At 33.3% G+C, this 72,089-nt stretch overlaps 3 protein-coding genes across 3 annotated transcripts; all 3 read left to right on the top strand.

Moving 5' to 3' along the window:
- Positions 1 to 31,418: 31,418 nt before the first annotated feature.
- Positions 31,419 to 36,346, top strand: LOC139898487 (probable methyltransferase PMT21). The gene is made up of 8 exons (XM_071881228.1): positions 31,419 to 31,699; positions 32,622 to 32,917; positions 33,351 to 33,499; positions 33,793 to 33,988; positions 34,272 to 34,482; positions 34,776 to 35,451; positions 35,751 to 35,828; positions 35,915 to 36,346. Exons 2-8 carry the CDS (start codon positions 32,633 to 32,635, stop codon positions 36,129 to 36,131), a joined length of 1,812 nt encoding a protein of 603 aa, XP_071737329.1. The 5' UTR covers positions 31,419 to 31,699; positions 32,622 to 32,632; the 3' UTR covers positions 36,132 to 36,346.
- A 5,356-nt stretch (positions 36,347 to 41,702) lies between these two features.
- On the top strand, positions 41,703 to 42,293 carry LOC139902003 (uncharacterized). Its single transcript, XM_071884662.1, has one exon. The coding sequence runs from the start codon at positions 41,703 to 41,705 to the stop codon at positions 42,291 to 42,293; it is 591 nt and encodes a 196-aa protein (XP_071740763.1).
- A 23,652-nt stretch (positions 42,294 to 65,945) lies between these two features.
- On the top strand, positions 65,946 to 67,210 carry LOC139902002 (uncharacterized mitochondrial protein AtMg00810-like). The gene is made up of 2 exons (XM_071884661.1): positions 65,946 to 66,085; positions 66,190 to 67,210. The coding sequence occupies exons 1-2, from the start codon at positions 65,946 to 65,948 to the stop codon at positions 67,208 to 67,210; spliced, it is 1,161 nt and encodes a 386-aa protein (XP_071740762.1).
- The last annotated feature ends 4,879 nt before the right edge of the window (positions 67,211 to 72,089 follow it).

Genomic DNA, 72,089 nt, shown 5'->3' with positions numbered 1-72,089 from the left:
TCTGTCTGATATTTCCATTATAAATTAAACTCTTTCGTTCCATTATTCTCACCATTCCCATACTTTCCTTCTTGTTTCATACATTCAAAAGATTCTGAAAATGCTTAATCTAGTTCTGATCCTTGTCCTCATCCTTACTATCGCAACAATCATTCTCCTTTTCCAACTTCCACCAGAGGAATCTGCTTTCTTCTACTTCGCCCTTGGGATTATAATATTTTTAATTCTCCCGTGTCTTTATGTTGCGATAAATATTGATATACACGGTTTGTAATTTATGTATTGTTATCGGGCTTTATATTCTCCCTTATATTTCAAAGCTCTATGCTTTTGTTTTTCTCTTCCCGGCTTCAAGTCAAGCGAATAATGGTCCGGAATTCGTAGATATAGAGTTTCAAATGATTATAATGTTCTAAGCAGGAAGGAACGTGATAGTACGATTTGATTTTCAAATTTATCAAAATCACTGACGATAGAACTATCAAGAATTTACTTTCTTGATTTGCTCCGAAATTAAGCAGAATGACAAAGTTATGTAACATAGCACATGATGACGTTATGATCTGTGAATCATCACGTCCCATTAGAAACTCAGCATGACTTACTGTAATATAATCACGTTGATCAAGTGTCATTATATTATACTAACTCATGCATCAATTCCCAACATTACTTCAATAACATTCATATTTTAAGCTCGAAAGTTTACAGAATATAGAAACTAACAGTTTCTATATGATGTAATACTGATAGCACGAAGAGATTAATGATTTCAGATAAGAATAGTTACAAAAATATCTCCAGAAATATGGAGGATATTTACAATGAAAGATACGATAATATCTCGGAATATCTAAGATCAGAGGATGATAGAAACTATTGTCTGCAAGGGTTTAGAGTAAGGAGCAAGATATTCACTAAAGACTTTAGCAGACATTGAATCATTTAGATTCTTTGAAGTCAAACTTATTCTTTGTGATTTGTCCACGGCTTTCTTCATAGTTTCGCATAATCTGCTTTTCGGTACTAAATTTTCTATTGAATGTTTCCAATATAATGATACACAGGAAGCACGAAGAGGTATATAATTTCGGACGAGAATATTTATGAAAATATCCTCAGAAATATCGAAGATATTGATGATGATATTTTGGAATTTCTAAGTTCGATGGTTGATGGAGAAAGATTTTCCGTAAGATTTTAACATGTCTTCGGAGCAAGATATTCTCTAAAGATTTCAACGGATCCAGAATTATCTGGATTCTTTGAATATAGGGTATGGTCCTTGTATTTGTCCTTGGTCTCCTTCATCGTTAACTTTATCCGTTTTCCAGTTCCAACGTTTCTAAGCTTTTCCAACATTCAGAGTATCGATTCGTAAACTGGGTGCCTTTTCAAAATTTCAGAATTGAAGATCGTAATCCTAGGAGATAATTGTTATATGTATACATATAACTATTGATGTAGAAATGCTACGAGATTCGAAATACTGATTGCTGATTCTCGGTAATTGGTATGGCAATTATTGTTACAGGGTATAGATGAATACAAGATAGGGTTTCAATGAATATAAAGATTTTTCGAAAAGTGCAAATTCATTGAAGTTGCTGGTAATTTTACTGCTAATGTGGTGAAATATAAACGGTTATCCGGTAACGATGACGACAGGAAAACTTATATATCGAGGTTATAATAAGGCTAATTCGAATGGAAGTTGAAGTTGATTTGTTGAAGCTGTGATAAAATTGGCTAATTTGAAAAAAGAGTTGCAATGTTATTTTCGGTAATAACAATGCTAAAGGAGCTAACACAGACATGTGTTAAACTTTTACTTCAGGTCCAGGAGTTTTCAGGTGCATAACTATATGCATAAATCTTTCCTTCCATAGATGAAGTGCGGTTGGTTCATCTTCTCAGTTGTTTCTTAATTGAGAGGTTTCAAGAATCATGAAAGATTTGAACGCAGATTGTAATCGTCGAGATACAAATGAAGTTTAAGATGAATTCAAGTGGCAAACTTGAAGAATGTTTAGTTTCATATGTTATAACCAATATTTTAATTCCTTTTAATTGTCCAATGATATTAGTCCACAGTCGATAGTCCACAGTAACCGTCCAATAATTCATATATAGTTTAATATACAATATTCGAATTAATTAATACGTGTCGTAACCCGTATACGTCTCAGACTCGATCACAACTCAAATTATATATATTATTGTAGAATCAACCTCAACCCTGTATAGAGAACTCGATCATTACTGCATATAGAGTGTCTATGGTTATTCCAAATAATATATATAAATGCGTCGATATGATATGTCAAAACCTTGTATACGTGTCCCGATATTTAAAGTGCGTAAAATAAATACAGAAATTAAATGACGATAAATAAAATTGCTAGAATATAAATTGCGATAAATAAACTGCGATAAATAAATTGTAATAATTAAATTGCGATAAAATAAAATATAATACGGAATTAACAGTTAGCTAGGAACCGTTAGCTAGGATCTTGTTAACGTGGTTTCTTAACAAAATTTCATATTGTTAATTAGTCTGTTTCTAATCAATTTTTATTGTGTCCATTATTTCTTCATTATGCCACTTGTTGAATTCTGATAGATCAAAATCCAAATACGAAATTGAATTTGAATGAAAATAGTTATTCTTTGGTGAACGGATACGTAAATCGGTGGTTGTAAATAGGATAGTAAATGATCGTTGAATCAAATTCGAAGAATGTACAGTGTAACTTATTAATATGAAATCTAAATATTCCTCGGGTATTACCTACCCGTTAAAATATTTTTACCATTAACAGTTTGTACAAAAGAATTTTTAATTACAATCTTTATGAAAACATATATACGTATATATTTTCTTCAGATGTAATCATGGATTTAATGAATTAATATGATATTAAACTCATATGATTTTCAGTTAGAATAAGGATATATAATCTCTAAAACATTAGAGATTACATAATCGCCATGAAGAACGAAGATAATTGATGTAGAACGTCATGTAGAACGATGATTATACTCGAGGTACAGAATGAGATGTCGAAGCTGGTGATGCGAATGTTGTTGTTGGTGGTACTAGTGCTATTAGTGCTGAGGTTGGTGATGTTACTGGTGTTGGTGATACTGCTGGTGCTTGCAATTTGTGTACCTTGCTCTCTAAAGTTAACACTCGAGCTCGGAGTTCTTTAACTTCTTCTACTAACCATGGTTGGTTATCAGTGTGAGGTAGAGATCAGATATCTTCTCTAGTTTCGTTAATGGTAGTCTCAAGATGAAAAATTCTGGCAAACAGGGTATAAACGATGTTGCGAACAGGTTCGCCGGTGAGTGGGTCGAGTACTCCAAGGTTTGGTAGTAGATTCATTTCATGATATGGAGTACCTTCTTCCCTTCTCCATAGGGTGAGTATGTCCCGAACCCACCCCCATTTTATCCAGTAATCACAGTAGTTAATTGGTTGGTGTGCTCCTGTCACGCTGTCTTTGGAGTCAGAGGAACGTGGTCGATTCGTAGAGGCCATCTTACGCGATCACAGAATAGTTTTTTTTTTTTTGTATGAAGAGTTTAGTGACAATAATTGATAGTTAGATGTATTCCCAATGCATAATATGCATAGATATATATACTACCAGGATCCCTTAAATTACGGAGAGGTTTACGTGGGATATCAAGCAAGGTCTTCAGTAACAGATACGCTAAGATATGAATTGTCATATACGCTAAGATATGAATTTTGTCTATGCACTATTCATGCAGTCAATGCAGTAAAACGTGTCTAGACTAAGAATAATGAGCAGGTAATTTCCTAAGGATGATAAGCAGATGATTTCCGACAAAAATGATAAGCAAAATTTTGACATGCAGACACGGTCGAAGTCCAGACTCACTAATGCATCCTAACGACTTATCAGTTATACACACTAATGCAGACCTGGTTCGCTAAGACCACCGCTCTGATACCAACTGTCAAGACCCGTCCTAATCCATCCGGACGAAGTCCATATCGATTATAAACGATTCACAACAGTTGATTACATCGCGAGGTATTTGACCTCTATATGATACATTTTACAAACATTTGCATTCCATTTTAAAAGACAAACTTTCTTTACAACAAAAATTGACGGCATGCATACCATTTCAGAATATATCCAACTATAATTGACTTAATAATAATCTTGATGAACTCAATGACTCGAATGCAATGTCTTTTGAAATATATCATGAATGACTCCAAGTAATATCTCTAAAATGAGTAAATGTACAGCGGAAGATTTCTTTCGTACCTGAGAATAAACATGCTTTAAAGTGTCAACCAAAAGGTTGGTGAGTTCATTAGTTTATCATAAATAATCAATTCATAATTTTAATAGACCACAAGATTTCATATTTCCATTTCTCATAAACATATGTCCCATGCATAGAGACAAAAAATATCATTCATATGGATTGAACACCTGGTAACCGACATTCACAATATGCATATAAGAATATCCCCATCATTCCGGGATCCTCCTTCGGACATGATATAAATTTTGAAGTACTAAAGCATTCGGTACTTTGGATGGGGCTTGTTGGGCCCGATAGATCTATCTTTAGAGTTCACGTCAATTAGGGTGTCTGTTCCCTAATTCTTAGATTACCAGACTTAATAAAAAGGGGCATATTCGATTTTGATCATTCAACCATATAATGTAGTTTCGATTACTTGTGTCTATTTCATAAAACATTTATAAAAGCGCATGCATTCTCAGTCCCAAAAATATATATTGCAAAAGCATTTGAAAGGGGATTAATGAAACTCGCCATACTGTATTTTTGTAGTAAAAAATACATATGACGACAATGAACAAGTGTAGGGTTGGCCTCGAATTCACGAACCTATATCAATTGTATTTCTATTAAAACATATAATAGAAATCTCATAATTTTATTTATTTTTATATATTATTTATTTATATTTCGTAGTTATATAAGATTTAAAATAGATTCTATTTAAAAACATATACTTAATTTTATACCTTAAATTATAAGTTATATATATTTATTTTGTATATGTATATAAAGTGATTAATATAGTTATATAAATATCTATATATATTTAGTATTATATTATAAATACTTCATTTGTGTATAAGTTTTTATATAAGAAATGTTAATATGTTTTTTATATATTTATATGAAATATTAATATAATTATAGTATATGTAATAACTATGTTTTATTGTACAAAATATTTATTTGTTTAAAAATGATAGTCTTGTTGTTAATGGTTTACTAGTAGTAATAATAATAATAATAATAATAATAATAATAATAATAATAATAATAATAATAATAATAATAATAATAATAATAATAATAATAATAATAATAATAATAATAATAATAATAATAATAATAATAATAATAATAATAATAATAATATTAATAATAATAATAATAATAATAATAATAGTGATAATAATAATAATGAGAATAATAATACTAACTTTTACAAAAGTGATACTAATACTAATATTAATGATAATAAAACTAGTTTGTGTTATTTTTGTAGTAATGATAATAATGATATTCCTAATCATAATAATACCTATATCAATATCACTAATACTAATAGTAATAACACTAATAATGTTACTTGGAAATAAAATGATAATAATCTTAGTATTATTCATAATTGTAATTATATTTATAACAATAACTAACATCTATTTTAGCATTACTAATGATAACAATTCTAATACTTGTAATAATAATAATAACTTGTATTATGATAGTAATAATAATGATTATCTTAATAATAATAACAACAACTATTAATAACAATAACAATAACATTAAAATAATAATAATAGTAATAATAAATACAATACTACCTTAAAGGGAAGTGGCCAAAAAAGAAAATAGCAGTCCATGCCCGGGCTCGAACCCAAGACCTCTTGCCCACACACCAACACATTGAACCATTGAACCATTCTTGTATTTCTGATTTATAATCATACTTATAATTAATAATTAGTCCGCTATCAAAATCGTTTTTTTTTTAAATAAACCCAACTTATTTATCATTCATCCGGCCCAATCGATAATCTAATCAGACCCTCGGCCCAACAGCAATCATAAGCCCAACAGCTTTTCTTGAAAATAAAAAGGAATATTGTAGTGGCCTGGGTTCGAACTCAGGACCTCTCGTTCACCCGCAACATCACAAACCACTCCTCTGTCCACGTTCTTCTGATTTGTTCTAACAGTTAAAATATGTAACCCATATAAAACAGTTGTCCTTCTTCATCTCCTTCATTGGATAATTAATCTAAGTAAAAAAAAACAAACCAACTCACAACTGCGAATTTCCGAATTGATTCAGGAATTGAATTTTAATTATATATAACCTGAGTTGAATAATTTAATTAAATCAAAAAAAAAAATTAATATACAGCTCGTTGTTGCTGCTGCTGTAGCGATACAAAAAAAAAATTATATTGATTTTGATTTTTAGGACGTTTTAGCTAAAGGTTGTAAAATGAAATATGTTTTAAAACTTTCCTATAATCTTTATCAACCCTCAATTTCGTTTAATTCTTAATACAAAATGCGAATTTAAGTGAAGAACAGTGTTTGACTTTTTTTTTTTTTTTTGTTCATAACATTTGACTTCGAAATTCTTAACTAATACAAGGAATTGGAGCAAGCAAACTTACAGAAAAATTGATTGGATGATTCGTAATACTCTTGCATTATTAGATTTTGAGGCTTAATTCAAAATCGAATTGTGGGTAAAAAGATTTTCGAACAGAGGAGTTAACTCTTTTTTTTTATATTCGATTTTTTTTTTATGTTTCAATCACTAGCAAGGAATTTGTAAGTGAAAGTTTTTGGTGATTGACTGATTAGCAGATATTTAGGAGTGATTTAATCAATTTGTTGGAATGATTTGAGTAGTGGAGTCACGGTTGTACAGCAAAGAGGAGAAAGACAAAAATGATTGAAAGTGATATAAAACTTAGTGAAAAAAAATTGTATTTTTAATCATATATCTATATATCGACTGTATAACTGTGTTTGCATATTATATGTATAAAGAGCATAATAATATTAATAATATAAACATTAATATTTAATATTAATAATAATAATGAAACTAATAATAATAATAATAATAATAAAAATAATAAAAATAATAATAATAATAATAATAATAATAATAATAATAATAATAATAATAATAATAATAATAATAATAATAATAATAATAATAATAATAATAATAATAATAATAATAATAATAATAATAGAAATAACAATAATATTAATGATAACAATAATAAGTTTGTATCTTTGTACAATAACAATACTTAATAATAATTTTAATAATCTCAATGATATTAATAATAAAATTATTGAAAGTAACTATAACAACTACACTTAATTATATTATTACCCGGTAATCAAACTTAATATTACATTTTATTAATTATGACATACATTTAATAACATATATATACATTTAATATTTATATATATTACCATATGTATATAATGCTAACTATGTATAGAAATCATATATATTTTCATGTAGATTTATTTTAATCATAACTTTATTATCATATCTTTATTATTTGTATTATTATTATTATTTTACATATTCGATTTGAATGATTAAATTGTTTCTTATTATTTCAAATTATTATATATACTTATATTTATATATATATTTATATATCTATATATCTATTTACATGGTTATTAAAACTCAATTGTTCGTGAATCGTCGGAAGTGGTCAAAGATCAAATGTATATATGAACACAGTTTCATAATTTTTGAGACTCAATATTAAAGACTTTGCTTATCGTGTCGGTTTCATATCAAGATCAAGTTTAAATTTGGTCGGAAATTTCCGGGTCGTCACAATAACAATGTCAAAGAAGCTAGCAAAGATATGTGTTAAATGTTTACTCAGGTTCCGAGTGTTTTCAGGTGTATAACTATATGCATCAATCTTTTCTTCCTTAGATGAAGTGCGGTTGGTTCATCCTCTCGATTGAGGTGTTTTCAAGAATCATGAAAAGTTTTAACGTAGTTTGTAATCGTCAAGATACAAATGAGGTTTAAGATGAAATTAAGTGGCAAACTTGAGGAAATATTTAGCTTCATATGTTATAATCAATATTTTAATTCATTTTAATTGTCCAATGTTGGTAGTCCACAGTTAGAAGTTCAATAATTCATATATAGTTTAATATATAATATTCGAATTAATTAATACTTGTCGTGACCCATTATATACATGTCTCAGACTCGATCACAACTCAAAGTATATATATTATTGTAGAATCAACCTCAACCCTGTATAGCTAACTCAAACATTACTGCATATAGAGTCTCTATGGTTATTCTAAATAATATATATAGATGCGTCGATATGAAATGTCAAAACCTTGTATATGTGTCCCGATATTTAAAGTGCGTAAAATAAATAACAGAAATTAAATGACGATAAATAAAATTGCAAGAATTAAAATTGCGATAAATAAATTGCGATAAATAAATGTAATAAGGAATTAACAGTTAGCTAGGAACAGTTAGCTAGGATTTTGTTAGTGTGGATTCTTAATAGAATTTCTCATAGTTAATTCGTTTGTTTCTAACAAATTTTATTTTGTCCAATGTTTTCTTCATTATGCCACTTGTTGGATTCTGATAGATCAAAATCCAAATATGAAATTGAATGAAAATGGTTATTTTGTGGTGAACGGATACGTATATCGGTGGTTGTAAATAGGATAGTAAATGACTGTTGAATTAGATTTGAAAGAATGTACAGTGTAACTTATTAATGTGAAATCTAAATATTTATCGGGTATTACCTACCCGTTAAAATATTTTCACCATTAATCGTTTGTACAAAAGAATTTTTTTATTACAATCTTTATGAAAATATATTTACATATATATTTTCTTCAGATGTAATCATGGATTTAATGAGTTAATATGATATTAAACTCATTTGGTTTACGGTTAGAACTAGAGTACACAATCTCTAAAACATTGGAGGTTACATAACCATCATGTCGAACGAAGATAAATGATGTAGAACGTCATGTAGAACAATGATTATACTCGAGGTACAGAATGAGATGTTGAGGCATGTGATGCTGAATCTTGGGTTGTTGGTGGTACTGTTGGTGTCGGTGTTGTTGCTTAAGCTGGTAAGCTTTGCACCATATTCTCCAAATTAATTGCTCGAGCGCGAAGTTTGTTGACTTCTTCTATTACCCATGAATGATTGACGGTTGGAACGAGCGGATGAATAAGGTTCAGAATTTGGGATATCATACAATTGTTGTGGGATATCCTGGCAATGAGGGTGAATATGGTGTTTCGGACAGGTTCGCCGGTAAGTGCTTCAGGTTCTTCACCAAGAGGTGAATTCGGTTGGTGGAAGGGATCGCCTTCTTCGTGTCTTCATTGATTAAGTAACTACGAACCCATCAGATGAATTGGGGATGGCTGATTGGTTGGTTCATTCTGGTGACGCTGCTTCCGGAGCTTAGGTGAACATCCACGTCTGAATAGCTGTTGGAATTCGAGGGACTTGAACTAGTTGTGAGTTCCATCAGGTACGGTTAGATAAAGGGTTTTTTTTTATATATGAAATGGTTTTCGGATATCGGATGATATTCTAATTACATAGAATACATGTCTATAGTACAGAAGATCCCGCAAATTACGGAGGAAATTAAGGAAACGTGTCAGATAAAGTCTACATTAACAGATACACTAAGATATGGATTAGCAGATACGCTAAGATATGAATTTGTCTATACACTAATCATGCAATCAATGCAGTAAGATGTGTCTAGACTAAGAATGATAAGCAGGTAATTTTCTAAGGATGATAAGCAGACAATTTCCGACTAGAAATGATAAGCAAAATTTTGACATGCAGACACGGTCGAAGTCCAGACTCACTTATGCATCTAAATAACCATCAGTTAGACGCACTAATGCAAGACCTGGTTCGCTAAGACCACCACTCTGATACCACCTGAAATGACCCGTCCTAATCCATCTGGAAGAATACATTACATTTGGTTACATCGCAAGGTACTTGACCTCTATATGATACATTTTATAAACATTGCATTCATTTTTAAAAGGCAAATTTCATTTCATCAAAAGTTGATGGCATGCATACCATTTCATAATATATCCAACTATAATTGACTTAATAATAATCTTGATGAACTCAACGACTCGAATGCAACGTCTTTTGAAATATGTCATGAATGACTGCAAGTAATATCTCTAAAGTGAGCAAATGCACCGCGGAAGATTTCTTTCATACCTGAGAATAAACATGCTTTAAAGTGTCAACCAAAAGTTTGGTGAGTTCATTAGTTTATCATAATCAATCATTTCCATCATTTTAATAGACCACAAGATTTCATTTTTCCATAAATATACATCTCATATCAGGCATTTTGCAAACTGCGTAGAGATAAAAATCATTCATATGGTGAACACCTGGTAACCGATCTTAACAAGATGCATATAGAATATCCCCATCATTCCGGGACACCCATCGGACATGATAAACTTGAAGTACTAAAGCATTCCAAATTCCAGAATGGGGTTGTTAGTTCCCGTAGATCTACCTTTAGGATTCGTGTCAATTAGAGGCCAGTTCCCTAATTCTTAGGCTAGCAAGCTAAAAGGGGCATATTCGGTTTAATAATTCAACCATAGAATGTAGTTTCGATTACTTGTGTCTATTTCGTAAAATAGTTATAAAAGCAGCGCATGTTTTCTCAGTCCCAAAAATATATATTGCAAAAGCATTTAAAAAGGGAGCAAATGAAACTCACTATACTGTATTTTGTAGTAAAAATACATATGCCGACATTGAACAATGCAGGGTTGGCCTTGGATTCACGAACCTATATCATTTATATATATATATATATTAACATATATATTTGTATTCGAATAAATTATACATTATTATTAGTGATATAATTTTTATATTAATAAATTACATTCTTTTCACTATTTAATTAAATGTGTTAAATTTATATATATATATATATCTTAAATAAATGAAAATATTAATATCGTTTAGTTATGTGTAGTAAATATATATTTTATATAAAGATCATTTATTTGTTACATTTAAAATTATAAATATACTAAATTAAGGGTAATAATAATAATAATATAGTTGTAAATTTTAATGATGATTAAGATAATAACTTTACTAATTTTTGATAAAAATGATACTTTTAATAAAAATAATAACTTTGATAATCTTTTTATATAATGATACTTTACTTTAATTATATAAGGATAATAATAATAACAGTGCTAGTAATAATAAGTTTTAGCATAAACTTCTTGTTTAATTTGTAACCTATATCTATAGTTCCTATCACCTAAAGTTATAACTATTTTCATAATAATAATAATAATAATAATAATAATAATAATAATAATAATAATAATAATAATAATAATAATAATAATAATAATAATAATAATAATAATAATAATAATAATAATCACGTTTGTAACTATAATCATAATGAAAATTAGTAAATGATAATCTTTCTTATGGTACATATATTAGTAGTAATAATAATAATACTAATAATAATAATAATAATAATAATAATAATAATAATAATAATAATAATAATAATAATAATAATAATAATGATAAAAATGATAATAATAACAAATAAACTACCTCACAAAGAGAGAGTTCCAAAAAAAATATAGCTGCCCTTGCCCGAGTTCTAACCCGTGACCTCTCGTTCCACGCAAACACCCTTAACTATTGTACCATTTTTGTTTTCCCGATATTATAACCAATTTATATAGATTTAACTCGTGTTATTCTGTTTCAATAATCTTAACTTCATATCCATCATCTTTTTTTAATGACTATCGTGACACCATAACCATCATCATAATCTTTGTATCACCATAATAATATTAACCTTGTTTTCGTTTTCTATCACTATCCTACAGCAAGCAAAGGACTGATCTTGGCCCGATATTACACAATGAACACGACCCAATTAACATAACTTCTTTGGTCCAATCTGAAAAAAAAACTCTCGGTCCAACAAATGAAATCTTGCTGACCCATTTCATCATAATCGTCGGTTCCCAAAAAAATAAAGGTGAACATCCCATAATTCATGTTGGCCATGACTTTGCATATTGTCCCACCAGTATAATTCGCCACTTATTCGTTTTATACTCAAGTTGACGATTTAATAAACTAGAAAACTAACACATGGAGGCCCATCATCGATTATTAGTATAGAGAGAAATCAGTTTCTTCTTCTTGTCATTATTTATATAACGTGAAATGTATGGAGTAAATTAAAAGTGATATGTTAGCCATACAGCTAAATCGTGTCCCACCTCTCACCATTTATCTTGGATTCTATAATAATGCATTGTGTAGGATCTTCAATCATTTAAATTGCCAACTCATTAAACCGTGTTCGATTGACATCATATATTACGACCCACTCTCATCTTCCCATACCATATAATATTACGTTTCATCATCATAATATTATCATAATTATGACTTAAACTCCTAAAGTTGAAGATGTGATCAAAGAGGATGGTGATCGGTGTTGGAGTGGTGTCTCATGGTGGTTGTGGATGGTGGTCGATCAACCCAAGTAAACAAGGTGGTGTTTTTTTTAGTGTCGGTTATGGTATTTTCAACAAGAAAGAAAGAGAAGAGAGAAAAGATAAAGTGGTGGTTTATCTCGGTGGTCATGGAGTGTAAATAGAACCCGTAGCAGCAAAAATTTAAATCGATGGTAATGGGGATCAAGCTTCAAAGATGGTATTGATTCGGTTTGAAGATCCTACACCGAGACAGTGAACTGTTAATAAATTTCATCAAATAAGGTGGTGGTTCAATGACGATTTTTCACAGAATATGATAAGTGTGGTGATGGTCTTAAGATGAAGGTAATTGGTGATCATTATATTGGTTGTGTGATGATACCCGATGTGGGTTTGATTTGTCGAAGAAATTGTGACGACCTGGAAATTTCCGACCAAATTTAAACTTAAACTTTGAATGATTTCGACACGACAAGTAAAGTCTATAATATTGAAGTCTCAAAAGCTGCGAACTATTTTCATGAATACATTTAACATTTGATAATTCCGATGATTCACGAACAATAGACATTGTATAAAATTAGATGTATATATATATTATAACTTGATAACTTGAAATACATTAAGACGATTTAGTTACTAGAAATACAAAAGTAAAATAATTTATGATATACAATAAAATTCGGTATTAAGATGTAAATATATATATATATATATAGTGTAGTACTTAAGAATATATATAACTAGAATTTAAAAACTTTGAATATAATAGTTAGAATTACTTGTGCTATATTTCTTAACGAAAGTAATAATGAATATGTATATATTAAAATTTTAGGTGAATATATATATATATATATATATATATATATATATATATATATATATATATATATATATAAACATAAGTAGTTAAATGAATATTGAAAAAAATAATAATTTATATATCGGAATTTAAAATATTCCATTTTTATGAAAATAATTATGTATTAACATTAATTTGTTTTATTATTAATATCATTATTAATGTTATTAATAATTATTATTATTATCATCATTTTTATTATTATCATTATTATTATTATTATAAAACTTATTAAAATTATCATTATTGTTAATATCATCATCATTGTAATATAAATTATTATTTTTATCATTTATAGGATTATTAATATCATTAATTACTATTATTATTAGTATTGTTATTAGTAATAGGTATTATTATTAATATATCTATATTTATTAATTATTAGTAAAATTAAATATGAAATAAAAATACAGAACAATCTATTTATCTATTGCATATCGCTATCCTCCATTTTTTTTTACCTAACTCTATATCTGATTGAGATTTGGGTGTCGACACTATATCACTACAAAACACTCAGTATTTGTTTGTGTTAGGGGAATCAAGTAGTACCATTATCAAATTATTCAATTATTAGGCATTAAATAGAAACTGATCAATTATTTTTTTCAAATATTTATATACAGCTCGACATCTCTGTATTCTTCATTTTTTTTTTTTTACCAAATCACGAATTAGATCGAAACTTAAAAATCTAATAATCCAATTTCATTAGGAATCGTCATCTCAAACTTCCTGTAAAGTTACAACCTTCAATTTCAAGTATTCAATTCAAATTTTACGAGTCAAACTTTTGAATTAAAAGTCAAACAGGTGTTCTTGGATCAAATTCGAGCTACCTGCTGCAGTTATGGTTCAATTGGAAATTTTTATAGTTTCTAGGCATGTTTAGAAAACTAATTCGTGTTGTAAGTTTAGTCTAAAACGCTTTCGAAATCAAAAATCAATTTTTTTTTAAAAAAATCTTCGACGAGCAGAACATGTTTTCAACCTGTTTTTTTTTTCTTTTTATTTTTTTTACAATCAATCACATATACTTACTTCTATGTTGGATAATTAATCCAACAAATCAGTGAAATTACATGTTAATTGAAGGGCTTGAACCCTGGATCGGTTTTTATTGTGAGAAAGAAGAAGATAACAGAAGTTAGGGGATAAGTATATAGGAACTGAGTATTATTCCAAGAAAGTGTGGTCAGTCGAGTGGTTAAGGGCATTTGCAATAATCGAGAGGTCACGAGTTCAAACCCGGTTGATGACATCTATTTTTTTAAAAAAAAGCCTATATTAATGAGGTAGTGATTATATTATTTTCATTATTATTATCATTAATATTTTTATTATTATTATTGCTATTGCTATGGTTATTGAAAATATAAATTATTAATGTATAATTATTATTATTACTAATAATATTATCATTACCTAAGTGTTATTATTATTACTAATATCATAGTTATGTTTAGAAGTATTAAAGATGTTGTTACCATTAGTATATTTTTTTTAGTATTGATAACATTATTATTAACCTTATCATTTAAGTATTATAATTATTATTATAATTATGTTTAGTAAAGTTATCATTATTTTTCATTAATATTAGTATTGGTATCAATTTTAAACATTAGTGTTATTAATCTAATTATAATTAACAATATTAAACTTTCCAGTTAAAAACTGATATTTTCATTAGTATAAGATTTATTAATAAAACTATCAATAATATTATTATTATGAGAATCATTAGTGTTATTATCATTCTTATTAATACTAGTATTATCATTATTATTATCACTACTAATATTATCATAGTATTTATAATTTGTATTCTTAGTAAACAAATGAATTAGATATAAAATATTTAATACACATGACATAACAAAATTTATATTTTTAAATATATATATATATATATATATATCAATAATGAAATATAAAAGTTACTAATATAAAGATTATATCACCAATAAACATATATATATTTGTTTGATTACGATTATACGTTTTAATATATACATACTTGATATAGGTTCGTGAATCTGAGGCCAACCCTATACTTGTTCAATAACGTCATATGTATTTTTACTACAAAATACATTAGGTGAGTTTCATTTGCTCCCTTTTTATATGTATTTTTGGGCTGAGAATACATGCGCTGATTTATAAATGTTTTACGAAATAGGCACAAGTACTAAAACCAATTCTATGTGGGTTTAAACCAGAAATATACCCTTAGCTTGGTAACATTAAACTACTTGTCTATGTACGGTAAGCGCGAATCCTAAAGATAGATCTATTGGGCCTGACAAACCCCATCCCGACTATGGGATGCTTTAGTACTTCGAGGTTATTTTAAACACACCTGATCTGGTGTACTTCAGAGGGTAAAACATGAATGTTAAGGCTTGTTACCGGGTGCCTACAGTTTATAGAATACTTTTATACACTTGCGAGTGTACATATATATATAAACGGAAATCTTGTGGTCTATTAACATATGGAAATGATTGTTATGATAAACCTATGAACTCACCAACCTTTTGGTTGACACTTTTAAGCATGTTTATTCTCAGGTACGAATTAAATCTTCCGCTGTGCATTTGCTCAATTTAAGGACATTACTTGGAGTCGATCATCGCAATGGGACCAAATGTTGATGACTTCGTCCAGGTGGATAGGGACGGGTCATCACAGGTGGTATCAGAGCGGTGGTCTTAGCGAACCAGGTCTTACATTAGTGTGTCTAACTGATAGTTGTTTAGATGCATTAGTGAGTCTGGACTTCGACCGTGTCTACATGTCAAAAGTTTTGCTTATCATTTAGTGTCAAAAATTATTTGCTTATCATTCTTAGTCTAAACATATCTTACTGCCTCTAATGCATAGACAGTGTATAGATAAATTCATATTTTAGCGTATCTGTTATTGTTACATTTGTCTGACAACTTCCGTAGATTTCTCCGTAACTTATGGGATTTTAGTATTATATATGCATATGTAAATTATGTATTGCAGGGTACTAATCTACATCTTATAATCTATTTCTTATCGAAAATTTCTTCATCTGATCGTACGAGCTGAATCCCTCAACCAGTTCGAGTCCCTCAGATTTCCGATAGCTATTCCGATAGTTATTCCGACAGCTATTCTGATAAGAATGTTCACCTAAGCTCCAGAAGCAGCGTCACCAGAATGAATCAACCAATCGGCCATCCTCAATTCATATGATGAGTTCGTAGTCGATTTAATCAATGGATACGAGAAGAAGGCGATAATTTACATCAACCAAATTTCTCTTGGCGATGAACCTGAAGCACTTACCGGCAAACCAGTTCGAAAGACCATCTTCACTTTCATTTCTGGGGTATCTCGCCACGACTATATCACAAGCTAGATTCTAAACCTTATTCATCTGCTCGTTCCGACCGCCAATCATCCCGGAATAATAGAAGAAGTCAACGAACTTCGTGCTCGAGTAATTAATTTGGAGAATATGGTGCAAAACGTACCAGCTTCAGCAACATCACCGGCACCAGCAGTACCACCAGCATCGGCACCAGTATCACCAATAACACCAGCCTCAACATCACACGCCTCAATATCACCATCCGTACTTCAAATATGATCTCCGTTCTACATATCATTCTACACCAACTATCTTCGTTCTACATATCGTTCTATATCAATTACCTTTGTTCTACATGACAATTATGTAATCTCTAATGTTTTAGAGATTATATATTCTTGTTCTAACAGTAAATCAAATGAGATTAATATCATATTAACTCATTAAATCCATGATTACATCTGAAGAAAATATATATGCAAGTATATTTTCATAAAGATTGTAATTAAAAATTCGTTTGTACAAACTGTTAATGGTGAAAATATTTTAACGGGTAGGTAATACCCGAGGAATATTTAGATTTCACATTAATAAGTTGCATTGTACATTCTTCGACTCTGATTCAACAGTCAGTCACTATTCTACTTATATCCATAGATTTACGTATCCGTTCATCACAGAATCCATTTTCGTTCAATTTCATATTTGGATTTTGACCTATCAGAATCCAACAAGTGGCATAATGAAGAAAACATCAGACAAAGTAAAATTTGTTAGAAACAAACGAACTAACTAATTGAAATATTGTTAAGAATCCACGCTAACTGTTCCTAGCTAACTGTTCCTAGCTAACTGGTTACATTTTAATTATCGCAATTTAATTATCGCAATTTACATTCTCGCAATTTTATTTATCGTCATTTAATTTCTGTATTTATTTTACGCATTTTAAATAACGGGACACGTATACAAGGTTTCGACATATCATATCGACCCATCTATATATATATATTTCGGAACAACCATAGACACTCTATATGTGAATGTTGGAGTTGGCTATACAGGGTTGAGGTTGATTCCAAAATATATATATGGTTTGAGTTGTGATCAATACTGAGACCGGTACACGGGTCACGATACGTATCAATTAATTCGAATATTATATATTAAATTATATATGAATATATTGGACTATTGGACAATTGGACTATTGGACTGCTAACTTTGAAAAATTAAAATGAAGTAAAATATTGATTATAACATATGAAACTAAACAATTCTTCAAGTTTGCCACTTGATTTCATCTTAAACATCCTTTGTAACTTGATTTCATCTTAAACATCCTTTGTAACTTGATTTCATCTTAAACATCCTTGGTAACTTGATTTCATCTTAAACATCCTTTGTATCTTGACAATTACAATCAGCATTTAATCATCTAAAAACATTATTCTCTTGAAACCTCTCGAATTGATAACCGATAATTCAGATATCGTAGCATTAAATGCAGAGGAAACAGAAAAATTGTAGATGATCTAAACGGTCAAAAGTTTGATGATAAAGAAAGGAGGGTTAGGAACGCTCGACAGAAAATTTGGAACTGAAAAACAGATTGAGCTAACCCTGAAGGAGACCAAGAACAAATACAAGGACCAAACCCTATATTCAAATAATCCAGGTAATTCTGGATCCGATGAAATCTTTAGAGAATATCTTGATCCGAAGTCATGTTAAAATCTTGCGGAAAATTTTTCTTCACCAACCTTCGAACTTAGAAATTCCAAAATATCATCATAAATATCTTCGATATTTCTGAGGATATTTTCATAAATATTCTTGTCCGAAATTATCTACCTCTTCGTGTTTTTCTGTACTCCATTATATTGGAAATTTCTGTAAAATCTAAGTATAAATTATGAATGAATTCTGAAGTAGTGTTGAAAATTGATACATGAGTTAGTATAATATAATGACGTCCGGCCAACGTGATTATATTATAGTAAGTCATGCTGAGTTTTTATTGGAACATGAGGATTCACAGTAGATCATACCATTATCATGTGCCATGTTACATAACTCTTTCATTCTACTTAACTTCTGAACATATCAAGAAAATGTATTCTTGATAGTTCTATCTTCTGTGATGTTGATAAATTTGAAAATCAAATTGTGCTATCACGTTCCTTCCTTATTGGAACATTATAATCATTCAAAATTCTATATCTACGAATTCTGGACCATTATTCGCTTGACTTGAAGTCGGGAAGAGAAAACAAAAGCATAGAGCTTCGAAATATAAGGGAGAATATAAAGCCCGATAACAACACATAAATTACAAACCGTGTATGTCAAAGTTTATCGCAACATAAAGACATGGGAGAATTAAAAACACTATAACCCCAAGGGCAAAGTAGAAGAAAGTAGATTCCTCCGGTGGAAGTTGGAAAAGGAGAATGAATGTTGCGATAGTAAGAATGAGAACAAGGATCAGAACTGGATTAAGTATTTTCACAATCATTTGAAAGAATAGATCGAGAAAGAAAGAATTGGAGTGGTGAAAATAATGGAACGAAAGAAGTTCATTTATAGAGAAGATACCAGACAAAGCAATCGAGATGGATAATCGTATTAAATTAAAGAGGATCCTAATTTTCCATAAATCCCGAAGAATCAAATTGTATAGATTTTCAAGATTTTCTTTTAAATCCCTTGAATTCCGGAATTCAACCCAGACAACGTCAAAAGATAAGATATACCATATTTTCAAAAATTCAACTATGACTACGTCAAAAGTTATGACGAAATTTATTTTCCTCATTCATTCATTTTGTGATAGCTTCATTCGTATTCTTCAAATAATCAAATTAATTCATCCTTATTACTCTATGGTAATAAAACTATATTTATCAACTCATATTCGTCATGAAAACATTTCAATTGTTAGCCATGACGAAATCACTCAAATTTCGGGACGAAATTTCTTTAACGGGTAGGTACTGTGACGACCTGGAAATTTCCGACCAAATTTAAACTTAAACTTTGAATGATTTCGACACGACAAGTAAAGTCTATAATATTGAAGTCTCAAAAGCTGCGAACTATTTTCATGAATACATTTAACATTTGATAATTCCGATGATTCACGAACAATAGACATTGTATAAAATTAGATGTATATATATATTATAACTTGATAACTTGAAATACATTAAGACGATTTAGTTACTAGAAATACAAAAGTAAAATAATTTATGATATACAATAAAATTCGGTATTAAGATGTAAATATATATATATATAGTGTAGTACTTAAGAATATATATAACTAGAATTTAAAAACTTTGAATATAATAGTTAGAATTACTTGTGCTATATTTCTTAACGAAAGTAATAATGAATATGTATATATTAAAATTTTAGGTGAATATATAAACATAAGTAGTTAAATGAATATTGAAAAAAATAATAATTTATATATCGGAATTTAAAATATTCCATTTTTATGAAAATAATTATGTATTAACATTAATTTGTTTTATTATTAATATCATTATTAATGTTATTAATAATTATTATTATTATCATCATTTTTATTATTATCATTATTATTATTATTATAAAACTTATTAAAATTATCATTATTGTTAATATCATCATCATTGTAATATAAATTATTATTTTTATCATTTATAGGATTATTAATATCATTAATTACTATTATTATTAGTATTGTTATTAGTAATAGGTATTATTATTAATATATCTATATTTATTAATTATTAGTAAAATTAAATATGAAATAAAAATACAGAACAATCTATTTATCTATTGCATATCGCTATCCTCCATTTTTTTTTTTTACCTAACTCTATATCTGATTGAGATTTGGGTGTCGACACTATATCACTACAAAACACTCAGTATTTGTTTGTGTTAGGGGAATCAAGTAGTACCATTATCAAATTATTCAATTATTAGGCATTAAATAGAAACTGATCAATTATTTTTTTCAAATATTTATATACAGCTCGACATCTCTGTATTCTTCATTTTTTTTTTTTTACCAAATCACGAATTAGATCGAAACTTAAAAATCTAATAATGCAATTTCATTAGGAATCGTCATCTCAAACTTCCTGTAAAGTTACAACCTTCAATTTCAAGTATTCAATTCAAATTTTACGAGTCAAACTTTTGAATTAAAAGTCAAACAGGTGTTCTTGGATCAAATTCGAGCTACCTGCTGCAGTTATGGTTCAATTGGAAATTTTTATAGTTTCTAGACATGTTTAGAAAACTAATTCGTGTTGTAAGTTTAGTCTAAAACGCTTTCGAAATCAAAAATCAAATTTTTTTTTTTTTAAATCTTCGACGAGCAGAACATGTTTTCAACCTGTTTTTTTTTCTTTTTATTTTTTTTACAATCAATCACATATACTTACTTCTATGTTGGATAATTAATCCAACAAATCAGTGAAATTACATGTTAATTGAAGGGCTTGAACCCTGGATCGGTTTTTATTGTGAGAAAGAAGAAGATAACAGAAGTTAGGGGATAAGTATATAGGAACTGAGTATTATTTCAAGAAAGTGTGGTCAGTCGAGTGGTTAAGGGCATTTGCAATAATCGAGAGGTCACGAGTTCAAACCCGGTTGATGACATCTATTTTTTTTAAAAAAAAGCCTATATTAATGAGGTAGTGATTATATTATTTTCATTATTATTATCATTAATATTTTTATTATTATTATTGCTATTGCTATGGTTATTGCAAATATAAATTATTAATGTATAATTATTATTATTACTAATAATATTATCATTACCTAAGTGTTATTATTATTACTAATATCATAGTTATGTTTAGAAGTATTAAAGATGTTGTTACCATTAGTATATTTTTTTTAGTATTGATAACATTATTATTAACCTTATCATTTAAGTATTATAATTATTATTATAATTATGTTTAGTAAAGTTATCATTATTTTTCATTAATATTAGTATTGGTATCAATTTTAAACATTAGTGTTATTAATCTAATTATAATTAACAATATTAAACTTTCCAGTTAAAAACTGATATTTTCATTAGTATAAGATTTATTAATAAAACTATCAATAATATTATTATTATGAGAATCATTAGTGTTATTATCATTCTTATTAATACTAGTATTATCATTATTATTATCACTACTAATATTATCATAGTATTTATAATTTGTATTCTTAGTAAACAAATGAATTAGATATAAAATATTTAATACACATGACATAACAAAATTTATATTTTTAAATATATATATATATATATATATATATATATATATATATATATATATATCAATAATGAAATATAAAAGTTACTAATATAAAGATTATATCACCAATAAACATATATATATTTGTTTGATTACGATTATACGTTTTAATATATACATACTTGATATAGGTTCGTGAATCTGAGGCCAACCCTATACTTGTTCAATAACGTCATATGTATTTTTACTACAAAATACATTAGGTGAGTTTCATTTGCTCCCTTTTTATATATATTTTTGGGCTGAGAATACATGCGCTGATTTATAAATGTTTTACAAAATAGGCACAAGTACTAAAACCAATTCTATGTGGGTTTAAACCAGAAATATACCCTTAGCTTGGTAACATTAAACTACTTGTCTATGTACGGTAAGTGCGAATCCTAAAGATAGATCTATTGGGCCTGACAAACCCCATCCCGACTATGGGATGCTTTAGTACTTCGAGGTTATTTTAAACATACCTGATCTGGTGTACTTCAGAGGGTAAAACATGAATGTTAAGGCTTGTTACCGGGTGCCTACAGCTTATAGAATACTTTTATACACTTGTGAGTGTACATATATATATAAACGGAAATCTTGTGGTCTATTAACATATGGAAATGATTGTTATGATAAACCTATGAACTCACCAACCTTTTGGTTGACACTTTTAAGCATGTTTATTCTCAGGTACGAATTAAATCTTCCGCTGTGCATTTGCTCAATTTAAGGACATTACTTGGAGTCGATCATCGCAATGGGACCAAATGTTGATGACTAAGGAAGAAAGAAGTAGATGGATGAATTTGTAGTAATCAATGGTAATCTATATCTCTCTCCCTAATGTATTAAGTATGTATATCCATATATAAAGAGAAAAGTGGCGATGGTTGTCGATAGAAGTATTCGAACTAGAAAGGAACAAACAAAAATATATAAATCAGAAAGTGAGGTGTAACGGATTCGTACGATATATACAGCACAAGATTCGATTACAGTTTGTTTCGTAGCTTGATTAGATCGACAGGAAAATCAATCGGGTACAGATAAATATATATATATATATATATATATATATAGATAAATATATATATATATATATATATATATATATATATATATATATATATATATATATATATATATATATATATATATATATATATATATATATATATACAAGTTGAATATGCCAGGGAACCATTTTTGATTGTTTGATATTGAAATGTAACAAAATTTTGTTTTATATCTGCGAATGGAGATCGATATGAATCAGATATAGTACAAATCATCAGCAGAAGATGAAGAATTTTGTAAAAGTTGATTGTGATAAGAAACAGAATATGTAATTATGTATTTATCTATAACTATATCTGTATATATATTTATATATATATATAACTGTATTTTGTATAGGTATTTATATATATCTGTTTAGATTTTGCTAATATTAATAATTATTATTGTATTAATGATAATAATATTATTAACATTGATAGTAATAAGAATATTAATATTAATAACCATAATAATAGAAATAATGATAGTTTTAATATAAAACTGATAATAATAGTAATATCATTGCTTATAACACTAAATATAAAAATTTACATATTTCAAATAAAAATACAAATATTAATTTTTAATAATACTGATATTAATATTAATAATACTAATTGTACTAATTCTAATATTATTAAAGATAATAAAAATATTAGTAATAACAATAATATAACAATTTATATATCAAATTTATATATATATATATATATATATATATATATATATATATATATATATTAATGATACAATATTAATATTAACAATAACAATAATAATAATAATGAAAGTAATGAATATAATATTAATATAACATTTATATTCAAACTCGTAATACAATTTATTAATTATATCCTATTTAGTAATTTATATATTGAATCTTTAATTTTTATTGATTACAATATATAATATTATTTATGTATAGAATTCATACATATATACTCATTTATTTAAAAATAATTGTTCGTGAATCGTCGGGAATAGTCAAAGGTTAACTGAATCCATATAAACAGTTCAAAAATTTTGAGACTCAACCTATCAGACTTTGCTTATCGTGTCAAAAATATTAAATCGTATCGAGAGTTTGATTTAAAATTGGTCGAAATTTTCCGGGTCGTCACAAAATACAAGTTGATTGAATTACAACTTGTAACACATAGCAAAACATGGTTCATACATATACATATTAAGTAACTACTTAGGATTTAGCATTTAGTACATAGTCAACTAATACACATGTATTAATAGCAAGTAGTCAAGTAATATTCATGTAATGATTAGCAAGAGATCACTAATTAATCTAGGATTAAACATATAGTGATAACATAACATTGAACTAAGGCTATGTAATTTTTACTTGCAAAGTGGCTTTTGCAAGATTAATGTATAAGTATACATTAATGTCCAACACATGTACAAGGAAGGAGCAACTATTGGTTGGGACTTCGTGGCCATCCTAAGTATGTCTACATACATTTTAGATGTACATGTTTTCCTATAACACTTATATGTTATCCTTAATCAAGGCTTAATCATCATTAAGGTGTCATTAGGTGTGATTAACCAAGATTAGTGTTCTAGTGACCAAAACTCATTTGGGTATGATGGAGGCAACTATTCTAAGCATGTTTAAACAAGGTTCATAAATTATAGGTGCCCCGAAGTGGTCGAACTAAACTAGGTGGAAATTAGGACAGAACCTTTTACGGTCGACCCATGGTTGACCGTGGAGTCGATCGTGCACGCCTGGTTTCATAAACCAGGGTGCAAGGTTCCACGGTCTGACCTACGGTCGACCGTGGACCTAACCGTGTAGCTTACGTTTTCCTTTTAAGCTTTGTTTGGTTTTGGCCTTTTGCTAGAGTAAGTGTGGATTAGTGACTTGTATATTTATGTCAAGATGTCTACAATCACCTTCTATTTATGTGCATATGTCATCATCAAAACACTTATTATTATGGGTTAGATTAGTATAGTCATTAAGCATAATCCCGCATTAACCCACATTCTCCCCCAACAATCACAGTACCCCATGACACACGGGTATTTACCAGTTATCTTATATCTTTCGTACCTCGTTAGGCGGTCCTAACGGAGTTTAAATTAAATAAACGAACCTATTTTATGATCCTTGTCACAAACTGGTCTTAACTAAATTATAAAATAACACCTAAACATATAATTAAATAAAAGCATAAATAACCACACAATTATGCCTAAGGGTAAAAAGGTCATCTTACATCTTGTTCTGATTTCTGTCTGTTACAAATCCACCCCCTTAAAGAGATTTCGTCCTTGGAATCTGGTCTAGGTCAAACAAATGAGGTTGACGCGTCTTCGTCAACTCTTCTGTCTCCCATGTAAGGTTTTATCCCAAATTGTGCTTCCACTCTATCAACAACTTTTTATTCAAATCGGCCCTTAAATCTTTCAACAAAAAAAGTTGCGTCTCATCCTCTACTTTACACATATGTAGATAACACACATTAAAAGTGTTATGAATACCGGCTAAATCTGGAGGAAGATCCAAAACCACTGTCTGATCATTCAAAATCTCACTGATCGGAAACGGCCCAAAAAACCTCGGTGCAAGCTTACCCCGTTTACCGAATCTGGCAACCCTTTCCATGCTGAAACTTTCAGATACGTACAATCACCCACATTAAAGGTTACCGGACGTCTACGTGGATCAGCATACATTTTCTGTCTATCTCTAGCGGCTTTTAAATTTTCTCGCGCAAAAGCAACTTTGTCGCCTGTCATTTCAACAATTTCAGGAACTGCAAACTGTTTCTCCCTGGCTTCTAATCAACAAGTCAGAGTTTTGAAATGACGACTGTACAACATTTCATAACGTGGCATCCCTATACTCGAATGATATGAATTTTTATACGAAAGTTCAATCATGACCCACCGTATTGTAGCACACAAGCTCTTAACATATCTTCCAAAGTCTGTATCGTTATCTCACTCTGACTGTCTGTCTAAGGATGATAAGCTATACTCAAATTCACACGTGTACCTAAATTCTATTGTAGACTGTTCTAGAAGTTTGAGACAAATCTAGAATCTCTGTCTGACATAATTGATATCGGCACACAATGTCGGCTGACTATTTCATTCACATACAACTCATCGAGTTCACTAATGATGTTGTTTCACGAGTAACTAGAAATTGAGCACTTTTAGTCAAACGGTCAACTATTACCCAAATCATGCCGTGTCTTTTCTGAGTTCTAGGTAGTTTGGTCACAAAATCCATCGTGATGTGTTCCCATCTCCACTCGGGAATTTCCAACTAACGTAACGACCCATACGGTTTTTGATGTTCTGCTTTCACTTGTGCACAAATATGATATTTTTCAACCAAACGAGCGATGTCTGATTTCATAGTAGACCACCAATACACAAATTTAAAGGCATGATATATTTTGTTGCTACCTGGATGTACTGTCAATCTGAATTTATGCACTTATGTCAAGATTAAATCCCTCAAGTTTCCAAGCATAGGCACCCAAACACAGTTATGAAAGGTCTTAAGTCCACGTGAGTCATCGGTTAGGTCAACTTTTCGTTTAGTCATAAGTTCGGATTTAACATGTTCATCCTCCAAAGCAACGGCCTGAACAGTTTTCAATTGGTCTACTAAATCTGAAGTTATACTCAAACGCATAAACTTCACATTCTCATTAGAATTCTTACGACTTAACGCATCAGCAGCAACAAAGTGACGGGTTTCGAGCAAAAATCACCAAATCTCGATCTTGGACCTGTTTTTGACCTCAAAACTGGCCACATCTTGTACACAAAACAATTAAGGACATAAACTCACAACTTTAACCCACAAAAAACATCAAATTTAGACATTTTGACACCAAAACCACTTTTAACAAACACCTAATTTTAAACCCAAATAAAACACTGATTTGGACATGAAATTTATTAAATCTAACTTTGATAGATTCACAACGACGCAAGGAATCGATTTCTTAACACAATTTAAGACCAAATCGAGATTCAAGGATTTAGGGTTTTTAAGTAAGGAAGTGTTAGGTGTGTGAGAGTGAGAATGAGGAAAGAAAGAAATGAACTCAAAGCCAGCTGGTATAACACTTAATTGTGCTATATCACAATACTCCATAACACACGGGTATTTACCATGTATCTTATATCTTTCGTACCTCGTTAGGTGGTCTTAGCAGAGTTCAAATTAAATAAACGAACCTATTCTATGACCATTGTCATAAACTGGTCTTAACTAAATTATAAAATAACACTAATATATAATTAAATAAAAGCATAAAAAATCACACAAAAAGATCATCTTACATCTATTCTTGATTTCTGTCTGTTACATATTTAATATTATTATTAATCGAAAATTATGAGGAAGTGACATGCGTAAATTCAACTTGGCATTAGTTCCTTTTACTACTCCTATATAATGACAACAATGCCAATATAATATCTCTTTTATATAAGACCATTTCTAACCATGCCTGTGATATCACGGGCAGTTTGTGCATTTTTAGGCAAAAAGTTCAAATTGCTTGTGATTAGGTAGTGTCAGTTTCTGATATTTTTTAACTCCAAATGTCATCTGTAGGTTCTACCAGTTTTTTATTTTTTTATTTTTTTATCTTTAATTAGCACATTAATTAATAATACTAATAATATAAAATTCATTAAATTAAAAAAATAAAAACTACAAATTAAAAAAGTACTAAAAATAAAAAAATTTACAAACTAAAAAAAGAGTACTTGAAATAAAAAAACATAAACTAGTAAATTAGTTGTCGTCTTCGAATGATGCTTCGGGTAGTTGTGGTGGTATATCGACCAAATGCTTAAACTCATCGAGGTAGAAGTTTTGAAGCTTCTCAATACATAATTTTTGTGACCCGGGTCCTTGATATCACTGCCATTGACGGTCAAAATACTAGCACATGCAAAGGCGGTTCGGAGTGTCTCTTGTTTTTTCGCATGTTCAACACCTTTTGATCTTTCCGCCTTAGACTTTGAAATAGCTTCCAAAGTCTCATACACGTTTGATGAACAAGTCGAACGACTAGACTCGTTGGGGTTTGGTGGTCTTTGATTTGGGTTAGACATGATTATCATTGTCTTTTTTTTTTTAGAAATTTATAAATGAGTTTGTGAGCTAAAGGATGAAGAAGATGATAAAATGGTATATATGTATATATAGGAGATGAAAAATAATAAAAGCATTGATTTGTTGGAAAAAAATAATAATATTTGAAACGGTCAGATGACCATTGTACTTGGTCAAACGCGTCACAAAAATGGTCCAATCGCAAGCCCCCACGTGTCACTAACGAATTTTTTTGCGTCAATCGTCCAACTGATGCCCCGTTAATTTTCGTCAGTTTGGCCACGTAATCTGACACTGGGGCGGGGTGGGAGTTGAACTGTCGGGCTATTAGAAATGGTCTGTGAGAAAATTTAACTTGTGCCTTAAGGGCAGTTGTTAAGACAATTAATGATATAAATGTTTCCATTAATATTATTAAATTATAATCAATAAATATGGAAATTTGGAAATGTGAGAGTTTAATGAATTAATTTTGTGATATATTTAGAATATTTGAGTGAAATAAATGAGGCTCAACTCATGCCCTTAGAGTATAATTTAGCCAAACCCTCTATATTAATATATTAATTCATAAATTTGTTTCAGAATGTCTTACGATCTAATCACAATTATTGACGCCCTTAAATAAACGCGTTCATCTCCTGTAATTGCATAACCCGCCCTAAATCTGAACCAATTCGATGACATGGCCGGTAAAACTCTCCCTTCACACTGCCCCCACACTAAGCGAAAGGCTGTGTGAATACTTCAGGTCAGGAATAACATTGATTGCAATGTTGCAGTCCAGCGAAATCGAACTTCTGACCTCTCATTAAGATAGGCAGACCACTACTAGTTGAGCTAAGTTATAGATAAAGTGAGCTAAGCGGAGTTAAAATGCAATATTGTAACCCTTGATGACTTATTTCATTTGTTCAATACCTTTACCGTCCCGTTACACGCTTATAACATTTTTACCTATATTGTTGTTATCATGAGATTAGATAAGATTGAGCATTTAAAACTCTTGGTTCTTTCCTTAATAAAGTTGTGTTACAAACTTACAATGTGTCGATTTCAAATTAATATTTCCGAATATCAAAAGAAAATAGTAGAAGATACGGAGTACAAATTAAGGGAAATAAATTAAGGGAAATGGAGCTGGGATTGTACTACCATTTAAAGCATTTACCTTGTGAATCCAAATATAGGGGTGTTTGAATTTACGTTTTTTAAAAATTAATTATACTTTTTAAATAATCATAAGATAAGAAGGTAATCGGCTGCAACAAAACGTGGTGTTTAGATTTAATTATGTCGTTTGAAAATTGTTATAATTAGATAATCAGTTTCTGAGTATTTAGAAAAATCGGATTATTTAGTTATTTAAGATATAAATATATCAAAAAGGACATCCTTTAAAAGTAATAAAATATATAAATATTATATCTAATTATACATTTCTTTATAATTTTCTTTGATGTTACTTACACAAATACACATTATTATCATATGTGTATAATAATAATAACAATTACAAAAAACACATAGAGTCTCACAAAATGAAATAAGATGGAAGACGAAAGTATTTTAGAAAAGAAAAAACATGAAAATATGAATAGGTGAAGTATAGCCATGAATCTTGTAAACAAGTCTGACAAATATTTTATTGGTATATATAAAGAATAAAGAATATAAATGAAAGAGAAGGCAGGTAGAGCTTATCAGTAAGTAGAGGTACGTAGAGATAGAACGTAGGATTTATGCAACTACACAAGGATATGTTGGTCAATTAATTGGCGAAAATCTAATTTGGAGAAGCACGTTTTCCCACAATAAGAGACCAGTCACTTCTTGATTTTTGCGTTTTGAAAGGCTAGAAACGTAAGTAATCAAATTCTTAATTTTATTTGTCAAACGTCATAAATTAATTATTTACATTTTTTAAACGTGATAATAAAAAAAATCAGCCACATAACGCAATAATAAACACACCTAAAAATGAACCCCATAACGCAAAATATCCACAATTAACTATTACTGAATTGAATGCATGGGTTATGGGTAACTCTTTTACATAGAACTTCTAAAAATAAAGGTATAATGTATTAATGAATCTTTACAACCTTATCTTCCATGTACAATATCAAGTGACAAAAGTTTATTCCAAATAGATAATAAAAACAGATATAAGTCACGTTGAAGACACGACACAAAGAAAGATAAGGAGAGCAACGAACCTTGCGTTAACTTGTCTCTCTATCTATAGTAGTATTTCTTTTTTAATTTATTCATTTTCCGTTAACATTTTTTATTTTTATATTTTTTTAAGTCAAATTTACATTATTACATACTTGTACACGAATTATTGACTCAACAGCAAGCGTCAATTTATTAGCGATTTGACTGACTCTTAGAGCCTAAATTAACTTTCAGACGGGATTTAAAACTCGTGAAAATTTGGATTTACCATTTTCATGGCGTCTCAATTTTATTTTTAAATCTTATTTTATTTTTTAAAAAACTTTTTCCTACTTATTGTCTGGAGATCCACTCGGAAGCAATCTCTTTATCCGTCGAATAGAGAGATGGATGACTTTCTGTACTTTTGAGAGTGTTTTCACTCTGAGCGGAGAAATGACTTGTATATATTCTCGAATAGACTAGAGGGTGCACATAATGTGCAATTCATCCGGTACCACGTCTCGCGCTCGGGGGTTTGATTACTCGAGGTTTTACCTTCTATGTGGGGGGCAATGTGCTCGTTCATAGGAGGGTTTCCTCGCTTACCCAAAAATATATATATATATTTTCGGATAGAGGGAGGATTGTCTACATTTCTCCTTTCCATACACCACTTATGTGATATTGGGTTTTGTTTTTGTTGTACACGAATTTTATTATTCATATAAATATTAATATGTCCATCACTAAACATGAACCTATAATTTTTTTGATTGAAATGATCACTTTGATATAGTCAGACTAATAGATCTTTGGTTATTTTTATTTTTATTTAAAAAAAGAAAAACATACAGCAAAACAGACGTGAGAAATCTAGGAAACTAAATAATCTGTCAAATATATGTCATTTATAAAATCTATGTATATATATACACTTGCATGTAGAGAAGCATCTATGTGTGTGAGAGATACTCTTCTCACCCATCTACCCACCTCTTTTTTTTCTCTTTCTTTCAATTAAAATTTGTTATCATAATCATTTATTCTCAAATCTTATTGGTTTTTAGTTCTGAACTGAAACCACTAAATCCTTCTGATAGTGTATTGTTCGTTTATCTGTTCCAAAAGGCTTGGAACTTTATCCACATTTAGCAAGGTACTTACTCATAAATCCTCTGTTTTTATCTGTTTTTATGGCTATTGTTAGATCTTTATTGATCTTAAATTTGTTAGATCTTTATCATGTTAATGTGTTTTGTTTTAATTATTATTTGCTTTTTGTAACTTGAATGATGTCATGACCCACATATTTGTTGTATTTTTCAAGAAGATAAAGTGTCAAATATATGGTTGTAAATGAATCATTACAAAATATCAAATACGGAGTTTTAATCAAGTTAAACTACAGTGTTATGTTTCTTGTATGATAGTCCAATCTTCATTTAATCACAGTGGGCACAAAAAATATAAGGACCCTACAAAACTTTTTATATTTTTCCTAACATCAAGGCCTAAATTTCTTGTAAGTTATGCTAACTAGTAAGTCGGTTGTAGTGCAGTAATTGCTACCAGATCTTGATTCTTTTCTCCATTTTTCTCTCTCTCAATCAATATTGATTATAGATTGATTTTAATATTAATAATAATATTTTGGATTATCTGATCTACACTGATTCTCTGACTTCACTTTTTTGTCTATTTTTTACTTATATTTTAGTTCACCATGAGCTAGGCTAGATCTGTACTTATCTAACTTTCAAGTATTCATTGATTCTCTCAAGTATCTGTTTTGTTTATCTTTCCATTTTAAACAAATATTCATTTACAACATATATTTACTAAATACGAGTACTAAATTTGAATGATAAAACTACTAGTAATGTTTATGGGTATTTGTCTCATGACATAAAGATTGGATCTTGATGAATAACATGTATAAATGTCAATGTGTATAGTTAGTTCAAGGAAAAGGCCCAAAAGGGTTTAATTGGGCTGACCCATAATTGTCATTTTCTGACTTGTTTTGATTACAACTTAAATTATGTGATTAAGTCACTGTTGTATGATTTTGTGAACAGATTTTTGTAAAATGAAGCAAAAAGATGATGATAAGCACGTTAAGGCCGCGAAGCCAAATGATAAAAGTTCAAAGGTTGTGCCAATGGGGATAATGTTTGTTGTGTTATGTGGGTTTTCGTTTTATCTTGGTGGGATCTTTTGTTCTCAAAATAACCGATTTTTCGGAACTGAACAAGTTGTGAAATCAGGCGAATCACCCAAAAAGTCCGTTTCTACTCCGATGCAACTGAAATCTGTATCCTTCCCGCAATGCAGTGCTGATTTACAAGACTACACTCCCTGCACAGATCCTAAGGTATTGCATCTGATAAAGGTGGCAAGATGGGTGGGTCGTGTAACCAGTAAAATAAAGAGTCAATTTTTGGTGCAGGCCGAAATGGGCCAGATCTGGTCGGGTTGACTGTTTTTTTATTATTGTATGCATATGCATATTTTGATTATTTAATATGTTGAAAATTACACTCTAAACAATCTAACTTATTAAAATAATTTTAGAAGGTTGTATCTAAAAGCCTTTGGAAGATGTTCAGCACATTTGACCACTTCCCATTTTAGTAAAACAAATTATAGAAAAATTTACCCTTTGTTTTTAACAAACATTTTCACTTAACCCGTCTGAGTTGGATTACAACCCAAATCAACCCGTTCGTAGCTACATGGGTTTAATTTGCTATCTGTTAAGAGTATCTTAATGTGTGTTTGCTTAACCAATGACATTTTTTTAACAGAGATGGAATAAATATGGACGACACAGGCTTACGTTCATGGAACGTCACTGTCCACCAGCTTTTGATAGAAAAGAGTGCCTTGTACCACCACCTGCAGGCTATAAGGACCCAATCAGATGGCCGAAAAGCAAGAACGAATGTTGGTACAGGTAAAGATTTGATCTTTTTTCATTCTTTGTAGATAAACTTGTCTAAAAATGTAATCTTGCCCATAAACTTTTGAAAATTTCCAATGACAGCTAAAGGCTGTTATTAAGAATTATATGTATGCATAAATTAGTGGTACATTGAGTTAGTGGATGGTAGTTATTTTTGAAAACTAGGATGTTAATTTCAATGTACAAACAAATAATGCATGTCTGAATTCTTCAACGACAGCTCTACGGGTTGGTATTAGAAATGTCCTAACCTTGTATATAAAATCAATTTAAATGTAATTCAGGAACGTACCATACGACTGGATCAACAAACAGAAATCTAACCAGCATTGGTTAAGGAAAGAAGGGGAAAAATTTTACTTCCCTGGTGGCGGTACCATGTTTCCCAACGGTGTTAGCGCATACGTTGATCTAATGCAAAATCTGATTCCTGAAATGAAAGATGGCACTGTTCGTACTGCCATTGATACTGGTTGTGGGGTTAGTTGTTTGAATTTGTTTAGTTCAACTGAACTAGTCCTTTCTTAAACACTTATCAGATTGGACAAATGTTGGACTTATGTTGAGGATTTTGCTAACGACAACCCTTAAGACTGCTGTTAACACGCTTAAAAAACTTGTACGATTAGGTAACCAACACCCTAAAGCTAATAACCAACTGCTATGTACAAGTGTTTTAAGTGTATTAACGACAACTCTTAGAGCTGTCGTTAGCAAAATCCTTTAATTTGAAGTTAAAAAGTTTTAACCTTTTCATATGTAGGTTGCTAGTTGGGGAGGAGACTTGCTCGATCGAGGGATTCTTACAGTTTCTCTTGCTCCGAGAGATAACCATGAGGCACAAGTTCAGTTTGCTTTAGAACGTGGTATTCCCGCCATTCTCGGAATCATATCAACTCAACGACTTCCGTTTCCGTCGAATTCATTCGATATGGCTCATTGCTCTCGATGCCTGATCCCGTGGACAGAATTCGGTACTTTCTTTAACCTCTAATATTACACGTGTTTATCAGAAAGATCATCCCAAGATAGCCCAGTGGTTGGGGACCTGAACTCGTTGCGAGAGATCGCAAGTTCAAATCTTAGGGTGGCCAGGGAAGGTTTGGGAAACGGTCACAGACTGTTTCGGATATGCCTCGTACATCAGACTTAAAAATAATCAACCTCCCGGGTAACCCGAACAGAAAAAACCTCATAACTAACTTTATTACAAAAACTTGCAGCAATCCTGGATTTGTTTATATAATTCGTCAATGATTTTTTGCAGGTGGAATTTACCTTGTTGAAGTACACAGAATCCTAAGACCAGGAGGTTTTTGGGTTCTATCCGGGCCCCCAGTGAACTACGAGAACCGTTGGAGAGGTTGGAACACAACAGTCGAAGAACAAAAATCTGATTACGAGAAATTACAAGCGCTTCTAACTTCGATGTGCTTTAAATTATACAACAAAAAAGATGATATTGCTGTATGGCAAAAATCCTCAGACAACAACTGCTATAACCAGCTTGACACAACTGACAGCTACCCACCCAAATGTGACGATGGGACCGAATCCGATTCCGGATGGTACACCCCGTTGAGACCATGTATCGTTGTCCCAAACCCGAAAAACAAGAAATCGAGCTTAAAAGCTATTGCAAAATGGCCCGAAAGATTGCATGTGGCTCCTGAACGGGTGGCTGATGTCAGCGGTGGTAGTAGTGGAACGTTTAAGCACGATAAAAGTAAATGGAAGAACCGCGTGAAGCATTACAAGAAGCTTCTTCCGGTTCTTGGAACGAACAAGATCCGAAACGTGATGGATATGAATACGATGTACGGTGGTTTGGCTGCAGCGTTAGTTGACGATCCACTATGGGTCATGAATGTCGTATCTTCGTATGCTCCCAATACACTTCCTGTTGTATTCGATAGGGGTCTCATCGGAACTTTTCAAGATTGGTAAGTTTTTAACACATATTCAGAATGGCAAAATGGGTGGGGCGAGTGGGTTGGGTAATAAGTGAAGACGGGTCGGGTTGACACAAAACTTTAACTATGTTGTTACAACGAGTTAGGAAGCTCGTGTGTTGCGGTGGGAGGTAATAATTTTTAAAGGAAAAAAAATTGAAAAAGGAAAAGGAGAAAATTGTTGGCGCCATGATGTCAGCATGATGTCAGCTTCGGTAGTGCTCATTTCCACTTCTTGTTTAAGGTACAAAATATGTAAATATGTATTAACTCGTTTGCTCTATTTTTAGGTGCGAGGCGTTCTCAACGTATCCCCGAACGTACGATCTTCTTCATGTAGACGGGCTATTCACAACCGAAAGCCATAGGTAATCTATCATATTTTGACTCAACTAAATAGCTTTGGGTCGAATCTTTCTCGATTCAACATCTAACATCGACTCTTTTTTAATAGGTGTGAAATGAAACACGTTTTATTGGAAATGGACCGGATCTTGAGACCAAATGGGTACGCGATCATAAGGGAATCGAACTACTATGTTGATGCAATAGCCACAATAACTAAAGGAATGAAATGGAGTTGTCGTAAAGAAGCCACCGAGTACGATATCGAGACCGAGAAGATTTTGATTTGCCAGAAGAAACTGTGGTACGCAAAGCAGGGTTCATAGTAAACTAAATACGATTTATTTTTGTATCGTTTTGAAATATTTTATTAAACTACAACAGGCATACGTATAACAAATGAAAGTTTTCGATATGTATTCATACAAATCATATGGTTTCTATCAGATACGTACAATCTTTTGATGAACTCTAAGAGAAAAATTAGTTGCTTAATAGTCTTCTGTAACAGTATTTCCTACATTATTAATTTGATTTAATTATTGTTGTGTCTGTTATGACATATGGAGTGAAAGTTGGATGATAATTCTGTTTACATACGCATGGAATAGTTATTTGCATAGTAAAATTATGAATTATTGATTACTATTTCACCTACTCTATAATTGAAGATAAAAACAAGTAATGTACAGTTAAGTTTTAGTATTATAAATATTCACTCAATTGTAAGGATATGTACACCATTCTTCAATAAGAATTTACTCTCTTCTTTCTTCTTTCACATAAATTGAAAATAGGCCACTAAAGGTAGTTATAAGCCTACTGAATTATAACACGTTATCTGAACGAAGAGCTCCCGTCGGCCATCGTCCTCCACCGCTGGAAGATCTTGAAACCTCATATGTGTCTTTCGATCAAGAATTTATTAGCTTGGGTTCTTCCTTCCACCACTGATTCATCAGGTACTCTATACATGATTTAAATGTCTACTAAATGAACACATGATAAAAAGAAATAAATAAAAATAATAATAACGACTACAAATTGTAAGATGACTTTTTGATAATTAAAACACATTTGTGATACTCGACACATGACCAATTTACTTATATTAAGTTAATGATTACCTTTGTAGTTAGCTACTACTTGAATTTAGATGTCTTTATGAAAACAGAACATACATCCACCTTTTGTTGTGGTTCACATATAATTTCTTTTAATTTATTGAATTTTTGTTTATATACTCTGGTTGTTTATAATTACCTCAAATTGTAAATCTCTATATTAAATTAACGAACTATTATTCAGTTAAACAAATATAAAGCCCATTAATAGCCCATAGTCCAATTTTCACAAGTGTCGGTCTTTTGTCCAAACCCCAGTTATGGTCCAAAGCCCAATAACCCAATCTTAATATTTAGTCCAACATCACGATTACTTCGGCTTAAATAAACATAATAATAATTTAGCTACGAGACATTAATTTAAAAAGGTTGAACATAACTTACAATGAGTATTAATCGCGTAGTGTTACACGGACAGAATTTCAACTTACAAACTTAAAACATTCGCCACTATAACCTTATTATTATTAACTTAATATTAAAATTAAAATTATAAATACAAATATAGATTGAGAGATTGAAGTAGAAAAGGTGTAATGAATCGAGCAGAATGCACGGCCTTTTATAGGCCCACTTTGAACTGTACAGCTCCGCGAGTGCGGTACATTTCTTCTTCACAGCTCCGCAGTCACGGAGCTTTGGATTCCAGATCACCATAGTGAATTAAATGTGGGCTGCTGATAAATATAATATATAATAATATATATAATTAATTATATATTATATTATATTCTTGTGCATAGTTGACTTGTAATTTCAGCTCCGTTAAGTCGCACGTTGATAGTTGGTTCATGTCTCGGTTCCGGATTTTCGAACACCTTTTCGTACAATTTAATATCTTGTATTTTACTTTTTTGCGGCTTGTACTTTTGTAATTTTGAGACGTTTCTCATCAATAAATTGAACCACTTGGATTGTACTTTGTACTTTTTAGCTTTTTGGTCGTTTGCATCTTCAAATTGTCGAATCTGTCTTTTATCTTCACCTTTTATTATTTAAACGAATATTACTTGGAAATAGAACAATTGCAACTAAAAGCTTGTCTTTCTTGAAGGATAATGCTATGAAATATATGTTCGTTTTTAGCATTATCAATGGCATTTTCAAAGTTTCTTGCACAAATTATTAAATTAATAACACATTATTCTGATTACAACATTAAAAAGGATGAGACTTGATAATGCTTGTGAGTTAACATCTCAAGCATTTAATGATTATTATATGTTTATAAGGATTGTTGTTGAACATCCTGTTGCTTATGTGCATTCAAAAATTGGTTTAGCTGAATCAATAGATAAACGCTTGCAGCTAATAACTAGACAATTGGTAATGCGTACAAAATTTTCAATATTTATATGGGGACATGTAAATTTACATGATGCGACATTAATTCGCATTAAACCAAGTGCAAGTCATAAATATTCTCCCCTACCAACTTAATTTTGGTCGAGAACCAAATATTTTTCACCTTAGAACATTTGATTGTGCAGTGTATTTTTCAATTGCACCACCACAACGCACTAAAATGGTTCCTCAAAGAAGGATGGAAATATATATTGGATATGAAACATCTTCAATTATAAGATATATTGAACCCATGACGGGTGATGTTTATACAACATGTTTTGCTAATTGTCATTTTAATGAAATATTGTTCTCTAGATTAGGGGGAGAAATAAAAATAAAGAAAATGATATTTCATGGTGTGAACATCAATTAAGGTATCTTGATCCTCGCACAAAAGAATGTGAAACAAAAAGTCCAAAAATAATGCGTATGCAAGAACTTGCAAATCAATTACTTGATTCATTTAAAGATACAAAAAGAGTGACTAAATCATATAATAGCAGGAAATTCTCCAGCTATAATTGAAATCTCAAAAGCTGGTAATAATGTTACTCATAAATCTTTGCCACGTCCGAAACGTGGAGACGAATTGGTTCCAAAAGATAAAAATCCTTGAAAAAGAAAATCAACTGATAATGACGTAAAAGAAAGTGTTCAAGAAGAACCATAAATCAATATTCCTTCTGCAGAGGATATTGATAAATGTAAATACATAAATTGCGATAAATTATGAAATATAATGGAACCGAAATGAAATGAAAAATCTTGATGAGATATTTTCATATAATATTACAATGACATCATGAATAAAGATTATGATCTAGAACCAAAATCTGTCATTAAATATCAAAATAGACATGATTGAGCTCAATGGAAAGGAGCAATACGAGCTGAATTAGAATCGCTCAATAAAAGAAAAGTTTTCGGATCAATCGTTATCACTTTTAAAGATGTGAAACGTATGGGATACAAATAAATTTTTATCCGAAAAAGAAATGTGCAAATGAAGTTACAAGGAAAAACTAGACTTGTAACTCAAGATTTCCCACAAAGACCAGAAATGAATTATGAGGAAAACTTATCCTCCTGTAATGGATACAATTACTTATTAGATACTTAATCAACCTGGTAATTACTTAAATGCATCTCATGGATGTTGTTACTACTTATCTGTATTGATCACTTGATAGTGATATATATGAATATACCTGAAGGGTTTAAGGTATCATAAGCATCTAATGCAAAACCCAAGGAAATGTATTCTATTAAATTACAAAGATTTTTAAATGGGTTTATACAATCAGGACGTATGTGGTATAACCCATTAGATGACTACTAGATAAGAAAAGGGTATACATATAAACTTATCTGCATGTGTGTTTTATAAAAACAATGTTCGGATATGTGAACATAGTTGTTTATATCAATTATCATAAATAAAGAAATCTATGAAGCCATTCAACTTCTAAAGAAATATCTTGAAATGAAAAAAATCAAGTAATACGTTGATTTACATATTGAGCATATGACTAATGACTTACTTATACATCAAACAACTTATACCAAAAAGATTTTTTTTAAAACATTTTAATATGGACAAGATAAAAACCATTAAGTACTCCTATGGTTGTTAGATCTCAATATTGATACTGATCCATTTCATCCTCTAGAAGATCATGAAGATCTTCTTGGTTCAGAAGTTCCATATCTTAGTGCAATTGGGGTTATTATGTATTTTACAAATTGTACAAGACCTGACATTTCTTTTGCAGTTAATTTGTTGACAAGGTTCAGCTCAACCCCTACAAAAAGACATTGAAATGGGATCAAGCAGATATTTTGATACCCTTGAGGAACTACTAATTTAAAATTATTTTATTCTAACGCTTCAAAACAAGATTTGGTTAATTATGTATATGCAGGTCATTCATCAAATCCTCATAAAGATAAATCTCAAACTCGGTATGTATTCCTAAATGGAGGTACCACAAAATCATGGCGTTCTTAAAACAAACACTTGTTGCAACATCATCAAATCATGATGAAGTGATTGCATTCTATGAAACTACTCGAAAATGTGTATGGTTGAGATCAATGACACAAATCATTATTGATTCTTGTAGACTAGAAAGCTATAAAAGACCAACAACTATCTTCACCAACAACTATATATGAAGATAGTGCAGCTTGCATAATACAAATGAAAGAAGAGTATCAAAAGTGATAGAACAAAATATAAATGCTGACGAGGCGCCAAAGCCATAGACAGTCTAAACGGTCATAAGTTTGATGGAAAAGAATGGTATGTTGGTAAGGCTTAGAAAAGACTGAAAGGGAATAAGAATTGAAACAGGGGTTTGAGCAAACCATGAAGGAGACTGTAGACAAATCACAGGGGCTAAACTTGTACATAAAAGATTTAGATGATACAGTTTCAGATGAAAAAGATCTCGTAAAAGACAACCAGATTAAAATGAGATACGTTAAATCAACAACTCTGCTGATCTTTATACCAAAGCACTGTCAACCGCTATTTTTAGAACACACATTCACAATATTGGCATGAGACAAGTTCAAAAGATGTGACGACTCAGCGATGTCCACTTGAGGGGTAGTCAACTCTATGCTGCACTCTTTTTCCCTTGGCTAAAGTTTTTATCCCACTGGGTTTTTCTTTAGCAAGGTTTTTAACGAGGCAGTACTAGTTGATCTGTAACGAAACAAAATTATCATCCAAGGGGGAGTGTTATGATATGTAGTAAAAGTCAAATATGGATGATAATTCTGTTTACATACGCATGCAGAGGAATAGTTATTTGCATAGTAAAATTATGAATTATTGAATACTATTTCACCTACTCAATAATTGAAGATGAAAACGGGTAATGTACAGTTAAGTTTTAGTATTATAAATACACACTCAATTGTAAGGATATGTACACCATTCTTCAATAAGAATTTACTCTCTTCTTTCTTATTTCACATAAATTGAAAATAGGCCACTAAAGGTAGTTATAAGCCTACTGAATTATAACAGTGTCCTTGTTATTTTTGCTGTAACAAATGTAAGTTCACATTTATAGCATAAGATGCAAATTATGATTTCTTTGTTCTTGTGGAGGTAGATCTTACTCATATACAAATTACACTAGTATTGGTTGGAAATGTTAGACAATATTAGTCCATGTCTATATTATCGGCCCATTTCTATAAGGGCCTACTTATGCTATTGGTTCACTAGGTTTAAGGATTGCTTATCTATTTATATTGTATGTAATATGCTTGGCCATTCATTCAAATAATAAGATACACCTTTTAACATGGTATCAAGCCAGCTGTAATCGATATCCTCTTCTCCCTTTTCATCAAAACCCTATTTTTTTCTGCAACTTTTTCACACGGCTACAGACTGCCGCAACCTTCATCATGGCAACACCCGGCCAATATGACAAAATATATACAGTCACCTCCGTTGCACACTTGATTCCGATTAAACTAGACATCACAAAACTTAATTACACACATGGGAGCACGCTCTTTAGCACCCTTTGCGCTACGTTCAACGTGCACTCCTTCCTTGAAAACTCGTCCACCTCTGAACCTCCAACAGAAGAATGGAAGAAAGCCGATGCGGTTGTGTTGGGATGGATTTTCCTAGCGATCTCCGAATCACTTCTCGAAAGGCTGTTAAACACTCAACCGAAAACTTCTAAAGAAGCATGGGAATTTTTAAAGAAACTCTTTCAAGATAACAAGAGGTCCAAAACCGTTGAACTAACGGCTGAGCTTCGATCTCTCATCATCGGAGATCAAACAGCCGAAGCCTATTTCAGGAAGATCGACTCAATCACCTCAATGTTACGCAACCTTGGATCAAAGCTAGAGGAAGACGAACTTGTCACTTATGCAATTAATGGTCTCAATGACCGCTTCCCTCACGCTACGCACATCATCCTTCATCCCAACCCATTTCCTGATCTAAATATCGTGCGATCGATGAACAACTCAACCGGATAACTCGTGTCACCAATGAATCTCATGGCACACCATCAGCTCCTTCTGTACTAATTTGTGATGACCCGAATTTTTCCGACTACTTGATTATACTATTTACATGATTTAATAGTTTTGATTTGATAAGCAATGAATTTTAATAAGTCTTGAACCTCCGGAAAGAATTTTACATAAGCAGTTGACCACCCTTTTATTCTTACGATTCACGAATGTCATAACTTGTATCAATTATATATATATATATATATATATATATATATATATATATATATATATATATATATATATATATATATGTGTGTGTGTGTGTGTGTGTGTGTGTGTATATATATATATATATATAGAGAGAGAGAGAGATTTAACTTGAAAATATGATAATTAAATATCTCATTAAGTATATTAACAAAGTATTATATATATATATTTTCATACTACTAATTTAAAGAGTTTTTGAACAATATATATGTTACTATTTAAACGACGTAATTAACTTATGTTAAAATGTATTTACATATAAAGTATTACGAGCGTAAATACATCCTTACAAGTATTAAATACACTTTATAATATACCAATACATATAAAGGATAGCTATACTCGTATTTTCGTTCAATTTCCTCAAGAATTCTACTCGCATTCATACGGTATTTTTACCCGTATTATACACAGCTTCTAGAAGTATTTACTATTGGTATATACCAATAGAAATCTGCAATTATTTGTGTAATATGTCATCCATGACCTAATCAATTTAATATGTCATTCATGACTTAATACATTTTAACTTATCTTAGATATTTTCACTAAAAACTAAATTTTCAAGCCTATAAATAAGCACCATTTCTAACTCATTTTTACACATTCATTTTCCAAATTTTACTTCCAATTTTCACACACACTTGCAAGAACTCTCTCAAGTTTTGTTCTACTACTTCTTTCCAGCAACTTTACATTCTAAACTTGAGGTAAAAACTCTACTTCAACTCTTGTTCAATTCATATGTCTATAGCTATCTATATAAGAGTTTATAAACTAGAACATAGTTTAGTTAATTCTAAACTTGTTCGCAAATAAAGTTAATCCTTCTAACTTGACTTTTAAAAACAACTTAACACATGTTTTATATCTATATGATATACTAACTTAATGAGTTAAAACTTGGAAACACGAAGAACACCGTAAAACCGGACATACGCCGTCGTAGTAAAACCGGGGGCTGTTTTGGGTTGGATAATTAAAAACTATCATAATATTTGATTTAAAAGTTGTTCTTCTGGAAAAATGATATTTCATATGAACATGATACTATATCCAAAAATCATAGTTAAACTCAAAATTGAAGTATGTTTTTCAAAATGGTCATCAAGATGTCGTTCTTTCGACGAAAATGACTACCTCTTTAAAATATGGATTATAACTTGTAACTATGACTATAAACCACCACTTTTTTAGTTTAGTTTCACAAATTACAGTTCGTTATGAAACCATAGCAATTTGATTCACTCAAAACGGATTTATAACGAAGAAATTATGGGCAAAACAATATTGGTTAGAAATGGATAATTTGATTATGGGATTAAATCATTAAAATCTATACTAACCATATCCTAGCTAAATTTTCTTGTATTATACATGTATTCTAACATGTCATGGTTACATAATACGTCGGATAAATCAAAAGACACCACATACACAATACGTGTAACTACAATAGCGGTATTGTGGGTCATGATTGAGTCTTATACAACACGTATATACTATGTACTACTAATTGTGGACTACTAACTGTGGACTACTAACTATGGACTACTATTTGTGGACTACTAACGTTGGACTTCTAACTTGACAACTTAAACAATCACACGTGATTGAAAATATAAACTTAAACAATCACACGTGATTGAAAATATAAACTTAAATAATCACATGTGATTGAAGATATGATATGAATAATAGTTGTATTGCATTTTGATATACATATATATTTGTTACAGGTTCGTGAATCCAAGGACGACGGCCATATTTTTAATAAGTTGAAAACTTATTATTAATATACTTTTACTACCGTGAGTATATAGTCCCATTTTTAAACTCTAAAAATATTTTGGATGAGAATACATGCATTTTATGTTTTACGCTATGGACACAAGTACTTAAAATATATTCTACGTTGAGATGTACCACCTTGCATATCTTCCCTAATAGCTTGGTAACTAATATTTACATGTTGTAAGAACATGTAAGCGCGAATCCTATTGATAGATCTTTCGGGTTTGACAACCCCAACCGGGCTAGTCGCTCTAGTATCGTAAACGGTTACATAGTACTTCGTTTTTACTACACTTGGTACAGTGTAGAGAGATTTCATAATAAAGGGAATATGCTACATTTATGGTTAAGTATGGTTACCGAAGCGCTCAACAACTTATAGAATATCTTTATTGAAATATTTATAACTATGAAATCTTGTGGTCTATATTTATATCGATGCTAGCTTTAAACCTATATATATCACCAACCTTTGTGTTGACTGTTTAAGCATGTTTATTCTCAGGTCCTTAAGAAAGTCTTCCGCTATTGCATTATCTGAGCAAGCTGTGCATGGAGTCTCATGCTTTTGGTTAAATAAAGTGTTGCATTCAATAAAAACTTTGTCATGTATTATATTCGACTGTTATGTCACATGTGTAGTATTTGGAAACAATGTATTATGGGGATTATTTCTTAAATAATTGCCCACTTGTTTAAAACTTGCATTATGTATAATTATAGTGTGCTTTTTATGAAACGAATGCAATATTTTCTAAAACGTATCATATAGAGGTCAAATACATCGCTATGGGACCAATGAATAACGTACCACGTTTATAGTAATATGGACGAGTCGTTTCAGTTGACATCAGAACAGAGGTCTTAGCGAACCAGAAATTGCATTAGCGTGTCTGACCGGTATTTGTTAGGATGCATTAGTGAGTCTGGACTTTGACCGAACTTGTTTTTTTGAAAACCATTACTTATCATTTTTGGTCGGAAATTAAATATTATAACATGTAAATATTATGTGGTATATTACTAATGTGGTAGTTAATGTGTGATAGATGTCTACTTCTAGCACCAATCTCATTATCACATTCAGCGACTCCTAAGTTGAATCTCCAGCAAAAGTACCAATCATCGATTTATCTGATAACGACGATGACCCGAAGGAAGGTGTATCAATCATCTATATAACTGATGACGATGATGACCTGGAGTCGGATGCATTTTTGGAAGACTCGCAATTCCCAGAGGAACCTGAGGAGAACGAAGTAAAAGAAATTACCGAGGCAGAATTTAATAAGGGAAAGAAACCTATAATCGTCAACCCAGAAATTCCAAAAGCAGAAACTAATAAAACAATTATTGTACCAAGTGCTCCCGATACTACCACACCTAGTCAGCCATGTCTTACCAATACTACAGAAATGTCATCTACTGAACCCCAACCAAAACCTAGACTTACCGCTGAAATACGCACTCTGACAGTAGGGAAGCGAAAATTCTATGATTTTCCAGATTTCTTTGAATTCCCAAGAAAGCCTCGTCGTTTCTAATCTATTTTTACAGCTATTCGACTTCACGCCTTATATAATAATATATCGTGTACTATATTTCATCTTACATATGTTTTATGTAAAATAGTGGTATTGAATTATTGTAAAATATTGTACCAAAAGAATAAGCGTGAAGTATTAATGCATTAAGTTTTTCATGATAGAATATTATCATGATTGTAGTAGTTAATTTGTGTACTAGCTATTAAGTATGAACTTTAACGAGTAGGTACTACCCGAGCTACAATTATAAAACGCTAATAAGAAGAAAAGGCTTTTATAATAATGGGTTATTAATATGCCAAGATGTACCATTAATTACTCACTACATCTATAATATTCTATGTGATTAATTATCTTATATGTTTATTGAAGAAACATGGCTCAATTAAATCGAATGACGGAACAAGAAATTGAGGAGCTTATCAACCAACGCGTAAACGACCGTATGCTTTGGGTCGAAGCGGCAAGAGCAACAGCAAACAGCAATTAACTGGAAATTAGATCAGAAGTCCAACAAAAAATGATCCCAGACCTAGGCAAATGTCGTGGCGCGACATTTAAGGCCGCGGCGCGGCAATGTGGGCGAACTGGTTCCTGTTTTCGCAATATTTAGGTAAAGTGAGGGGCATTTTGGTCTTTTTGCATTTGAACCAGATTGAGATCTTAAATCTCATCCACTCCTTTCATTTCCTAACTTCTTTTCCCTTTTCATTTCATTTTCCTCTCAAAAACTCAAACACCCAATTGGATTCAAACGGATTTTTGGAAAGGAAGAAACGGGATTTGATCTTTGGCGTAGTTTACAAGTTTGTTCTCCTCGTTCTTGGCTACACGGTGATACTAGTGGTAAGCTCTAACTCTGAATTTCATTTTCGTGTTCATCATTCAAATTTGGGGCTTTTGATTGTATGATTCATAGGTGAAACCCATTTAGTTGTTAAATGGAGATTAACACTAATATTCGGGTTTATTGTTGTTAAAGGCGGGTTTTGGGTTGGTTAATGATTTAATCATGTTTAAGACTTGTAAATGGTGTACAATCACTAGCATTAGTGATTATTGGTGTTTTGGAGACTTTTAGGGTTTTCGTGGTTGACTAATTTTGACTAGAATCAAAATTAGGGTTTGTTGAGGATTATGACCCGAATGTCGATTCGATGAGGTTTGTAAACTTAAAATGGATTAAGTTGAAGTATAAAACCGAGTTAAACATGTTTTGGTGTCAAAACTTGTAAATGGTGAGATTTTGACCTTATGGGTCAAAATTAGGGTTTATGGGCGATTTTGAGAACGATAAGTGTTTAACACTTGTGTTCGGATTTAATTGGAATATTAGGACCATTATCACTTGTGTTAGTGATTATTGTTTAGTTTGGGCGCGGTTTGTACTTGGAGGTGCATTTGGGTCGAATTTGCACTAAGTGTCAAATTGGGTTGGTTTGTAAATCCAATCTAAGTGTGTTATTGAATTTGTGATAATGGAATAGGTACTTTCCATTGACGAGTTGCGGATTACTTGGAAGCATTCTTCAAGGCAACAAGGTGAGTGTTAATATCCTATGTGCATATGTATGTGTAGGATGGGTGCGGGTTGGGTGAAGTGGTTCTCGGTCATAGAGCTCACTTCACATATAGGTGGATTGATGGACTTGTGTATAGGTCCAATTGGCACGTTTGTGCGTTTTGGTTGACCACCTTTGGCGAGGTACACGCTTGTGTGTACGTTATCACACGTGGTTGTGATTTGGATGTTATAACCCCAATGGCGAAGGGTTGATATTGTTGAGAAGTGAATCGCGTGTAGTTCGGATTCACGATGACTCGTGTAGTTCGGTCATCTTATTGAGGTAGTAATCTCGTGTAGTTTCAAATTACTAAGGCTCGTGTAGTTCGGCCAACCTCGATGTTGCGAAGATAGTAATCTCGTGTGGGTTCGGATTACTAAGGCTCGTGTAGTTCGGCCAACCTCGATGTTGCGAAGATAGTAATCTCGTGTGGGTTCGGATTACTAAGGCTCGTGTAGCTCGGCCAATCTTCATTGTGGCGTTTGGTATTCGGTAATGGGTTAAGGGGTTAACCTTATTCGTTTTATATTTTTATATATATTAATGTAATGTTATGTTGTAGCTAACCCTCCGGGTGTAGCTTATTGGAGTTGTTCACATCGTCATTGGTGAACTTACACTTTGTTGATATCTTTAGCTTGTTGCTTAGAGATAGTAAGGTATGCCTAGTGTAATTGCCTTATACATGGATGCTTCGGTATGCGGTATTTGATATTTGTGTGGCGTGTCCATTTTATACATATATATGTATGTAGTATATTATCATTCACTAAGCATTAGCTTACCCTCTCGTTGTTGCTATTTTTATAGGATCGCATGCTTGGCGACTCCGGTAAGCTTGGGGATTAGAGATCTTGGCTAGATTGCTAAGAAGATCTTGCTTTTGTATTCGATTAGGATTTGGGTAGCGTAGTCCCAAATCACCATGCTCGGTTTTGGTTGGAAACGAAACTAGTCGGGTCGTGTATGTCTGTTTGAACAATTAATCAATGTATTAAATGTTTTAAGGTTACTAAACCTTCTATTGTATTAAAGATGTTTATGGAAACACAATTGGGACCTAAAGTGTTATTTAAAGCGTATTAAAAGGAAAAAAAAATTATGGGCCAGTTTTAATACGGGTTGGGTTGTTTCAAGTGGTATCAGAGCATGGTCTAAGGGATTTAGGCGACTTGAGATATGTGCCTAGACTTAGACTTTTGTGTGTGCTTATATGTTGCGGGACTTGTAGGTGAACGGGTCAAAATAGGTTATAGTTAGTGCCTTGTTGTAGGTGGACTAATGTCGATATTGGTACTGCGGATATTATTAATATATTAATTGTGTTGTGATAATAATTCTCGAGTATATGTATATCGCGTAGAATTTTTTTTGTGTTTGTTTATATCATCGAGCGAGGCGGTTGTTGTACTAACGAGTTGATATGGCATGTGTGCGTAATAAGGACTTGCAAACCTTATTACGGGTGCAAATCGTGTCAAACAAGTGATGTACGACGAGTGTTTAGCAAGATGGACCGGTGTAGAGTGTATGTTTTATACGTTCGTGATCTAATCGCTTTGCATTCCTTAGAATGGCGACGGGAAGTGGGATCGAGACTAACAATGCTGAGTTTAACACTAGAGTTGCGGCCGCCATTGCGGAGCAAATGAGTGCGTTTCGAGAAGAAATAGATAGGAAGTATTCCGAATTTCGGGGTAGTAGTGAAATGGAGCGTTGTCTTAAGAGCTTCATGAGGACTAAACCCCCGATGTATGACGGGAAACCGGATCCTTTGGTAAGCACAACTTGGATCTCGGATGTCGAAGGGTGTTTTCGTACTATTGAATGCCCTCCTGAGAAGAAGACGAGACTCGCTACTAGTTTGTTGCAGGGTAGGGCAAAGGATTGGTTGGATGGTAAGATTGATCTTGTCGGTGGTGAACCGTTTATGGCATTATCGTGGGACTGGTTTAAGAAGGAATTCTTCGAGGAGTTCCGGACTTCAGCCGATTTGTCGAAAATGCGTAATGAGTTGCAAAATTTGCAACAGGGTTCTATGGATTTGAATACTCTCAAGACGACCTTTATGGCGAAGGCTCGTTTTTGCCCGGAGTATTTGGGGAATGATAATTTGTTGATGCAAGATTTCTATCGAACCTTGAAAGATGACTTGAAGAATAAGATTAGCCGGGGTCACGCGAAATCGTTTGCGAAATTATTCGCCGTGGCTAGAGGTTTCGAGTCGTATACGCGATCGAAGATTGGTGAACCTTCAAGTGAGAAAAGGGTTGTTTCGTATGGTGCTCCGAGTAAGAGGACTAAGGGTCCGAGTGTGAGCACGGGTGGTACGCGGACGGGTATACCGGATTCTAGTACATCTAGATGTTACAATTGTGGCATGAGGGGTCACAAGTCTTGGGAATGTTCGGTACCAAAGGGTGATGGTATGGTGTGTTTCAATTGCCAAGAAGAAGGACATCGTAAGTCGGAATGTCCCAAGTTTGAGGGGACGGGTGCGGCAAGGAGACGTTAAGGTACGTTTCGTGTTAATAAATATGCCCTTTGATTATTTATTAAGTGCCGTTTGAATTTGAGTTGATTAAATGCCTTGTGTTGTTCATATTGTTGTTATGGGTGACATTCCTAATGGAAGTACCCAATGGTGACGTTGATTGTCGGGCGAAGAGCGTAAGACTTGGTGCCACCAAGCATTCCTTAGTATCTGGGAAATGTTTCTACCAAGCCATGGAAATGGGTTTTGGTGTTCGGTTGTTAAGCGCGTGTTCGCTTTTATGTGGAGGTCGATGAACCGTGAGGTTCGACTGGTGGGCTGAAAACCTTGAGATCGAGTGTTTTGAATCTCGATGTATGTTGGTAATGGAGTATATAAGACGCGACATTAGGTGCCTCTTTTATATCTACTAGCGTGGTGTTCGACTCCGATTGTGTTGTGGTTACATTGTACTTAGGGTACCGGAGTGAAACCCTTAGGTACATGAGTGACTAGGTGGAAATTGACAAACTAGAGCAATTGGATGATTGCGAGGGTGTGGTTTGTGTAATCGTGGTACACTTTTTGTTCGAAGTGTTTAAGGATTGATTGAAATCCTTCGTGTGCTCAAGGCTGGGGCAAGATATGGTGATGGGTCATGTGAGCCCAATCGTTTGTAAAGTCTACCTTTAGTAGCATTGTACGATTGTACGAGTTGTGGATATGGGACGTAGTTCCAAGTGGGGGAGTTACACTCCTGCACGAGGAAGTTTTAGTGTGAGATTTCGGATGATGCTTTTGGTAGATCCGGAAAATGTTGTCGAGACCTGGTTTTGGTCGATTTGTGGTAGATTACAATTTCGGATAAATTGTACTTATGGTTTGGATTGAATTATCACCGAGGTGGTAATGTGGTAAATCTCGTTGAGAGATAATGGACGTGTTTGGTGAGCAAGGTGAAATCCTTCGGTTAAGGGAGGTGTGTGTCGGATTCTCTTCTAGAGAATTATTGTTTTGTGCCTATGTTTGATATAGGTGGTTCTTGCTCGAGTGTGTGAATGGTTAGTGGTATCCATTAGGATTCACTATGGCGTAGCAGAGCGCGATGTTAAGCTACTCTTCGTTCGAGGCCAAAAGGGCGTTGATTGATGAAGCATGACTTTCGGAGTCCGCTGACTTCATCATGGTATTGGTGATTGATGAAGCATGACCTTTAGGGTCCACTGACTTAATCATGGGAGTATGCGATTGGTGGAGCATGACCTTCGGGGTCCGCTGACTTCATCAAGAGCGAGGTGTTATATCGGTGAAGCATGACCGTTGACGGGGTCCGCTGACTTCATCCGGTGTTGAGATTGGTGAAGCATGATCTTCGGGTCCGCTGACTTCATCATGGTAGTGGATCGCGTGTGGTTTCGGATTCACGATGACACGTGTGGTTTCGGTCATCTTATTGTGGAAGTGAGTCGCGTGTAGTTTGGATTCACAAATGACTCGTGTGGTTTCGGTCATTGTATTGAGGAGTGAGTCTCGTGTAGTTCGGATTCACAAATGACTCGTGTAGTTCAGTCATTCCTCCGGGAAAGTGACTCTCGTGTAGTTCGGATTCACTAAGGCGCGTGTAGTTCGGCCAATCTCGATTGTTGTTGTGGTGAAGGTAGTGAGTCGCGTGTAGTTCGGATTCACTAAGGCGCGTGTGTTTTCGGCCAGCCTTCGGGTTGTGTGATCTGTCGGTTGTTTTATACACCGATGGTGGGGTCGTAAGGACCATGATGTTTGATCTATTGGTTGTTATATACACCAATGGGGGGGGTCGTAAGGACCATGTCGTATGATCTATTGGTTGTTTGATACACCAATGGTGGGGTCGTAAGGACCATGTTGTGGGAACTATCGGTTGTTTTATACGCCGATGGTGGGGTCGTGAGGACCATGTTGTATGATTAGTGAGGCGATAGTCGTGCTTCGCTCACGTGTTGTTACGGGTGTGACAATAGTCGATTTTGTACACCTTGAGATTTGCGTTCCCATAGTCGTTTTGGGCGCTATCGGTTTTAGCCGTTGGATTATGATGTTGCGGTAGTTGTGTATTGGTCGTATTGTGCACTACAAGGGATGTTTAGTGATTGGTGTTATCCGTCAGGATTCATTTGGTTAGGTCTTCATCGCTTCGGGTTTTTGACCTTAGGTTGAGACTTGGTTGTTTTTAGCGTCGTACTCGGTAAGGGTATGCTAAGGAATTGATATCTCGATACGAGATTGGTTGAGTTTTCCCGATGTGAGGGATTGAGTTAGTGCTAGTGCTCGGAATTATGGAATTTGATAAATTGCGGGTGACGATTTAGCTGTTAAGGGTAACTCTTTGAGAAGAATTGTCTAAGGGATCGTTGTAGACTTCGGTTGTTGCGTGTATTGTACGTCTTGGGATGCGATCAAGTGTGTAATTTGTCATTGGATTAACCATCGGGTTAGCGAATTTGTGGTAGAAGTCGGTTTGAAATGCGTGTTCGACGACCATTGAGTGTGGGTCCGTTTGGGTTCGTGACTAGGATCACGAGGACGTGATCGAATCTAAGTGGGGGAGAGCTGTAACACCCGGTTTTCCCCGTATATGATTTATAGGTGTATTGTGTATGTACGATAGGCGTATGAAGGGTTCGGGACATGTTCGGGTGTTGAGGTCTTGTATGTAAGAAAATGACTCAGATCACGCTGTGTGTCGCGGTGCGACAAACGAGGCTGCGGCGCGGCAATTAACTGGAAATCAGATCAGAAGTCCAACAAAAAATGATCCCAGACCTAGGCAAATGTCGCGGCGCGACATTTAAGGCTGCGGCGCAGCAATGTGGGCGAACTGGTTCCTGTTTTCGCAATATTTAGGTAAAGTGATAGTGTTCCAAATGAACATATATTTAGTAGCAATATCCTTCCGATATGTAAAGTTTTCAGTTGCAATTGTTCTATTTTCAAGTAATATTCGTTTAAATAAATAAGTGCGAAGACAAAAGGCGGAAACAAAGATTTGAAGAAAAAAACATCCAAAAAGCTCAAAAGTACAAAGTACAATCCAAGAGGTTCAATTTAATGATGAGAAACGTCTAAAAATTACAAGAGTACAAGTTACAAAACGCAAAGTACACGATATAAAATAGTACGAAAGGACGTTCGAAAATCCGGAACCAGGACATGAGTCAACTCTCAACGCGCGACGCAACGGTGCAAAAATTACAAGTCAACTATGTACATAAATAAAATATAATATATAAATAATTCTTAAAAAATTATATATATATATATTATATTATTATTTATTAACGTCAACAAGCAAAGATCCAAAATCATGTGAGCTGGAAAATTGAACTCCGCGACTCGCGAAGCTGTCAGAAATCAAAACGCCTATAAAAGGCCATGCATTCGTTCGATTTTAATATATAAAAAAATATTATAATAATAATATTCTGTAATAAATAATAAATAATAAATAAATAAATATATAATATATATATATAGTATAGGTTAGTTTTATATTAGATTAGTTCGGGTTATGTAAAGGTTATTTTACGGGTTTTTGAAGTCGAAATTCTGTCCGTGTAACACTACGCGATAAATACTCAATGTAAGTTATGTTCTCCTTTTTAAATTAATGTCTCGTACTTAAGTTATTATTATGCTTATTTGAGCCAAAGTAATCATGATGTTGGACTAAATATTAAAGACGGGGTAATTGGGCTTTGTACCATAATTGGGGTTTGGACAAAAGAACGACACTTGTGGAAATTAGACTATGGGCTATTAATGGGCTTTATATTTGTTTAACTAAATGATAGTTTGTTAATTTTAATATAAAGATTTACAATTGGACGTCCCTATAAATAACCATATACACTCGATCGGACACAATGGGTAGGGTATTTATATGTACGAATAATCGTTCATTTAACCGGACACGGGAATGGATTAATAGTCTATGGAAGTATTAAAACACGGGCGAAATTATGTACAAGGACACTTGGCATAATTGATAACAAAGTATTAAAACCTTGGGTTACACGCAGTCGATAACCTGGTGTAATTATTAAACAAAGTATTAAAATCTTGTTACAGTTTAAGTCCCCAATTAGTTGGAATATTTAACTTCGGGTATAAGGATAATTTGACGAGGATACTCGCACTTTATATTTATGACTGATGGACTGTTATGGACAAAAACCAGACGAACGTATTAAATAATCCAGGACAAATGACAATTAACCCGTGGGTATAAAACTAAAATCAACACGTCAAACATCATGATTACAGAAGTTTAAATAAGCATAATTCTTTTATTTCATATTTAATTTCCTATATTTTGTATTTAATTGCACTTTTAATTATCGTACTTTTTAATTATTGCAATTTTATTTTATCGCACTTTTATTTATCACAATTTCATTAACGCTTTAAATTAAGTTGTATTTATTTTTAATATTTTACATTAGGTTTTAACTGCGACTAAAGTTTTAAAATCGACAAACTGGTCATTAAACGGTAAAAACCCCCTTTTATAATAATATTATTACTTATTTATATATTTGTATTTTTATAAATTAAAACTAATATAGCGTTAAGCTTTGTTTAAAAGATTCCCTGTGGAACGAACCGGACTTACTAAAAACTACACTACTGTACGATTAGGTACACTGCCTATAAGTGTTGTAGCAAGGTTTAAGTATATCCCATCTGTAAATAATTAAAACTTGTGTAATTTGTATCGCTTTTCGTATCAAAAATATATAGTATTTCACGTACACCTCGCACGACATCATAAAGTGAGGGGCATTTTGGTCTTTTCGCGTTTGAACCAGATTGAGATCTTAAATCTCATCCACTCCTTTCATTTCCTAACTTTTTTTCCCTTTTCATTTCATTTTCCTCTCAAAAACTCAAACACCCAATTGGATTCAAACGGATTTTTAGAAAGGAAGAAACGGGATTTGATCTTTGGCGTAGTTGACAAGTTTGTTCTCCTCATTCTTGGCTACACGGTGATACTAGTAGTAAGCTCTAACTCCGAATTTCATTTTCGTGTTCATCATTCAAATTTGGGGCTTTTGATTGTATGATTCATAGGTGAAACCCATTTAGTTGTTAATTGGAGATTAACACCAATATTCGGGTTTATTGTTGTTAAAGGCGGGTTTTGGGTTGGTTAATAATTTAACCATGTTTAAGACTTGTAAATGGTGTACAATCACTAGCATCAGTGAGTATTGGTGTTTTGGAGACTTTTAGGGTTTTCGTGGTTGACTAATTTTGACTAGAGTCAAAATTAGGGTTCGTTGAGGATTATGACCCGAATGTCGATTCGATGAGGTTTGTAAACTTAAAATGGATTAAGTTGAAGTATAAAACCGAGTTAAACATGTTTTGGTGTCAAAACTTGTAAATGGTGAGATTTTGACCTTATGGGTCAAAATTAGGGTTTATGGGCGATTTTGAGAACGATAAGTGTTTAACACTTGTGTTCGAGTTTAATTGGCATATTAGGACCATTATCACTTGTGTTAGTGATTATTGGTTAGTTTGGGCGCGGTTTGTACTTGGAGGAGCATTTAGGTCGAGTTTGCACTAAGTGTCAAATTGGGTTGGTTTGTAAATCCAATCTAAGTGTGTTGTTGAATTTGTGATAATGGAATAGGTACTTTCCATTGACGAGTTGCGGATTACTTGGAAGCATTCTTCAAGGCGACAAGGTGAGTGTTAATATCCTATGTGCATATGTATGTGTAGGATGGGTGCGGGTCGGGTGAAGTGGTTCTCGGTCATAGAGCTCACTTCACATATAGGTGGATTGATGGACTTGTGTATAGGTCCAATTGGCACGTTTGTGCGTTTTGATTGACCACCTTTGGCGAGGTACACGCTTGTGTGTACGTTATCACACGTGGTTGTGATTTGGATGTTATAACCCCAATGGCAAAGGGTTGATATTGTTGAGAAGTGAATCATGTGTAGTTCGGATTCACGATGACTCGTGTAGTTCGGTCATCTTATTGAGGTAGTAATCTCGTGTAGTTTCAGATTACTAAGGCTCGTGTAGTTCGACCAACCTCGATGTTGCGAAGATAGTAATCTCGTGTGGGTTTGGATTACTAAGGCTCGTGTAGTTCGGCCAACCTCGATGTTGCGAAGATAGTAATCTCGTGTGGGTTCGGATTACTAAGGCTCGTGTAGCTCGGCCAATCTTCATTGTGGCGTTTGGTATTCGGTAATGGGTTAAGGGGTTAACCTTATTCGTTTTATATTGTTATATATATTAATGTAATGTTGTGTTGTAGCTAACCCTCCGGGTGTAGCTTATTGGCGTTGTTCACATTGTCGTTGGTGAACTTACACTTTGTTGATATCTTTAGCTTGTTGCTTAGAGATAGTATAGTATGCCTAGTGTAGTTGCCTTATACATGGATGCTTCGGTATGCGGTATTTGATATTTATGTGGCGTGTCCATTTTATACATATATATGTATGTAGTATATTATCATTCACTAAGCATTAGCTTACCCTCTCGTTGTTGCTATTTTTATAGGATCGCATGCTTGGCGGCTCGGGTAAGCTTGGGGATTAGAGATCTTGGCTAGGTTGCTAAGAAGATCTTGCTTTTGTATTCGATTAGGATTTGGGTAGCGTAGTCCCAAATCACCATGCTCGGTTTTGGTTGGAAACTAAACTAGTCGGGTCGTGTATGTCCGTTTGGACAATTAATCAATGTATTAAATGTTTTAAGGTTTATTAAACCTTCTATTGTATTAAAGATGTTTATGGAAACACAATTGGGATCTAAAGTGTTATTTAAAGAGTATTAAAAGGAAAAAAAATTTATGGGCCGGTTTTAATACGGGTTGGGTTGTTTCATTATGTCCTGAATTGGTACCAACGGAAGAGCGAAAAATTGAATTGTACAAAGATGATCTGCCAAAGAACATCAAGGCCAATGTGACAGCATCTAAATCCAAGACAATTCATGAAGCCATCACCATGGCAAATGAGCTAATGGATCAGATCATCCTGGATAAGAACGCATCAAATACCGATGCCAAGGTATCGGATAACAAAAGAAAGTGGGATGGAAACCGTGATCGAGGTTACCAACAACAATCTATTAAGAAACAGGAAACCATGCAAGGTGCAGATAGTGGTTCAAGCTCGGGTTACAAAGGACGAAATCCCTTATGTAACAGATACCACAAACATCACACTGGTTTTTGCAATGTGGTGTGCAGCAAATCTAATCGAAGGGGTCATCTTGCTGAAGATTGTTGGGTTCCCGTTACAAATACAAATGGCACCAAGACTCCTACCACCAATGCAAATAGAACTTCCTTGGCTACTGTTACTTGTTACGGGTGTGGGAAACAGGGTCACATTAAGAGCCAGTGCCTGAATCCAGAGAAGAACAACGGACCTACACGTATAGAGAGGCGTGTGAAGACCCGAAGCTTGTTACGGGTACGTTTACCATTAATGACTTATCAGCATCTATTATATTTGATACTGGTGCTGATAGAAGTTACATGTGTAGAGACTTTTACGCTAAATTGAATTGTTCATCATTACCTCTAGATGCTAAGTACATGATTGAGTTAGCTAATGGTAAACTAATTAAAGCCGATAAAATTTGCCATAATTGTAAAATAAAGTTAGCCGGAGAAACATTTAAAATTGATTTAATACCCGTAGAATTAGAAAGTTTTGATGTAATAGTCGGCATGGACTAGATGTCCAAAATAGGAGCTGAGGTTGTGTGTGCCATGAAGGCGATTCGCATTCCTCGTAAGGATAAAACGGCAGTAATGATATATGGAGAGAAGGGTAACTCAAAGCTAAAACTCATTAGCTGCTTGAAAGTCCAAAAGTGCTTGAAGAAAGGATGTTATGCTATCCTAGCACATGTTAATAAAGTCGAAATGAAGGAGAAAGAGAAAAGCATCAACGATGTTCCTGTGGTAAGAGAATTCCCCGAAGTGTTTCCAGAAGAATTACCGGGATTACCACCGCATAGAACTGTAGAATTTCAAATAGATCTAGTACCGGGAGCTGCACCAGTGGCTCGTGCTCCGTATAGACTCGCACCGTCCGAAATGAAAGAACTACAAAGCCAGTTGCAAGAATTGCTAGATCGTGGATTTATTCGACCGAGTACTTCACCATGGGGAGCTCCGATTTTATTCATCAAGAAGAAAGATGGATCCTTCAGAATGTGTATAGATTACCGCGAATTAAACAAGTTACCTATCAAGAATCGGTACCCATTACCAAGAATTGATGACTTGTTTGATCAGCTGCAAGGATCACGTGTTTACTCCAAAATTGATCTAAGATCGGGTTATCATCAGTTGCGTGTCAAAGAAGAAGATATTCCGAAAACCGAATTTCGGACACGCTACGGTCATTATGAATTTTTAGTCATGTCGTTCGGGCTGACAAACGCACCAGCTGTATTCATGGATCTCATGAATCAGGTATGCAGTCCGTATTTGGATAAGTTTATTATCGTCTTTATTGATGATATTCTTATTTATTCCAAAAATGAACAAGAACATGAACAACATTTAAGGTTGGTGCTGGAACTGTTAAAGAAAGAACAGCTATACGCAAAGTTTTCCAAGTGCGCACAGTTCCTTGGTCACATTGTCAGCAGTGAAGGAATTCAGGTTGATCCAGTCAAGATTGAAGCCATTGAAAAGTGGGAGATCCCAAAGACTCCAACGCAAATACACCAATTTTTGGGTCTTGCTGGTTATTACAGAAGGTTTATTTAAGATTTTTCCTGGATAGCCAAACCATTAACGGCATTAACACACAAAGGGAAGAAGTACGAATGGACTTCTGAGCAGGAAGCCGCATTTTAATTATTGAAGAAGAAGTTGACTACATCGCCTATTCTATCATTACCTGAAGGAAACGATGATTTTGTAATTTATTGTGACGCTTCGCGACAAGGTTTTGGTTGTGTCCTCATGCAACGAAAGAAGGTTATTGCATATGCATCCCGACAACTGAAGATTCATGAACAAAATTATACGACTCATGATCTAGAATTATTAAAGATTTGGAGACACTACTTGTACTGGGTTAAATGTACTGTGTATACCGATCATAAAAGTCTTCAACATATCTTCAACCAAAAACAACTGAACATGAGGCAACGTAGGTGGGTCGAGCTGATAAACGACTATGATTGTGAAATTCGCTATCATCCCGGGAAAGCAAATGTAGTAGCAGATGCTTTAAGCAGGAAGGAAAGAGAGCCGATTCGAGTACGAGCAATGAATATCAAGATTCGTACAAACCTCACTACACAAATAAAGGAGGCTCAACGAGGAGCTCTTACTAAAGAAAACTTTGGAAATGAGATGCTCAAGGGTTTAGACAAGCAACTTGAGATACGAGAAGATGGAACTCGGTATTTTAATGGACGCATTTGGGTACCGAAGTTTAAAGGGTTAAGAAAATTGGTTTTGGATGAGGCACATAATACGAGATACTCGATACATCCTGGAGCTGGAAAGATGTATCAAGATCTTAAGGCACACTTTTGGTGGCTAAATTTGAAAGCTGATATTGCAACGTACATCGGAGAATGTTTGACTTACTCTAAATTCAAGGTGGAACATAGAAACCGTCAGGGCTGCTTCAACAACCAGAAATCCCATAATGGAAATAGGAATGTATTACCATGGATTTCATCACGAAGCTACCAAAGACTGCATGGGGTTACGACACCATTTGGGTAATTGTCGATCATCTCACCAAATCTTCACATTTCCTACCCATGAAGGTACGATTATACATGAAGGAAGTTGTTTTAAGACATGGAGTACCTATCTCCATTATATCCGATTGCGACAGTTGGTTTACGTCAAGGCTTTGGCAATCACTACATGAAGCTCTAGGGACTCGTCTGGATATGAGCACTGCATATCATCCTCAGACCGATGGGCAAAGTGAAAGGACCATTCAGACTCTTAAAGACATGCTTAGAGCATGTGTGATCGATTTCGGAAACGGATGGGATAAATATTTACCATTGGCAGAATTCTCGTATAACAACAGTTATCATACGAGTATTAATGCTGCACCATTCGAAGCACTTTATGGAAGAAAGTGTAGATCCCCTATCTGTTAGAACGAAGTAGGTGACAGACAACTGACTGGTCCCGAGATCATACAGGAGACTACTGATAAGATTGTGCAAATCAAGGAGAGATTGAAGACCGCCCAAAGTCGTCAAAAGAGCTATGCTGATGTTCGAAGGAAGCCGTTAGAATTTCAGGTTGATGACATGGTTATGTTAAAGGTTTCACATTGGAAAGGTGTGATACGCTTTGGTAAGAGGGGTAAATTGAACCCAAGATACGTAGGACCATTCAAGATCATAGAACGTATTGGAAAGGTGGCTTATCGACTTAAGCTACCACAACAACTTGCTGGAGTACACAATACCTTTCACGTCTCGAACCTAAGGAAATGCCTTGCAAAAGAAGACCTCACTGTTCCTCTTGAAGAAATCCAAATCGACGAGAAACTGCGGTTTATAGAAGAACCTGTCGAAATCATGAACCGTGAAGTCAAACAGCTCAAGCAAAGCAACATACCTATAGTTAGGGTTCGTTGGAATGCTCGAAGAGGTCCCGAGTTCACTTGGGAAAGAGAGGACCAGATGAAACAGAAGTATCCACATCTGTTTACAAACTCCGCCCATTGAATACGTACTACTTCAAATTTCGGGACAAAATTTCTTTAACGGGTAGGTACAGTGATGACCCGGATTTTTTTGACTACTTGATTATACTATTTACATGATTTAATAATTTCGACTTGATAAGCAATGAATTTTAATAAGTCTTGAACCTCCGGAAAGAATTTTACATAAGCAGTTGACCACCCTTTTATTCTTACGATTCACGAACGTCATAACTTGTATTAATTATATATATATATATATATATATATATATATATATATATATATATATAACTTGAAAATAAGATAATTAAATATCTCATTAAGTATATTAACAAAGTATTATATATATATATATATATATATATATATATATATATATATATATATATATATATTCATACTACTAATTTAAAGAGTTTTTGAACAATATATATGTTAGTATTTAAACGACGTAATTAACTTATGTTAAAATGTATTTACATATAAAGTATTACGAGCATAAATACATCCTTACAAGTATTAAATACACTTTATAATATACCAATACATATAAAGGATAGCTATACTCGTATTTTCGTTCAATTTCCTCAAGAATTCTACTCGCATTCATACGGTATTTTTACCCGTATTATACACAGCTTCTAGAAGTATTTACTATTAGTATATACCAATAGAAATCTGCAATTATTTGTGTAATATATCATCCATGACATAATCAATTTAATATGTCATCCATGACTTAATACATTTTAACTTATCTTAGATATTTTCACTAAAACCCAAATTTTCAAGCCTATAAATAAGCACCATTTCTAACTCATTTTTACACATTCATTTTTCAAATTTTACTTCCAATTTTCACACACACTTGCAAGAACTCTCTCAAATTTTGTTCTACTACTTCTTTCCAGCAACTTTACATTCTAAACTTGAGGTAAAAATTCTACTTCAACTCTTGTTCAATTCATATGTCTATAGCTATCTATATAAGAGTTTATAAACTAGAACATAGTTTAGTTAATTCTAAACTTGTTCACAAACAAAGTTAATCCTTCTAACTTAACTTTTAAAAACAACTTAACACATGTTTTATATCTATATGATATACTAACTTAATGAGTTAAAACTTGGAAACACGAAGAACACCGTAAAACCGGACATACGCCGTCGTAGTAAAACCGGGGGCTGTTTTGGGTTGGATAATTAAAAACTATCATAATATTTGATTTAAAAGTTGTTCTTCTGGGAAAATGATATTTCATATGAACATGATATTATATCCAAAAATCATGGTTAAACTCAAAATTGAAGCATGTTTTTCAAAATGGTCATCAAGATGTAGTTCTTTATACGGAAATGACTACCTCTTTCAAATATGGATTATAACTTGTAACTCTGACTGTAAACCACCACTTTTTCAGTTTAGTTTCACAAATTACAGTTCGTTATGAAACCATAGCAATTTGATTAACTCAAAATGGATTTATAACGAAGAAATTATGGGCAAAACAATATTAGTTAGAAATGGATAATTTGATTACGGGATTAATTCATTAAAATATATACTAACCATATCCTAGCTAACTTTTCTTGTATTATACATGTATTCTAACATGTCATGGTTACACAATATGTCGGATAAATCAAAAGACACCACATACACAATACGTGTAACTACAATAGCTGTATTGTGGGTCATGATTGAGTCTTATACAACACGTGTATACTATATACTACTAATTGTGGACTACTAACTGTGGACTACTAACTGTGGACTACTAACTGTGGACTACTATTTGTGGACTACTAACGTTGGACTTCTAACTTGACAACTTAAACAATCACACGTGATTGAAAATATAAACTTAAACAATCACACGTGATTGAAAATATAAACTTAAACAATCACATGTGATTGAAGTTATGATATGAATAATAGTTGTATTACATTTTGATATACATGTATATTTATTACAGGTTCGTGAATCCAAGGACGACGACCATATTTTTAATAAGTTGAAAACTTATTATTAATATACTTTTACTACCGTGAGTATATAGTCCCATTTTTAAACTCTAAAAATATTTTGGGATGAGAATACATGCATTTTATGTTTTACGCTATGGACACAAGTACTTAAAATATATTCTACGTTGAGATGTACCACCTTGCATATCTTCCCTAATAGCTTGGTAACTAATATTTACATGTTGTAAGAACATGTAAACGTGAATCCTATTGTTAGATCTATCGGGTTTGACAACCCCAACCGGGCTAGTCGCTTTAGTATCATAAACGGTTGCATAGTACTTCATTTTTACTACACTTGGTACAGTGTAGAGAGATTTCATAATAAAGGGAATATGCTACATTTATGGTTAAGTATGGTTACCGAAGCGCTCAACAACTTATAGAATATCTTTATTGAAATATTTATAACTATGAAATCTTGTGGTCTATATTTGTATCGATGCTAGCTTTAAACCTATATATATCACCAACCTTTGTGTTGACTGTTTAAGCATGTTTATTCTCAGGTCCTTAAGAAAGTCTTCCGCTGTTGCATTATCTGAGCAAGCTGTGCATGGAGTCTCATGCTTTTGTTTAAATAAAGTGTTGCATTCAATAAAACCTTTGTCATGTATTACATTCGACTGTTATGTCACGTGTGTAGTATTTAAAAACGATGTATTATGGGGATTATTTCTTAAATAATCGCCCACTTGTTTAAAACTTGCATTATGTATAATAATAGTGTGCTTTTTATGAAACGGATGCAATATTTTCTAAAACGTATCATATAGAGGTCAAATACCTCGCTATGGGACTAATGAATAACGTACCACGTTTATAGTAATATGGACGAGTCATTTCATAGTTGTACAAGCTGTTACTCCTAACCCCACAGGTAACTATCGACCTCCATCAAAAACTATTGAACCATGTCGTAACTTTAATCGTGGCCACTGTCGTTTTGGAGAAAAATGTCGATATTTACACCAGGGATAACGTACGAGTTACATATCGCAAAATGGCAGTCGATCCTCTAGAAATAATCAGGCTCATTTACCAGGAATTATAGCAGCCCAACAAAACTTTATAAACCAATAATTAAATCGGGCTAACTCATTTTGGGCCACGCACTCCACCTGGTTTCCCACCCCTCAGCCCACAGGCTAACTATATTGGACATCCCTACATGTCACAACCAATTACTCCTACTGCCAGGTCCAACTATCCATATCAGGCCATGTTAAATGGGCCTTCACCACCTCCTATCCGCAAGCCCAGCAGCCGGGTATAAGCCCATGTGCCCCTATCCGCAAGCCCAGCAGCCGGGTATAAGCCCATTTACTGCTACACAACAGCCCACACAAGAAACACAAGTGCCGCATGCTTTTACTGCTTCATCCCTTCCATATTATGGTAATACAGGTTGGATTATGGACACTGGTGCATCCACTCACCTTACATCTAGCATTAATTATTTAAGTAGTGTTTTTAATCATTGCATTTACCCTTCTGTTGCTGTTGGTGACGGGAATTCCATTCCCGTTATCAACATTGGACATAGCGTTTTGCCTAACATTCATCGACCATTACATCTTTCTAATGTTCTTGTTACTCCTAATATCGTTAAAAATCTTATTTCTATTCGTCGTTTTGCCCGTGATAATAACGTTTCTGTTGATTTTGATGAATTTGGTTTTTCTGTGAAGGATTACCTAACTCGTCGCCTGCTCCTCCGATGTAACAGCACCAGAGATCTCTACCCTTTCACAGCTTCAACCTCTACACCAACTCAACATGCTCTCCTTACTACTCCCATTATCTGGCATCAGCGTCTCGGACATCCAAGCACTGGTGTTTTTCGTCCTCTTATTTCTAGTCATTCTATCACTTGTAATAATACGAAGTCTAATGTCCTTTGTAATGCTTGTCAACTTGGGAAACATGTAAGACTTCCGTTCAGTAGTTCTGTTTCTAGTGCTTCTTCATTATTTGACATTGTTCACTCAGACTTATGGACATCTCCGATTCCGAGTCTTAGTGGTTTCAAATACTATGTTATATTTTTAGATCATTTCTCACATTATTTATGGGTTTTTCGATTACGAAATAAATCTGAAGTCTTTAATATATTTACACAATTTCGCGCATATGTTAAAAACTCAATTTAATTGTGAAATAAAATCATTCCAATGTGATCACGGTGGCGAGTTTGATAACAACCAAATACACCAACTCTTTCGAAATAATGGTATTCAAATATGCTTTTCATGTCCAAAAATCTCTCAACAAAATGGTAAATCCGAACGCATGATTCGCACAATTAATAACCTCATTCGTACTCTTTTGTTTCAAGCTCACCTACCCCCAACCTTCTGGGTCGAAGCCCTTCATATGGCCACTTATCTTCTCAATCTACTTCCCTCTTCCACCATTAATAATGAAATCCCACATACTCGCCTCTACAAATACTCCCCAAATTACTTCTCACTTCGTGTCTTCGGTTGTCTTTGCTACCCTCATCTCAACACCACCAACAAACTCGCTCCACGCTCTACTCCATGCATATTCCTCGGATATCCATCCAACCACCGTGGTTACTGTTGATATGATATCTCTACTCACAAAATCATATAATCTCGTCACGTCACCTTCGACGAGACCTCCTTTCCCTATGGTTCAACCACCACCTCCACACCACCCTCATATGTGTTTCTTGATCCTCCTCCTAACCTCTTCTCCCGAAACTTCCCTGACACATCACCACCTCCTCCAGCTAATCCCGCCCCAACTCCGACACCTCCACCACCTCCAACACCTCCACCACCTCCAACACCTCCACCACTTCCAACACCTCTTGTTCCTCTAGTCAATGAGCCATCTCCCCCACATCATAATCCTCTATCACAAAACACATCCTCCACTCACCCCATGGTAACTCGTCACCGTCTCGGTATCACCAAACCTGTGCAGCGTCTAAATCTTCATGTATCCTCTCCTACTCCTTTCCCAAAAACTTACTCCCATGCACTTAACGACCCTAATTGGCATAACGCTATGACAGAAGAATACAATGCTTTAATTAAAAATGGTACTTGGACTCTTGTTCCTAGGCCCTCGGACACGAACATTGTTCGCTCCATGTGGCTCTTTAAGCACAAGTTTAATGCAGACGGTACCTTAAGCAAGTACAAGGCTCGTCGTGTTGCTAATGGTTGCAGCCAATAGATAGGTATTGATTGTGATGAGACCTTCAGCCCGGTTGTTAAACTGACTACTATCAGGATGGTTCTTAGTCTCGCTGCTTCTCTACACTGGCCCGTTCATCAGCTGGATGTCAAGAATGCTTTTCTCCATGGCCATCTTTCGAAGACTGTCTACATGCATCAGCCTCCAGGATTCCGTTATCCGCTCATCCAAATCACGTCTTCCTTCTACAGAAATCTATTTATAGACTGAAGCAAGCACCTCATGCTTGGTTTCACAGGTTTGCGGGGTACGCCAAGCATGTTGGTTTTTAGCACAGCAGATGTGACACTTCTCTGTTCATCTACAAACACGGTGTTGACAAGACCTATTTATTATTATATGTGGATGACATCATTTTGGCCGCATCATCGGCTGCTTTTCTTCAAAGGGTTATCAGCTCCCTGCATCAGGAGTTCTCCGTGACAGACCTTGGTCCGCTAAATTATTTCTTGGGTGTCTCTGTTACTCGTAATTCATCGGAGATGTTCCTTTCACAGCAGAAGTATGCTTCAGAGATCATTGAGCGCGCAGACATGGTTGTTGTATCTAGTCGGACTCCGATTGACACGTGTTCCAAACTTACCGCTAGTGGTCCTCCTGTCAAGGACCCCACATTATATCGCAGTCTCGCAGGAGCCCTTCAGTACTTTACTTTCACTCGGCCAGACATTTCTTATGCGGTGCAGCAGGTATGTTTATTCATGCATGATCCACAGGAGCCTCACATGGCTGCTCTCCGAAGGATCATCCGTTATGTTCAGGGCACCATGGATCTCGGCCTACAGCTCTTTGCTTCTTCCACCGCCTCCTTGGTTTCATACTCTGATGCTGACTGGGCCGGATGTCCATCTACTAGACATTTCACATTCGGATATTGTGTATTTTTGGGTAATAATCTTCTATCCTGGTCCTCTAAGAGGCAGCACACACTATCTCGCTCCAGTGCAGAAGCTGAGTATCGAGGCGTAGCCAACGCCATTACAGAGACCTGTTGGATTCGTAATCTTCTTCGTGAGCTTCACTGCCCGCTCACATCTGCTACTCTTATTTTTTGTGATAATGTAAGTGCAGTCTACATGTCTGGAAATACGGTTCAACATCAGAGAACGAAGCATATCAAGATTGATATACACTTTGTTCGCGACCTTGTCCTGAAAGGTCATGTGCGTGTGCTTCATGTTCCCTCACGTTTCCAGTTCGCAGACATCTTCACCAAAGGCTTACCTACAGCACTTTTTGATGAGTTCAGATCCAATCTCAGTGTTCGCTCCGCTCCCGCTCCGACTGTCGGGGGATGTTAGACAATATTAGTCCATGTCTGTATTATCGACCCATTTCTATAAGGGCCCACTTATGCTATTAGTTCACTAGGTTTAAGGATTGATTGTCTATTTATATTGTACGTATCATGCTTAGCCATTCATTCAAATAATAAGATACGCCTTTTAACAGGAAAACTATATCATGAATATACTTCTCTATAGTTTCTATTATATTGCTAAAATGATGATGTCATTATTAGGCTAATTCCTTTGTTAAGAAAAAATCAAAAAGAAAAAGAAAAAAATCTAAGCATGGTGGGTGGTGTCATTAATCTAAATAATTTTGAATTAAAATTAAATCTTATTAATTAATTATTATTATTATTAAATCTTATTAATAATTATTTTAATTATTAAAATTAAATAATTTTAAACTATTGTAATTAATTATTTTGAATTGAGTACGAGAAGGTATAAAAGTTAGGCAGAAAGAAACCAAATTTATATTTTTAATTTACACTTTTAAAATAAAATAACAACCAATATTTTTTCTTATGATTGGATGAGAATTGTTTAATATGTATTTTAGGTGTTTGATGAAATGTTCAGCTGCCGAGTTTCTTAGTCGGACTATGTGGTTCCACGGGTCATTAAACTAAATAATTTTAACATTTAAGTTCACTTAATACCTAAAACATATCATTAAACTGTTTTGTTTAAACAAACCCGTGATTCCACGGGTCATTTCACTAGTATACAACTAAATGTGTAATTTTTAATGCTTTTTACATAAATTTTTCACGCCTTAAAAAGTGGAAATATACCATGTCAAAAATTCTAAATAGATACATACGTTTTTAAGTGTACAAGTCTATTATTTTTTCACGCTCGTATAAAACACTTCACTTTAATTTTTTGATTTTTATTTTTTTACACCAAGTGTCTTTAATTTTTTTTTTTTTTTTCCTTTTGACGTTTATAAGTGATAAAAACTTTGTGATACTTATAAGTGTCAAAATTGTGATTAGTCTTTCACTTTATAAGACGTCACAAATAATTTAAGCGTCAATTTTTTGTAATGTATAACCGTAGTGACTATCGACGCAAAACATTTTCAAAACCTGACCATTTTATTTTTCTCGATAATTCAGATTCAAAATTTCACTAGATACACGCTGAGAAGTGACTATAGAAAAAGTTACTCCGGTTAATAACAATCACATAAAAGCCGATTACATAAAAGGTCTATTTAAATTACGTACATTTTTAGTAAAGCAAAACGTGTCCTCTGTACCGGATAAAATAAATAGTCATGCAAACCTCCATTTATTCATGTTACATGTCAATAATTATTAATTATTCTAAGATATGCAATTTTTGTTTGTTCAAGTCAGAGCAACATCATTAATTCATTAATGATTATGTATTATTATTTCATTTACCAAAACGTAAAAATTATAAACAGTAACAATGATAGCATCAGCGTTAACATCATACTGATGTCATCATTCTTTTTTTAAAAAAGTTAATTTTTTAGTAATTTTTCTTTAATAAATCACTTTTGGCAAATTACTTTTTCATTCTCTCAAACTAAACTCTCAAACCAAACTCAAAAGGTAATGAAAAAACTAAATCTTGCCAGCAAATTTGAATCCAAGCAAGCTGATAAAGGAGTATATTCACATTACAAACTTAACTAACAAAAATACTATATCTAAACAAAACATACAAATCAGATAGTGACTAACTTTTTACCCTTTGTTCGAGCCTTTTGGGCCAAAAAATTCGAAAAAATAGTCCCTAATATGAGTATCCACCAAATACATTAACCAAGATTCGAAAAACACATTCTCCGAACTATGGGTACCAAATTAGAAAAAAGTGAAGGTTTTGGCAATAACACAAGAGATCTGGGTAGGGTTGGAGACCCACGACTATTTGGATAGAGGAGGTGATTGGCAGAGGCTATTGGACGGAGAAGGGGAAGAAAATGAGCGAAAGAAAATGGTAGTTGTCGGGTGGTGATGACGTTAGGTTATGGTTGCCGGTAAGAGGTGTCGCCTAAGTCTAGGAGGGAGGCGTCCTGAAGTGAGTTTGAAGAAGAAAGAGATAGGAGAATAGGAAAGAGAGACCATTTTATGTGAGCATAAAAAATTCTTCGAAATATAGACGACCACAAACCAACACTAGAAAGACGACAACCTTTTTCTTCTTGGTCCCGTCATGGGATCTCAAACGATCCCACTCCGGGATCATGTTCTGATCAAACTCGTGAAAGACACCCTCGATTTCAATCCGGGATCTTTCAATCCCATTCAGGGATAGACAGCCAAATTAGCATTTTTGTGACTGATATCGCGTAAAAAGTCATGTTTTTACCAACACTATCTACTCAAATTCCACATAAATTCAAGAAAAATAGATTTATAAATGCAATAATCCACTATGTTTTGCAAAACATAACTTTAAAAGCAAAAATGGCGGAAAAGATTGAAAAGTGCCAAAATTAAGGTTTTTCTAGCCCTAAACTCAAGAACTGCCCTAAAAGATCACCATGGAAGCTCAAGATTACTAATCGAGGCTGCCAGCACTTATTTAAGAGACATATATGAAGATCTACTAAGGACCTAGAAGCTTATCTGATTCATATACAAAGATCAAAACGTTCCAAGACTTGCACACTCTGAAAACACACACGAAACGCTAATCACACAATACTTTAATTGCAATCGCAAGGAAGTTTTGGAAGTGATTCAGGGGTTTGTGTGACATTAATATAAGTCTAAGGAACTCCCCAAAGGTGCACCTACTGAACTGCAAGTCAAGACAAGTACCAGTAAAAAACAACGCACTATCAGAAACTGGTACACAACAACAAAGGACTGCATTGGACTGCAAACTGGCGACCCAGAGCCACTCTGCAAGGCAAACTAGAAACTCAGAGCCGGTTTTCCATTCAAACTGGCGAACCATACGCAAATTGGCGACTCCATTTGTAAAAACTGGCACCGCGGATTAGAAACTGACGACCCGTTTAGCATATAGTTATGCAAACTGATGACTCGATTATGCAAACTAGTGACCCGGACTACAAACTGGTGACCCAGAGAGTGAAAACTGGTGACCCAGAGATCGTAAACTGGCGACCCGGAGATCACAAACTGGCAACCTGGAGATCATAACTAGCGCCTCAAAGGCGGTTTGATGAACTAACTGGAGACTTATTAGGGCTTGCAACTTGAAAACTGGAAACCCTGAGCAAAACTGGCGGCCCATTTCTCCTATAAAGTGAAGGCTTCAGACGTTCATTTCATTCATTCAGAGTAGTTCCAATGACCACAAGGATAAACTTTAACTTTTGGAAATGTCTGTGTAGGAATAAGAATATTTTCTACCGAACCGATTAAAGTTGCTGAAAATGACATGGAATCATAAAGTTGTAAGGGCAAACCTTGATGAACTATATAAGTTATGAGTGTGAAGAATATAAGATCTTAGTATGAGTAGCAATGATAATGAATAGTGTGTGATGACATCTTAGATAAAGTCTCAATTTAGTCAAGAGGGGTTTTAGAAAACTTTTGAAGATGTGTGTCCCGATGGTAATTAAAAATAGTAGTTTAAGTCAATGTGCCAAAGGTCATTCGTAATGTCTTATGATATATAGAAAATAAATTATTGTTTAAGAGAAATAATGACAGAAACAGACTAAGAAAAAGATATGGTATGATGAGGTGGTTCTGGGTATATCTTGGTCGTAGTGAAGGACTCTCCAATATTAGGTAAAAGGGTTACCATACTAAGCTCTTAAACTACTTAGTGTTCTAAGAAAGCAAGTCCAACCGCGGGCGTTGAATCTTCGGTGGGTGGTGAAAGATAAAATGTGAAAGTAGTGGTGAAAGTGCTCGAGATTCAGGTCTACTAACCGTCAAAATGATGAAGGTGAAATTATAGACCGAATGTGTGAAGAAGGATTGAGTCTTGTGGTATTCCGACAGATTTACGGAAGGCAAGCCTCAAGCTAAACTTGTACGGGTTTACAAGAAGATCTAGGCAATGGGATCGATCCTCTTAGGTTAAGTAATTGGTCAAGAAGAAACAATGTGTGAAACTAGGTTGGGTTTCTAGGAATGAATCTTCAGGTCTAAGTAATGACTTTAGATTTTCGTTCTGGGTATCTTGTTGAGTTTTAAATATCAAGATAGAGTATGAAAGGCTCCTTACTTACTAGGTAGGTCTATGCATAAATGAAGAATTTACCAACCTTTGGGAATGGGCTACCCTCTTGACGTCTCTAACATCTAAGGATGCTAGGGACCATAGTCCATTTACAAACATCGGTCCATCATTGAACGGTGGAGGACAAAGTTGGAAATTTGAATTCGTAAGATCGTGTACTTGGGTTATCTAGATAGTTTTCTTGGGTGTGAACATCATAGGTGCCTGTTCGGGTAGATGCAGAATGATCTAAATAATGAAGACCGCTTCGATTAAATGGTAAGGTGGACGGTGTGTGGTTTCTCCGGCTTTTTTCAATTACATACTAAGAGAGGTGTTGTGGCAATTTATTATCAGAATTATATGAGTTGATAGTAGAAGGTAGGTTGTGGCGCTCACCCTAAGAGTTCGAAATGAGTTGATAGTAGAAAGGCGTATATGTATGATTCGAGAAAGACACCCTATAGCAACGAGTTTTCTAAGAGTTCGAAATGTGTACATGACTTTAGGCATAATAAGTATAAGTGAATGCAATGCCCATGATCAAAAACATAATACACACATCTCGGTTATAGACTAGACTCATTAATGCATACTAACAGTCAGACACACTAATGAAACCTAATTCTCTATAACCAGAGCTCTGATACCAACTGTAACACCCCGTCAAAATCGCCATTGACGCGGATGTTAACTCTGG

Source organism: Rutidosis leptorrhynchoides, chromosome 3, assembly GCF_046630445.1.
Source record: "Rutidosis leptorrhynchoides isolate AG116_Rl617_1_P2 chromosome 3, CSIRO_AGI_Rlap_v1, whole genome shotgun sequence".
NCBI lineage: Eukaryota > Viridiplantae > Streptophyta > Magnoliopsida > Asterales > Asteraceae > Rutidosis > Rutidosis leptorrhynchoides.
Note: the sequence above shows the minus strand (reverse complement) of the source record. Positions and strands in the feature narration are given on the sequence as shown.

What these genes read in the sequence shown, in the direction of transcription:
- LOC139898487 (XM_071881228.1), top strand. Translation starts at nt 32,633, where the DNA reads ATGAAGCAAAAAGATGATGATAAGCACGTTAAGGCCGCGAAGCCAAAT. An exon ending in CTCCCTGCACAGATCCTAAG is followed by an intron (nt 32,918 to 33,350) that starts GTATTGCATCTG and finishes TTTTTTTAACAG; the next exon opens with AGATGGAATAAATATGGACG. An exon ending in GATCCCGTGGACAGAATTCG is followed by an intron (nt 34,483 to 34,775) that starts GTACTTTCTTTA and finishes GATTTTTTGCAG; the next exon opens with GTGGAATTTACCTTGTTGAA.
- LOC139902003 (XM_071884662.1), top strand. Translation starts at nt 41,703, where the DNA reads ATGGCAACACCCGGCCAATATGACAAAATATATACAGTCACCTCCGTT.
- LOC139902002 (XM_071884661.1), top strand. Translation starts at nt 65,946, where the DNA reads ATGGTTCTTAGTCTCGCTGCTTCTCTACACTGGCCCGTTCATCAGCTG. An exon ending in TATCCGCTCATCCAAATCAC is followed by an intron (nt 66,086 to 66,189) that starts GTCTTCCTTCTA and finishes TTAGCACAGCAG; the next exon opens with ATGTGACACTTCTCTGTTCA.